This window comes from Thalassophryne amazonica, chromosome 2 (assembly GCF_902500255.1).
Source record: "Thalassophryne amazonica chromosome 2, fThaAma1.1, whole genome shotgun sequence".
Taxonomy (NCBI): domain Eukaryota; kingdom Metazoa; phylum Chordata; class Actinopteri; order Batrachoidiformes; family Batrachoididae; genus Thalassophryne; species Thalassophryne amazonica.
In genome coordinates this window covers 13749869-13821957 of record NC_047104.1, presented here as the reverse complement: position 1 = coordinate 13821957, position 72089 = coordinate 13749869, and the positions used below count along the sequence as shown (strand labels likewise).

Here is a 72089-nt window from a genome sequence, read left to right as displayed (position 1 = left end):
CACTCATCACCTATGACAGCTGTCACCACTCATCTGATCAGCATCAGTATATCAGCAAGACGTCATCTCCACCTCTTTGCCGAGATATCGCTCCACCAAGGAGGTAACGTACTCAGCCAATTGTGTTATCGTCTTGACAATAATACTTTGTTGCTTGTGTGTAAGACAGCTGGAGACTGTATTGGACTTTTTTTGGATAAGTACTCACATTCCTACACTACAGTATTTTTCTGACGAGAGGTGGAGGTGGTGTTTCCACCCTACGTGTTGCTGGGTGCAGACGCACCCACATCTGACTGTTTCTGTTCCTCGCCAGCAGTACCGGATCCGACAAGCGGAGGCAGTGGCCACCTGGGAGTTCGGGACTTGGCGGCTCCAGTATTCCCGGGGTTCGGTGGCGGAGGAAATCGGGTGGTTCTGGTTCGACTTAGACAGACGTCTCCTATCTTCGAGCCTGCCCACACGACACCGTTGGAATTCGGCTTATTCTTTGACATTGTAATCGGTTGTGTTTGTTGTGCGTGTTTCACAACAGTAAAGCATTGTTATTTGACTTCCTCCATTGTCCGTTCATTTGCGCCCCCTGTTGTGGGTCCGTGTTCCTACACTTTCCCAACAGGATATCTCGGCCAACGTCATGGATCCCGAGGGGCGTCAACCGGCTGTTGAACAGCCAATGGAAGAACAGGGCGCACAGGTGTCCGCAGGAGGAATGATCGGTGAGTTGCAGCGGATCCTCACCGCTTTCATGGCTCGGTTGGATTTAATGACCGAGCAGAACGTCCTCCTTAACGGCAGGGTGGAGGCTCTCGCCGCACAGGTGGAAGCGCGCCCTCAGGGCGCTGCTGCGGCTCTCCCTCCTGTCGACCCTGTGCGTAACAGTGACGTTCCACAGGTCGTTCAACCACCCCTCCCACCTTCCCCGGAAGCATACATAAGCCCTCCAGAGCCGTACGGAGGTTGTGTGGAGACGTGCGCGGACTTCCTTATGCAGTGTTCGCTCGTCTTCGCACAACGTCCTGTCATGTACGCGACTGATGCCAGCAAGATAGCTTATGTAATAAACCTGCTTCGCGGTGAGGCACGCGCTTGGGCTACAGCGCTCTGGGAGCAGAATTCACGGCTCCTTCAGACATATGATGGGTTTGTGAGGGAGTTCAGAACAGTGTTCGATCACCCAAATAGAGGAGAGACCGCTTCAGCCGTGCTGCTGTCAATGAGACAGGGGCGCCGGAGCGCAGCTGCCTATGCAGTCGACTTCCGCATCGCGGCTGCGAGGTCTGGCTGGAATAGCACTGCCCTCCGCGCCGCCTTTGTAAACGGACTGTCATTGGTTCTAAAGGAGCACCTGGTGGCTAAGGACGAACCGCGGGATTTAGATGGGCTTACTGATCTCGTCATACGATTAGACAATCGGTTAGAAGAACGCCGTCGGGAACAAGACGAAGGGCGTGGCCGGGCACGCGCCGTCCCTCTTCCTTCCGGTTCCGACCGCGTTCCGCCCTCCCCATGCTCCACGGCCCCTGCGCTCCGTGTGGTTACAGCTCCCCCTGCTGACGAAGCTATGGACACGAGCAGGGCCACATTTAGGGCACCAGATAGACAGAGGAGGCTGGCCCGCGGAGCGTGTTTTGTTTGTGGCTCGATAGAGCATCAGGTAAGAGACTGCCCCGAGCGGTTAAACACCAACGCCCGCCCCTAGAAACTGGGCTAGGGGTGGGCCGAGACATTCACGTGGGACACACCCACATTGCCACACGACTCCCAGTTACAATCCTTTATGAGGATTTAACCCTGAAGGCCCCAGCACTGGTGGACACGGGCTCTGAAGGGAATCTGTTAGACAGCAGATGGGCCAGGGAGATAGGGCTCCCTCTGGTGGCGCTTACCTCGCCTGTGCAGGTGCGGGCACTAGATGGCTCCCTACTCCCTCCAATCACACATAAGACACCACCTGTAACTCTGGTGGTGTCAGGAAATCACCGGGAGGAGGTCGAGTTTTTTGTGACTCCTGCTACCTCCCGTGTGATTTTAGGGTTCCCCTGGATGTTAAAACACAATCCCCGGATCGATTGGCCGTCTGGGGTAGTGGTTCAGTGGAGCGAGACCTGCCATCGGGTATGTTTAGGTTCCTCGGTTCCTCCCGGTTCCCAGGCTAAGGAGGAGGTCAGAGTCCCGCCCAATCTAGGGACGGTGCCGGTGGAGTACCACGACCTTGTAGATGTGTTCAGTAAGGATCTGGCGCTCACCCTTCCCCCCCACCGTCTGTACGATTGTGCCATTGATTTGGTTCCAGGTGGTGAGTTCCCGTCCAGCAGGCTGTACAACCTCTCACGACCTGAGCGCGAATCAATGGAGACCTACATCCGGGACTCTTTAGCCGCCGGGTTGATCCAGAATTCCACCTCCCCGATGGGTGCAGGTTTCTTTTTTGTGGGTAAAAAAGACGGCGGACTTCGTCCATGCATTGATTATAGGGGACTGAACGAAATCACGGTTCGTAATCGATACCCGTTGCCCCTGTTGGATTCAGTGTTCATGCCCCTGCATGGAGCCCGAATATTCACTAAGTTAGATCTTAGAAATGCGTATCACCTGGTTCGGATCCGGAAGGGAGACGAGTGGAAGACGGCATTTAACACCCCCTTAGGTCACTTTGAGTACCTGGTCATGCCGTTCGGCCTCACAAACGCCCCCGCGACGTTCCAAGCTTTGGTTAATGATGTCTTGCGGGATTTCCTGCACCGATTCGTCTTCGTATATCTAGACGATATACTCATCTTTTCTCCGGATCCTGAGACTCATGTCCGGCATGTACGTCAGGTCCTGCAGCGGTTGTTGGAGAACCGGCTGTTTGTGAAGGGCGAGAAGTGTGAGTTCCACCGCACATCTTTGTCCTTCCTGGGGTTTATCATCTCCCCCAACTCCGTCACTCCTGATCCGGCCAAGGTTGCGGCGGTGAGAGACTGGCCCCAACCCACTAGCCGTAGGAAGCTGCAACAGTTCCTCGGCTTTGCTAATTTCTACAGGAGGTTCATTAAGGGCTACAGTCAGGTAGTTAGCCCCCTGACAGCCCTGACCTCACCAAAAGTTCCCTTCACCTGGTCGGATCGTTGCGATGCCGCGTTCAGGGAGTTGAAACGGCGCTTCTCGTCTGCACCCGTTCTGGTGCAGCCCGACCCTAGTCGCCAGTTAGTGGTTGAAGTGGACGCCTCGGACTCAGGGATAGGAGCTGTGCTTTCCCAGAGCGGGAAGACCGATAAGGTCCTTCACCCGTGTGCCTATTTTTCCCGCAGGTTGACCCCGGCTGAACGGAACTATGACGTCGGCAATCGAGAACTCCTTGCGGTGAAAGAGGCTCTTGAAGAGTGGAGACATCTGTTGGAGGGAACATCTGTGCCATTCACGGTTTTCACTGACCACCGGAACCTGGAGTATATCAGGACCACCAAGCGGCTGAACCCCAGGCAAGCCCGCTGGTCACTGTTCTTCAGCCGTTTTGACTTCCGGATCACCTACCGGACCAAAAACCAGAGATCGGATGCCTTGTCCCGGGTACATGAAGATGAAGTCAAAACGGAGTTGTCGGATCCACTGGAACCCATCATCCCGGAGTCCACTATCGTGGCCACCCTCACCTGGGACGTAGAGAGAACCATCCGGGAGGCCCTGGCACGAAGCCCGGACCCCGGAACTGGGCCGAAGAACAGACTCTACGTCCCACCAGAAGCTAGGGCTGCAGTCCTGGACTTCTGTCACGGCTCTAAGCTCTCCTGTCATCCAGGGGTGTGAAGAACCGTGGCAGTTGTCCGGCAGCGCTTCTGGTGGGCGTCCCTAGAGGCCGACGTCCGGGATTATATCCAGGCCTGCACCACCTGCGCCAGAGGCAAGGCTGACCATCGCAGGGCTTCGGGACTGCTCCAGCCGCTGCCCGTGCCCCATCGCCCCTGGTCCCACATCGGCCTGGATTTTGTCACGGGCCTCCCGCCGTCCCAGGGCAACACCACCATCCTCACGATAGTGGACCGATTCTCCAAGGCGGCCCACTTCGTGGCCCTCCCGAAGCTCCCGACGGCCCAGGAGACAGCAGACCTCCTGGTCCACCACGTCGTCCGGCTGCATGGGATCCCAACAGACATCGTCTCCGATCGTGGTCCCCAGTTCTCCTCGCACGTCTGGAGGAGCTTCTGCCGGGAACTGGGGGCCACGGTGAGTCTCTCATCCGGGTATCATCCCCAGACCAACGGGCAAGCAGAACGGGCCAATCAGGAGATGGAGCAGGCCCTGCGTTGCGTGACAGCCGCGCACCCGGTGGCCTGGAGTACCCATCTGGCCTGGATCGAGTATGCCCATAACAGCCAGGTGTCGTCAGCCACCGGCCTCTCCCCTTTCGAGGTATGTCTGGGGTACCAACCTCCTCTGTTTCCGGTGGTTGAGGGAGAGATCGGTGTGCCCTCGGTCCAGGCCCACCTACGGAAGTGCCGTCGGGTGTGGCGTGCCGCCCGTTCTGCCTTGCTGAGGGCCCGGATGAGGACGAAGGCCCATGCAGACCGTCGGCGGACCCCGGCCCCTACGTACCGGCCAGGGCAGGCAGTGTGGTTGTCTACTAAGGACATACCCCTTCAAGTGGACTCCCCTAAGCTGCAGGACCGGTATATCGGTCCGTTTAAAATCATCAAGGTACTCAGTCCAGCCGCAGTGAGGCTTCAGCTTCCGGCCTCACTGCGGATCCATCCCATTTTCCACGTGTCCCGGATCAAGCCCCATCACACCTCACCCCTCTGTACTCCGGGTCCGGCACCACCTCCTGCCCGGATCATCGATGGCGAACCGGCTTGGACTGTGCGCCGACTCTTAGACATCCGTAGAATGGGCCGGGGCTTCCAGTATTTGGTGGACTGGGAGGGGTACGGACCTGAAGAACGCTACTGGGTGAAGAGGAGCTTCATCCTGGACCCGGCCCTCCTGGCCGATTTCTACCGCCGCCACCCGGACAAGCCTGGTCGGGCGCCAGGAGGCGCCCGTTGAGGGGGGGGTCCTGTTGTGTGGGCCGCTGAAGAGGAGGTACTGCTGGCCCACCACCACCAGAGGGCACCCTGCCTGGAGTGCGGACAGCTGGAGACTGTATTGGACTTTTTTGGGATAAGTACTCACATTCCTACACTACAGTATTTTTCTGACGAGAGGTGGAGGTGGTGTTTCCACCCTACGTGTTGCTGGGTGCAGACGCACCCACATCTGACTGTTTCTGTTCCTCGCCAGCAGTACCGGATCCGACAAGCGGAGGCAGTGGCCACCTGGGAGTTCGGGACTTGGCGGCTCCAGTATTCCCGGGGTTCGGTGGCGGAGGAAATCGGGTGGTTCCGGTTCGACTTAGACAGACGTCTCCTATCTTCGAGCCTGCCCACACGACACCGTTGGAATTCGGCTTATTCTTTGACATTGTAATCGGTTGTGTTTGTTGTGCGTGTTTCACAACAGTAAAGCATTGTTATTTGACTTCCTCCATTGTCCGTTCATTTGCGCCCCCTGTTGTGGGTCCGTGTTCCTACACTTTCCCAACACCAGCCCAATGACAGACCCTTGGGGGATACCACTGGTTATTTGCTTCCATATTGAACAAGTACCATTTATGCAAACAGAAAATTTTCAATCCAACAGTTTAAATTATCCACTCTGCCATACTTCTGTAAAGAATCTTCAGTGTCGTTCACAATAGAATACTTCCAATCAATCAAGGATACATTAAAATCACAGTTCACTATCACTTTGCCTTCACAAATCTGACTTGCAATGCCAAATTGCTCCAGTAACTGTTCATTATGTTCACTTGACGTTCCCTTTCTATATAAACTACTCCAGTTAAGTTGTTATGAGCTCCTGTCCTTTTCAACCAGAGCCATAAAGTGTCCTTTAACTTTTAATCAGTTAATGCTGTGCAAGTTTCAGCATTTAAATGAACTTTCAAATAAATAATAACACCGCCCCTTACTTCCTCAATGTCTGCTCCAAGTGGATATAGTATTCTGGAATACTTATAAATTTCAGGCTTTAATCAGGTTTCTGTGCCAAGAAATATGTCTGGCTTTAGGTCTCAGACTCTTATTTTAAAATCCTCCCAGCTTACACAAAATGCATTCAAAGTTTGTAGTCATGTACTTAATAGGGTTCACTTGCACATGCTCCTTGGTAGCAGGTGTGTTTGGTATCGTCTTGTGTGTCCTCTCACATGGGTGGGCTAAACTAACAGATTCATCACACCCATCATGTGTGCCCAGTCCCTAGTTCCTGTTGTGTGTTAACTCTAGCATTATTGCTTTACTACTTTGAGTTTCTTAATGATTGGGTCTATTTCATCATTCTCTCGTATCCTGTTGGGTTCAGGTGACCTCGATCTTTGGTTCAATTGCCTCTGGTTGGCTGTCAAATCTGGATTGATGTACAGTTTCTTTCTCAGACTCTTGGCATTGTTGAGGAATCACTTCAAAGTCCTTCAGCTTAACATGCAGCATACAAGGTTGTCCATCACTCCTAACTGAGCCACTGTCCACATCACACACATCAACCCCTTAGTATAAGGGTTATGTCAAATCAAATCTGTAATCTTGTTACCCTGACTTTTATTCTTGTTTTGCTCCGAGACCCGGCTCTATGAAGCTGAGAAGGATTTGAATCTTTGTCCACTGTGTATCCAGTTTCATGGGTACCATCATCTTTCTGTGAAGTAAAGCACCCATAGTAACAAACCCCTCGTGCATTCAACTTTCTATTTCTGTCCTTCTACACAAACCCCTATTTTGTTTCTTACCCTGGTGCTCCCTCCACATGGCTGGATGAAGTTTAACACTCAGTTAGAAGGGTCATATATGGATTAGCTGTAAACGGTAGCGGTTAATCATATGGGCCAATATGCCAGAGGCTGGCATGAAATACTGTAGGCTAGTAGTCACGGCCAAAACACCAGAGGCTAGCAGGCTGGGTCGAGACATCATTGGCTAGCAGGCAAGGCTGGAATGGCGGCGGCTGGCAGACTGGGCTACAATGTTCAAGGCTAGCAGACTGGGCCTTGACACTCAGGTGTCAGAGGTGGTTATTCCTCCTCTCTGAGCAGTTGGTATTAAATGATCAAAGTTAAATTATCAAAATTATCAACACTGCTTACTTACTTTCTCAGTTCTTTTCAACTCTCTTTCAGAAACAAACCTTTGACAGTTTTAATGGGTTTGCCATTATTCTGGTATATAGAATAAAAATCATGTTGAGTCTTTAAACCTTTTTTCCCTTTATGCCCCCGTCACACGAGAGCATGAATGAGCCCAAATGCCACACGAATGAGGATTCGACTCACATTCGGGCAAATTCGAGGTGTACTCGAAATCCTCGTACAGCATTCTTACAGCAGCTGACACATTCGTGCAGCCAGAGCACATGCACTCCACACTCATGGTGCGCTCGTGGTGGAAAACATATCAAATGGCGGCCGAGGTGCAGTCGTCCCGCAATATGACTGCAGTCGTAATATTGTTATGGCATGAAAATGTTATGTGGGCCGCTGAAGAGGAGGTACTGCTGGCCCACCACCACCAGAGGGCGCCCTGCTTGGAGTGCGGGCTCCAAGCACGAGAGGGCGCCGGACCCTGAAGAAGTGACAGCTGTCATTCATCCCCTGCACCAGCTGTCACTCGTTCATCATCATCATCACCATCTTAAAAGCCGGATCGTGACTCCACCTCCTCGCCGAGAAATCGACTACCGTGAGGTAATCTCTCTGCTGATTAACACGTTGTGTAGGATTCTGAACTTCTGTTGCAGCCGGTATCCTGTGGTGTTCACCCTTATCTGGGAAGTGGCGTGGAGCGTGACGACGACAACCGCGCTACAGATAAGTGGTCACACTAGGAGCTGCACGAGTGTGTGATTCGGAGGTGGAGGTTCTCCTCCTAACTGTGTACAGACTATAGACCGCTGAGTGTAAGGATTTACACTCATTCATCTTTTCTCTGCTTTCTGCCAGCAGTACCAGGGTCGACAGCCGAAGACAGAGGTCACCTGGGGATTCGGGACTTGGCGGCTCCGGTGTTCTTCAGACCGTTGGTGGTGGAGGCCGTGTGGGACGCGGTCTCTCTCTCGTCGGGGTCTTCTATCTTCGAGCCTGCCCACACGTCACCTGGTGTTCATTGACTTTGTAATTTCTGTACGTTTAGTTGTGTATTGTCACAACAGTAAATTGTTACCTTTTGGCTTACTCATTGTCCGTTCATTTGCGCCCCCTGTTGTGGGTCCGTGCTACGACACCTTCCCAACAGAAAATGCAATTCCAAGCATTCGGAGAGGCTCTTCAAAATGTCCGGGCACATCGAATCCTGGCCAAATGTCTCGATCATGCCTGAACGCACCTCCCCGTCGCACTAGAGGCCGAATGCTGCACAAATGGACATTTGACCTACATTCAGGCAGAGCGCACTCAAAATCCTCATACAGCATTCCTCGTGTGCATCCCACAGAGTCGGGCACATTGACACAGCCAGCTCGAATGTAGAGCACATGCACACCACTGTTAAGGTGCGTTTGAGGTGGGGAAAGTTCGAACAGCAGTTTAAGTGCAGTCTGACTGCCGTCTCAGCATTCGAAACACCTGAACGGAGTCGGCTGATGTACTGCAATGGCCAGCTAATAAAGAACCCAGCCGAATGCCCTGGATGTGGCACAGATGAGCGAGCTGAATGTCCTGACTGGCCCCTCAATGCAACACGACTGCAAGCCGAATGTCCTGAGTGGCCCCTCAGTGAAACACGGATGAGGCAGGAACCACCCACCTGGGTGCAGACCACGGTCAGACCACAGTGACCGCAACAGCAGATAGTATTGAAAGACGGGACGCTGGTGCGCCATCCACTGTCCACACTGAAGTAAAACACCTGTAGTAACAAACCCCTCGTGCATTCAACTTTCTACTTTTTAACCAGGTTTCTGTACCAAGAAATATGTCTGGCTTTCAGTCCTGCCACACGAGAGAGAGCGAGAGAGCCGCTGCGCTCAATGTGCGCAAATCAGACGAGGCGGCTTCGGCCCACGTTCTGGGTATTCCCACAGCATTTGTACACAGCTGGCGGAATATTTGTCCCTCCCCGACTGTGTCTCGAATTTTGGCTTTTTTGCCCCTTCGGGCTGATTCACCTTCATTCGTGCTCAGTGTGACGGGGCCCTTAAGGAATTCTCACGTCAGAGGGATATTCTACAGGAGAACCAAACAAACGTATCTTTACAAGATGACTTGTGAATTTTATTCGTGTGCCATAAAGATCTATAACGTGACCACATCAACCTATTCCAAATCAATAAAACAGAAAGGTGTAGAAGAGGAACCATGAGGCAGCTTCCTCTCCACTGTGTTCTCCCTGCGCCTCCTCCTCCTCCTCACGGAGCCTCTGGTGTGCTTATGGTGAAACCTGATGCCGCCACTTCATTCACAGGGCTTTTCTGCTGCCGGACGGCCGGACGGCTGCATTTGTCACCGCTGCTTTTCATGTCACCACTCACCACCTGCTCCCCGCATTCCTCTACATTCTCTGAAAGGCCTCCGTCCCTCCTCCTCCTCCTCCTCCTCCTCCTGGCCTCTCCAGCTCCTGCTCTTCATCCTCGTCTTCTTCCACTCTGCCTTCCCTTCATCCCGTTCCTGCTCATCCTCTCTAACTCCTTGTGTGTCTCCTCCTTTTCCTCTTCTCCTCCATTCTTCCTCTCAGCTTCACTACAGCTACAGGCGATCCATCCCATTCTCCGTCTTTGTGTTCTCCCTTTGCTAATTGCTCCGCTCTCTCTGCTTTTGATTTTTTGACTGAAGAGGAGGGTACAAGTCGTACTAAAATGCTCAACTGAATGCAGCCTCTCTCATTTGGGCCCTGAATGCCCCCCTCTCTCTTTTCTCTATTTGCCTTCAGAAGCTGCCGACTAAAAGACGGAGTTCACCTGCTGCCTGACGCGGCACAAACCAGCTGCCACTGTACCATGCTGTGCACATGCACACACACACACACACACACACTGTCCTGTGGGCTTATTGGCGCTGTGATTTCTACATGGCACAGACAGTAACTCAAAAAGTGTTTGTTTTGTTTGCTGCCACCTGATGTCATAGAGTGTACTATGGACCAAACACCATGTTATTACTTGGAGTTTTTATTTATTTAACCAGGTTAGTCCCATTGAGATTGAGATCTCTTTTGCAAGGGAGACCTGGATCATTATAAATTTTCCAAGCCACCGAACCTGCATGTCTTTAAATGTGGGAGGAAACCAGAGCACCTGGAGAGAACCCACACAAACACGGGGAGAACATGCAAACTCCACACAGAAAGGCCACAGGTGGGAATTGAACCCATGACCTTATTGCTGTGAGGCAACAGTGCTAACCACTAAGCCACTATGCTGAATACATGATTCCAAATTCAACCCCACCCAATTGGTGGGGTCATGGTTACAATTACAGCGGCATGTCAGATGGTGGTACGCACAACGCCAGTGCTTGCACCTGAAAGTGCTCAGCATACACATGCTGTCTTATCAACAGATGTTTTCTCAGCATTCTGTGATGTGAAAATGATGTTTCAATTATTTAAAAAGTGTTTTAGGGTCAAAATGTTAATGTACTATATATTTAAAACATAACACAAAACTCATTTATGCCAATTAATCACAAATATTTTGCTGATCAATACAATCATTTGTCTAGGTTTCTTGGTTGTGGACATGTACAAACAATATATAAACTAATTTAATAAAAAATGAATTTTTGGGACCATGTTTCTGTGACTTCACCTCTAGATATCTATTCATATAATATTCCCATCAAGTTCGAAGGTAATCTGTCCAGTTGTGATTTATCTTGTCCACACACACACGCACGCACACACACACCCCTTGGGGTAGTGTTTGATCTTATGTTGTCCTTTGACCTCCACATTAGAGATATCACAAGGACTGCTTTCCTCCACCTGTAAAATATAGCGAAGATTCGTCCCATCCTGTCTATGGTTGATGCTGAGACCCTGATTCATGCATTTGTCTTTTCTAGATTGGACTACTGCAATGTTCTATTTTCTGGTTTAATGCAGTCCAGCATTAGGGGTCTCCTATTGGTTCAAAATGCTTCTGCCAGAGTTTTGCAGGAAGCAGAAAGTTTGACCACATTACACCCATTTTGGCATCTTTTCATTGGCTTCCTGTCCCAGTGAGATCAGATTTTAAGGTTCTGCTGCCAACCTATAAAATTATTCACGGACTAGCACCTCCCTACTTAGCTGACCCAACTAAACCCTACATACCTGCCTTCTGCATTCTCAGGGCTACTTTGTGTCCCTAGGGTGAATAAAAAGTCTGTGGGTCACAGAGCTTTCTCTTATCGTGCACCTGCTTTGTGGAATGATCTCCCTACAGTCAGATTCTATAGAGACATTCAAGTCCAGACTGAAGATGCATCTATTCTCCCTCTCGTATGGCTAGCATACTGGCATAGTAGGGAACTATGCTTCCTATCCCTTTAACTCATCAATGGAACAGGTCCCAGCCTCATGTCACCTAAATTCTGGGTCTGTTAGTGAAGCTTAGGGCGAGTGGCCAGCAACCACTTTAGTAGTCTCTCTGCTTCCCTGTTGCTTTATTGCTGGTGAACTCATACCTTAGATGTAATTTTTCCAGCCAGCTGATTCTGCTCTTTTTCTCTCTGTCTGAAGTACTGATGACATTGCACAAGGCTAACAGCTGCACACCACAGGGTGCTAGATTTTATTTGTCGAGCTGGACTCCATAACTGCTTTTGAACTGTGCTGGCAGTGCGCAAGCTTCCCATATGTGTGCAACATTCAGTTGCAGCTAGTGGACCTTCTCTTTTCTCTTTTCTTAAACTCTTTTTTGTTGTCCTTTTACTTGATACGCATCTTAATACAACTGCAGTTGGATTATCGTTGTGGGTCGGTGCTTCACATGGGATTTATTTATGCCAGAGGTGGATTATGCATTTGTCAGCTGATCTACGCTGCCAGCATACAGCAAATCTAATACAAGGTCATTCCAGCTGTACCCAAGGATCCTTCCAAGACACCTACTACCAAAGACATCCAGTTGTCATCTTAGGTCACTGGTTAGCGTCCAAGTCTCATAACCATACAGCAAGACAGGCAGGACCAGGACCCTAAAGACTGGAACCTTCGTTCACCTACAAAGACATCAGCATCGCCAAACACCTCTGTCCAATAACCTCATGACTCCAAGGTCTTCCCAAGCAGATTGACGGCATGTGAGTGAAACTCCTATGTTAGAGATCTCAAACTGATTGCAGCCACTGACTCCACCAGGTGATTTCACTGATTAACATCACTTTGAGCAGATGGAATTAGTTCATCAGTGAAATCACCTGGTGGAGTGGGTGGTTGCAAAGAAAACCTGCACCCTCTTGGACCTTTCTGGAATCAGTTTGAGACCCCTGTCCTGTGTCAGTTGGTCTGGGACACACAGACAATTAAAACAGCCTCAGGTCACATGATTGTGAAGGTTTATAACCTTCCACAGACTCTCATATGACCACGGACCCAACCAAGATGTGGGCTTTGCTCTCACAAACCGAAATGTAATGAAAAACTGAAATGAAGTATTGGAACGCATTTAATTGCAGACTGACATGGACAGCCACTCACATACTCTGAGTAATTATGTTGTAATGCATTTTCTTTTCTCAATATTTTGAGGGGGAGGTACCTTAGCACCCTCTAGTGACCAGCTGCTGACAGCGCGCCTGTCCTGACTATGAGCAAAAGCTCTGCAGCCTGTGGATTTCCTTTTAACCCTCAGAACATAACATCAGCTTGCATCCTGAAACTGCAAAGGACAATATGGTGTATCAGGTTTGACGAGCTCCATAAGATAAGCAGGTGCACACTAGAGGTTGGCGGATCGATCCTAATATTGATAATATCGATACCAACGCTGGTACTGATACTGAATGATCCTTGTGTAAAAAGATCGATACTCAAGCTTTTTTCTCTCCGACACGCACTGACTGCTGCACACACAGATTCATCAAAGTCTACTCTCTGTAAGAGCAGCGCTGCGCTGTGTCACACAACACGGAGCAGCGCACCCTTGTATTGTGGTTTGTCAGCCCTCTACCTCAGGAGATTTTGTTTTAAGTTGTGTTGAGTGATATTTTTAAAAGAAAAATGTTGATTGTGATAATAAAGTATTTTTGTTGTCACGTACAATGTTTGGCAAAATTCTATCCTAGGTCTTTTGGATCTATGAAGCTTAAATATGAAAAAAGTATCGGTATTGATATCGGCAATACTGGGCCCTGTATTTACTTGGTATCGGATCAATATCAAAATTCCACCTCTAGTGCACACCCCTTGTGAATAAAATCAATATGGTGAAACTGTCACACAGTGAGCCCACTGCAGCTTCTGATTTCCCCATGACAAGGCAGAACTTTGCAGCAGTACCATTGGTACACAACATAAGGGGCTCTCAGATGTACAGCCTTCCTTCACACTTCACATCAGAAGTTCCTGCGTTCAGAGACAGCGTGGCTCTGGTACTGACCAAGCGCTCCATGCTAACAGAAAGGCAGTTTCATAACGTGCGAGGCCTAACACACAGTCACCATCAACTGCCAATGCATCTGTACTGGCCCCTATAGGTTACTGATGGGTGAATGTTTTTACAGTAAGTGTGGCGCCAATCTCACCATCAACCAGCTCTTTAGACATCAACCTGAGTTGTATTGATGGTGGTGGTGGTGGGGGGAGTCCTGGACTTGTTCATGGAGGAAATCCTTGGAAACCAACAGAAGGAACTCTCTCACAGGTGTTTGTTAGCAGCTCTGTGGGATCAAAGTTATCCAAGCAATCGATAGACCAGGTGCTCCAATCCAAGCATGCGCTCCACACACCTGGTCAGCTAAGCACCAGCTGAGAAAGTGGAATCCTTACCAAACTCCAGAGTGCGCCAAAGTGGTCAAGTTAAAATGACTGTCGTCGTGCATCGTTCAGGGGCTCATGGTGCAGCATAACTGACAAATATCATGGAGCTGCACGCTTCATTGTACTGTTGACCTGATGTCAAAGATGTGCACAACCCATTTATCATTTCTATCCTGATGCTGGTGGGACTCAAACTACAAACCTGTTGTTATAATGGCAATAAGATCTTCATGTAGATGCTAAAAACAAACAAAACCCTCATGGAGACAGCATCCTGATGTAAACCAGTATGGGGCAGAACAGGAGCTGGTCTCCAGGAAATGGTCTGGGCTCAGGGTTGTGCTTTTATCAGTGAGAGCAGTTCCCCCTACAGGCTAAAACGTACACTGCTCCGGGCTTCAAAATTTTTAACAAGCAACCCACACCTGTGATTCTTTTCGACTTGGCACAAGTTTTGCAGCAGTTGCCCAACCTCATTCAACTCCATTAGTATAGGTGGGCTTTGAACCCTGGACCATCTTGCCATCAGGCAATATGAAGTTTGTGTTTTTGCATGTTTTATTGTTTCATGATACTATAATGTCAGAGAAAAAAAAAGATCTTTATGTGAGCTTTAAAAAAATTCAGATCAGAAAATGCACAATAAGCACTTCCCTGGAACATAATTAAATCATCACCTTCACACTCGGGGATAATGATTAGCATTATAGGGAAAAAAAACCCTTTTTGTTACTTTGAACTTGAAAAACAAAATTGTGGGTTTGAATTGTTATTTCTTTGTGGAGTAGAAGGGAAACACGGGGTTAACTTCATGGAGTCACTGGAAACATTCAAAACGTATGCAACATGAGGGAGTCCAGTTATCATTTGCAAGGAATGGGTCTTTTTACAAGGAATGTTTTCACAGTTTTTGTTCTATGGCAAGATGCATTATCATCTTGAAAAATGATTTCATCATCCCCAAACATCCTTTCAATTGATGGGATAAGAAAAGTGTCCAAAATATCAACGTAAACTTGTGCATTTATTGATGATGTAATGACAGCCATCTCCCCAGTGCCTTTACCTGACATGCAGCCCCATATATCAATGACTGTGGAAATGTACATGTTCTCTTCAGGCAGTCATCTTTATAAATCTCATTGGAACGGCACCAAACAAAAGTTCCAGCATCATCACCTTGCCCAATAGATTCGAGATTCATCACTGAATATGACTTTCATCCAGTCATCCACAGTCCACAATTGCTTTTCCTTAGCCCATTGTAATCTTGTTTTTTTCTGTTTAGGTGTTAATGATAGCTTTCGTTTAGCTTATCTGTATGTAAATCCCATTTCCTTTAGGCGGTTTCTTACAGTTCACAGACGTTGACTCCAGTTTCCTCCCATTCGTTCATTTGTTTTGCTGTGCATTTTCGATTTTTGAGACATATTGCTTTAAGTTTTCTGTCTTGACGCTTTGATGTCTTCCTTGGTCTACCAGTATGTTTACCTTTAACAACCTTCCCATGTTGTTTGTATTTGGTCCAGAGTTTAGACACAGCTGACTGTGAACAACCAACATCTTTTGCAACATTGCGTGATGATTTACCCTCTTTTAAGAGTTTGATAATCCTCTCCTTTGTTTCAATTGACATCTCTCGTGTTGGAGCCATGATTCATGTCAGTCCACTTGGTGCAACAGCTCTCCAAGGTGTGTTAACTCCTTTTTAGATGCAGACTAACAAGCAGATCTGATTTGATGCAGGTGTTACTTTTGGGGATGAAAATTTACAGGGCGATTCCCCAATTTATTCCTCAGAATTGAGTGAGTCCATATTTTTTTCCCTCTGCTTGGTCTAAAAAAGTAACCGCTACTGACTGCCACAATTTTTTTTCTTGATTTCTTATAGTGTTTCTTAAAGCCAGAAAGTTGCCATTTGAAATGACTTTAGTTTTGTGTCATGTCTGTGATCTGCTTTTTTTTCTACAAAATTAAACAACTGAATGAACATCCTCCGAGGCCGGTGATTCCATAATTTTTGCCAGGGGTTGTACAACTGAAAAAGTGAAATTTAAACAAATAAATGCCAAACACATTTTGAGGGACCATACATCCACAGGTGGCACGATGGATTAGTGGTTAGCACTGTTGCCTCACAGTAAGAAGGCCATGGGCTCGCTTCCCACCTGGTCCTTTCTGAGTGAAGTTTGCATGTTCTCCCAGTGTTTTTGTGGGTTCCGTCTGGGTGCTTCGGCTTCCTCTCACATCCAGATTAAACAAATTCGTCCAAGTGTCCTATCCAGGGTGGCTCCTGCCTCTCGCCCAGTGCCCACTGGGATAAACTCCAGCTACCCCGTGACCCTAGCAAGTGCAAAAAACAACTGAATACTGGTCCATTTGATCTTTTCTCAGCTCCTATCTGGAAGATGTTACAGGTCCAGACTTAAGAAGTTTCTGTTCTCGAGCTGTCACTGAACTGAACAGGTAATTTTATAAATTCATGGACAGACAAGTGAGGGAATGATTCAACTATGTGCACACTTAATGAAATTACCTATTTCTAGGAGCTGAGTGCTTAATTCCATGGGTTAATTTCACCTTGTGTCACCTGTATTTTAATGAAAGCAATACTTACTCGAACCCGAGTCACCAAGTCCAACTTCAGAACTTGTGCAAAACCGCAGCAAGGTTTAATTTACAGGACCAAGCCTCAGCACACTCCATTAAGTCCTTGTGGCATTTCAGACAGTGCCTCCTGGTGGTCACAGATAGAACTGAAATACACCCAACACTAAACCTATCCAGTCCTAGTGAGGAAATGTGTACCAAGTTTCACACACACACACACACACACACACACACACACACACACACACACACACACACACACACACACACACACACACACACACACACACACACACACACACACACACACACACACACACACACACACACACACACACACACACACACACACACACTTGCTTCCTAGACCTGGTGTGCCTTCCGTGATGGATAAACACAGGTAACAGACATCCTTCAATGTTACATTGTGTTTATTATTTTCCACTTCAGATTAATTCAATGAATTCTCACAATCAAGAAATCATGATTTATGTCATGTTTGATTGGTCAGCAGTCCTGCCAATCACATAATCTTTGTCCAGTGTCTCCACACTGGACACCTACAGCATTAAGATAACCACTGAATAATGTCCAATGATCAGGTTTTACACGTAAAAACAATCAGGCCGGCGCTCTTCCACCTCAGTACCATCAGACATATTCACTTCACACGTTCCACATGGAATCTGATGTCTCTTCCTGGTCTGCTAACATGTCGACTCGACTCGTAGCACACTGAGCGGAGTAAGTTTGTTGGCTCCTCCTCTTCTGGTTTAACAGGTTTACACTGTGAACTCTTCTGCCAGCACGCTGTGACTGTGGAGTCCAGATTACAGCTGGATCTCCAGTCACTGCTCCACACTGCACTCTGCGGGGACCCCCTCGCCGCCGCCGCCGCCTGGCTGAGGGATGGGCAGCAGGGTCACCATGTAGCAGCTCCACCTTCTTCTCCACTCAAGAACCATTCAGAAGGAATTCCCACCAGACGTTTTGACGTAATCCTTGAAGTCAGAAGGGACGTTCATCAAAGCGCAGACCTGCAACAACAGACCTCATGACAAACATTCAGAACGCACAGCATCTCCACTGTTATCCAAGTGAAAAGACACACAGCAGTTGCTGGAATTAACTTTGTTTCATACAAATACACAAGAATGATGGGTTTTTTTTAAGTTGTAAAACCAGATGTAGCTATTTCCTGTGAAACCAGAAAAAAAACCTGAAGCTGCTTTTACTGAGAATCTGTAAACTTTTTTTATTATTGTTTGAAGAAAAATGGGTTTAAATATTTGGCCAGCCAGATGTCCAACAGCTGAGCTGTATTTTTTGCATGGAATGATTGTGAGATATGAAAAGATGACAGTTTATTACAACTCCAGAGAATAAGTTGGGATGGTTTGGAAAATGCTAGTAAAAATATCTGCACAGTGATTATTACATTTACTTTGATTTTGATCTCATTGCAGACAGCATGAACCCAAGATATTTCATAATTTGTGTGGTCAACTTCAGTTTATTTGTTAATATACAGTCGTGTTCAGAATAATAGTAGTGCTATGTGACTAAAAAGATTAATCCAGGTTTTGACTATATTTCTTATTGTTACATGGGAAACAAGGTACCAGTAGATTCAGTAGAGTCTCACAAATCCAACAAGACCAAGCATTCATGATATGCACACTCTTAAGGCTATGAAATTGGGCTATTAGTAAAAAAAAAAAAAAAGTAGAAAAGGGGGTGTTCACAATAATAGTAGTGTGGCATTCAGTCAGGGAGTTCGTCAATTTTTTGGAACAAACAGGTGTGAATCAGGTGTCCCCTATTTAAGGATGAAGCCAGCACCTGTTGAACATGCTTTTCTCTTTGAAAGCCTGAGGAAAATGGGACGTTCAAGACATTGTTCAGAAGAACAGCGTAGTTTGATTAAAAAGTTGATTGGAGAGGGGAAAGTTATATGCAGGTGCAAAAAATTATAGGCTGTTCATCTACAATGATCTCCAATGCTTTAAAATGGACAAAAAAAAAAAACAGAGACACGTGGAAGAAAACGGAAAACAACCATCAAAATGGATAGAAGAATAACCAAAATGGCAAAGGCTCACCCATTCATCAGCTCCAGGATGATCAAAGACAGTCTGGAGTTACCTGTAAGTGCTGTGACAGTTAGAAGACGCCTGTGTGAAGCTAATTTATTTGCAAGAATCCCCCGCAAAGTCCCTCTGTTAAATAAAAGATGTGCAAAAGAGGTTACAATTTGCCAAAGAACAGATCAACTGGCCTAAAGAGAAATGGAGGAATATTTTGTGGACTGATGAGAGTAAAATTGTTCTTTTTGGGTCCAAGGGCTGTAGACAGTTTGTGAGATGACCCCCAAACTCTGAATTCAAGCCACAGTTCACAGTGAAGACAGTGAAGCATGGCGGTGCAAGCATCATGATATGGGCATGTTTCTCCTACAATGGTGTTGGGCATATATATTGCATACCAGATATCATGGATCAGTTTGGATATGTGAAAATACTTGAAGAGGTCATGTTGCCTTATGCTGAAGAGGACATGCCCTTGAAATGGGTGTTTCAACAAGACAATGACCCCAAGCACACTAGTAAACAAGCAAAATCTCGGTTCCAAACCAACAAAATTAATGCCTCGCAGATGTGAAGAAATCATGAAAAACTGTGGTTATACAACTAAATGCTAGTTTAGTGATTCACAGGATTGTTAAAAAAGCAGTTTGAACATAACAGTTTTGAGTTTGTTGCATCAACAGCAGATGCTACTATTATTGTGAACACCCCCTTTTCTACTTTTTTTTTTTTTTACTAATAGCCAAATTTCATAGCCTTAAGAGTGTGCATATCATGAATGCTTGGTCTTGTTGGATTTGTGAGAATCTACTGGTACCTTGTTTCCCATGTAACAATAAGAAATATACTCAAAACCTGGATTAATCTTTTAGTCACATAGCACTACTATTATTCTGAACACTACTGTACATCAATTTCTGAAATTCCAGCCTGCAACACATTCCAAAAAAGTTGGGATGGGGCAATTTAGGGCTAACAAAGGCAGCATTTATGAAAAACTGAGTCTTAATATTACTGTATGGCTTTGCCTTGCAATATGAAGCACCTTGGGGCAACTGTTTGTTGTGATTTGGCGCTATATAAATGAAATTGATTTGATTTGATTTAATATTCCTCAAAGAAAGATTTGAAAATTTTTCCCTGTACAGTCCATAATATCATTCAGAATTTCAAGAAATTTGGAGGAATTTCAATAAGTAAAGAGGAAGGGTGAAAGCCTAAGCTGAACTGATCAGTCAGATAGCATTGCATCAAGAGCTGTCATTCATCAATAGCTGATATAACCATGATGGCCAGAGATTACTTTGGCAAACCTTTGTCAGGCATTACAATATGGAGTTGCACTCACAAATGCCACAAAACTTTAGTGTGAAAAAGATGCCTTGTTAACCTCCAGAAGCTGCATCAGCTTGTCTGGGCTCAGAAGCATCTGGGTTTGCACATCACACAGAAATGTGGATTGTGGCCACATGATTAGGTACTGCAGATCTTTTTGTTTGAAGAAATAGGCACCATGTGCTCCAGTCCAAAATCCAGGGTCTCTCATGGTATGGGGTTGTGTCAGTGCCCTTGGCAAAGGCAATTTATACTTCTGTGATGGCAACATCAATGCAGAAAAGCACAGTGAAATTATGCTGTCTTCAAGACCACATCTTTTCCAGGGACATAATGTATTTTTCAACAGGACAATGCAAAACCACATTCTGCACACAGTACAAAGGCATGGCTGCAGATAAAGAGGATACAGGTAATGGACTAGCCTGCCTGCAGCCTTGACCTGTTCCCAATAGAGAAGGTGTGAAGAATTTTGAAACAAAAAACGCAGCAGTGATGACCCCGTAGTGATGCACACCTTAAGACATGCTTGTAGGAAGTATTATTCTGATTTTAATTTTCATTCAATCAGGTCATATTACCAAAATATGGAGACAGAACGGCTTCATTCTGAAAACAATATTAGTGTGTTAAAGGGTTCTATGCCCAATCTTTAGCCTTATTTTTCCACTTTATCTCTGTTATCTCAGCATTAACAATTTCTACCTCCATAATTGTTTTAAGGAAGCTGTACAAAATTTATTTAAATAAGCTGAAATAGCTGCCATCTCTGAAACACTATTTCAAAAGTACCATTCTGAAAATGGTTGGTACTGTAGCAGAAAAAGACCAATCAAAAATTAACACACCAATGTTGTTGATTGATTTAGACAACAAATTCACAAATTGGTCTATCAACACTGAACTACAAGTGGATCTCAAAACAACAGCGCTCTGAGAGCGCAATATCCCCCGCTGGCAAATACTGCTTTGGTACAAGTGTTTGCTACATTCTGAAAACTTTTCAAGGTATGTGATAGTTAATTTCAGAATGCAAAGGCCAACTCATGAAACTGACAGAGTCTAGATTTGTTAATCAAGGGCCATAACTCCGTTAAAATGGGCCCAACTTAAACTATATGAGAATATGTGTTTTACCAACCTATAACAAGGACTTGTACCAAGTTTCACAAAATTCCTCCTAAAAATGTGAGGGGAGTTGATTTCAGAACGCTTATACCTGTTTTGGAATGGACGGACGGAAATTGCCACGACATAATCCCCCTTTGGGCCTTCAACCAGAAGGGGATAAAATTAGAATATCATGATACAGTTCTTTTTTTGTCAGTTATATCAGAAAGTGAAAATTTTATAAATTCTAGACATTACATATAAACTATAAAATGTTTCAAAAACTTATTTTAACTAATATGTAGATCTCAGTTTAATTCCCAGTCACACTACATGCATTGTGCCAGTCCACCCACCTGTACATGGGTAAAAGCTCAGGAAGCCACCTGCATCCAACTGGCATCCCATACACAAAGAGTCGCAGAATTTGGGAAGGACGTAATAAAATCATTGGTGTTTATTTATTTATTTATCTGGCTGTTGGCAAGATTACGTCAAAGCTACTGCACAGATTTTGATGAAATTTTCACCACAAATAGACATCAGACCAAGGAAGACTCCAGTAAATTTTGGAGATGATCCGGATCAAGTTTTGAAGTATTACATCAAAACTACTGCACAGACTTTGACGAAATTTTCAACACAGATACGTATTAGGCCATGGATGACTCCAGTAAATTTTGGAGGTGATCCAGATAAGGATCTGGATTCTGGATCAACATTTCCCTTCATACAGGCTTTGAAGGATTACTTCAAAACGACTTCACAGACTCTCACCAAATTTGCACCACGGATAGATATTAGGAAGGATATTAGTATGGAAGACTCCACTGAATTTTGCAGGTGATCCAGTGTCGCAGGCCGAACGGTTCTCCCTAAAAATCGGTCCACCCTGCTTTCACTGCGCATGCGTCATCAGCCGCGGTTAACACATTATTGCCTCATTTCTGCTTAAAACTGCACTCCAGTCTTCATCTATCTCAGAAACAGACATTTGAAGCTTTTGTACAACAATCAAATCAGCATTATTTCATCATAAAAGACAGAGGAAGCGATCAGAACGCAACAGCTACACGAGTTGCTAGCTCTTGTGTTCACTGCGCGTCAGTCATTTCAAAGTGTCACAGATTATCACCTTGTTTCTGCTTAAAACTGACTTTAGAATGATTTTAGAGGTTTTACTTTGTCATCTGATGGTTAATAATCACATTAATCCATTTTATCGCTTTGGGTGTACAGAGTCAGTGTACAGTCCCAAATTACGCATGGGCAGTGAAGGTAGGGCGGACCAATTTTTAGGGTGAACTGTTCGGTCTGCGACACCAGATCAGGATTGGCGGACATCAGAAATCTCTGATTGCTCTTGTTTCACATGAAGTTACCTGTCTGAACTTGGCGCGGAGCTTCTCCATGTCCTCCTGTAATTTCACCGACTGGGGATCGTCATGCTGTGAGTTTTCAGTCAAAGCCAGGAGACTCTCCAGCACTTTCACACGCTTTCTGACAACAAGCACATGCACACATGATGATGAGATTAAAAAAAAAAAAAGTCACCAAAAATAAAATTGCACAACACAAAGTTGCAGTCAGTGTGCTGTCATGGTTCCAACTGACTACAGTGGTATGCAAAAGGTTTGGGCACCCCTGATAATTTTCCTTTATAAATCATTGGTTGTCTGGATCAGAAATTTCAGTTAAATATATAGCAGACGAACACACTGATATTTGAGAAGTGAAATGAAATTTCTAGTATTTAGAGAATGTGTGCAATAATTATTTAAACAAAATTAGGCAGGTGCATAAATTTGGGCACCCCTGTCATTTTAGTGATTTGAATACATTTAGCACTAATTATTGGAACACAAAGTTGGTTTGGTAAGCTCATTGACCCTTGACCTCTTTACACAGGTGAATCCAATCATGAGAAAGGGTATTTAAGGTGGCCATTTGCAAATGCTTCTCCTCTTTGCATCTCTTCTAATGAGTGGCAACATGGGAGCCTCTAAACAACTCTCAAATGTCCTGAAAACAAAGATTGTTCAACATCATGGTTTAGGGGAAGGATACAAAAAGCTATCTCAGAGATTTCAGCTGTCAGTTTCCACTGTAAGGAACATAGTGAGGAAATGGAAGCCCACAGGCACAGTACTAGTTAAGGCCCGAAGTGACAGGCCAAGAAAAATCTCATATAAGCTGAAGCAAAGGATGGTGAGAACAATCATAGTCAACCCACAGACTTGCTCCAATGACCTACAACATGATTTGCCTGTTATGCTATAATTTTGGACCGTTACGCTTATTTTCAATACAGCGTCTGTAATCAACCGTTTCTGCAGCGCGACTCCAGTTTGAAGCGTGAATCGAAGCAATGCTTCGATTTAATGGCTCGTGGCTCTTTGATTCGCTGCTGTTCAGAAAACCCCCCCTGAAAGCCATTAAAATATCATGAGTCACTTTTGTGTGGATTAAAGTCACTAACTGGGACTCTTGTCTTGTTGCAGTTGAGAAACGAGAATCGTCCTCCGTTCCGTTGTCACAGCTTCAAACGCTGTGCGGCTCTCTCCTGAGACAGAGTCTGCTCGGAATTAATAACTTCAAAACGAATTGCCGCTTTGAATAAAATGACACCTCTTAGAAACATTGCAATACAGACAATAAACTATAATAGACTAAAACGTTTTTTCCTCCCAAAATGAGACATCCTGCATTCTTTATGAACCTGATGTGGAGCGCAGCAAGCTGTAGAGCTCAGCTCAGATATGGAAAGACATTCATGCCAATAATATTGTCTGAAAGGAAATGCTTTTGACAAAAACTAACAGATTTTATTTCTGTTTATGTCCAGAGATCAAGGATCCACCATGTAGAGTTTATTATGTCCAGAGTTTAAGGATCCAGTAACCAATTTCATATTTATTTACTTTAAGACTCAATAAAATGTTGTTCAATTTCAATTTAATCAGCTTATAAAGCGCCAAATTACAACAAAAGCCATCTCAAGGTGCCTCACACAGAACAGTTCAACATAAAAAAAATTAAAATAAATAAATAAAAATAAAAAATTCAAATACTTAATTAAAAACAGAAGTAAAAGAATAAAACACAACAAAATAAAAACTACTCATAAGTAATAGAATAAAAATAGGTTTTAAGTCTTGACTTAAAAATGTCCACGGACTCCGACTGCCTCACTGAGGGCCATGTACTGACAAACCCAGAATGAGATTGCCCACTCAACAAACTTCCCCAGCCTTCTAGACATGATGAAGGGACTTGGGCTGTCGTACCTTGCTTTTCCCCTTTGGGTACCCCTAGAATGGCCAATTTTTAGCTTGAATTTTCAAAAGCTTCCCCCCTTGACATTACCACTACGCTAAAATTTTATCCTAGCTAGAACCCTGCAATCTGTGGTGTGATTTTAAGAGGGCTGTCCATGCTCAGAAACCAACAAACCTGACTGAACTGGATATGTTTTGCAAAGAAGAATGGTCCAAAATACCTTCAACCAGAATCCAGACTCTCATTGGAAGCTATAGGAAGCATTTAGAGGCTGTTATTTCTGCAAAAGGAGGATCTACTAAATATTGATCTATTTTTTTCTGTTGGGGTGCCCAAATTTATGCACCTGCCTAATTTTGTTTAAAATTAGCACACTTTATCCTAATCCTATAAACTTCATTTCACTTCTCAAATATCACTGTGTTCGTCTGCTATATGATATATTTAACTGAAATTGCTCATCCAAACAGCCAATGATTTATAAAGGGAAATCATGGAAAGTATCAGGGGTGCCCAAACTTTTACATACAACTGTATTCATATATAAACATAAATGGTAAATGGACTGCATTTATATAGCGCTTTTCCATCTGCATCAGACACTCAAAGCGCTCTACAATAATGCCTCACATTCACCCCAATGTCAGGGTGCTGCCATACAAGGCGCCCACTACACACCGGGAGCAACTAGAGTATTAAGAACCTTGCCCAAGGGCCCTTAGTGGCTTTCTGGTCAGTTCAGGATTTGAACCAAGGATCTCTGGTCTCAAGGCCAAAACCTTAACCACTAGACCATCACCTGCCCCTAAATCACAACAGAGAGGTTGCATGACCTACTTTTAAAGGGCGTTCATTCTTTATGATGGAAGTTACTACTTGTTAAGGGTTTTTTTTTTTTTAAAGAAGTCCCTCAGTGTTTGTCTGCTCTGGGTGCGTTTCTCAGACTGAGCTGGAGGACGCCACCACCAAAAAAAAAACAAAAAAAACAAATCAAAACAAATTATGCCAAATTACACACTAAAATTACACTGTTAGCAACATGCTAAAGAGGCAGGACAATGACATCATCCTTTCAGTTTTCCACAGTAAGACACTTCTGGCATTTTCAGATTTATGTGGTTAAATAAATTTTTCACTCATAAAAGAAAATAAACATTCATCAACAGAACTGACTGTTTTACACAAAATTAGTGTAATGTGATGTTCAATGACATCACGTTCGACGATGTCATGATGTCGTACTGCAGTGTCGTTTTAAGTTGCTGAAATGGTTCGGTTTTTGCTGCCCAAATATCCATGAGTGGAACTGGACAGAAGTGAAGTGTGTGTCAGCAAAAGAACTACCTGAAGAACAGCAGTAGGCAAAGACAAAACAGTGACCCGGTATCACTACTGGCAATTAATCCTCAGAGAACACAGCCACTGGACAGCAACCAAATCATTGATGCTTTTGATCTTAACCACAACAACAGGGGTATTGTACTGTTGTGAAGACATCAACGGTAGGTGAAAGATTTTTTTCATGGCTACATGGAGGTCTGTGAATATTGGTATTGAACAGTAGCCTAGGTTGGTGTGATTTTGGTCATTCTGTAGGTCATTCGTGACTGTCGCAGATTAGAATGTGGCGATGTGTGCGTGCCCCCGTGAATATGGCAGAAGTGTAGCAGAGAGCCATGACCACACACAAGCCCTTATTTCATCACACCCTGATAAAAATGACAAGCTCCCCCATAGCACCTGCAGAAAAAAAGTCTCTGGAGCCACCATTGTTCTGGAAACACATTCCTACACCAGCAAGAAAATGGAAGCTTCCAAAGCCTTGGAAGCTCACAAATGTTTCACAAATGGGCGGGTGGTTGACGAAGACAGAGTCTTGTTTTTGCAAGGGTAAGTTCATGCACTGATAAAATCATTTGTGTATTGGAAACGTTAACAACACACTAAACGTGTTCATCAGGAGTTAATACAAAGCAGTTAACTAACAATGATCATCTCCACTTGTGAATTATAACAGCACGGGGTACGTCATGGCGCCGTGCAGCTCTGCTATGAATAGAGATGTCATGTGAAATGAATGACATGTTTAAAAACAATGTTCCTCAAATAAAGACGGGAAGTGCAGTTTATCCACTAAAAACTCTTTTAGACGGCGGGCCCCACATCAAAATTATTTCCCCTTTTGGGAAACTGCTGAAACTTTCCTGCATCCTCACCCAAGGCATATCTGAGTCTGAGATCCTGACTCGACTTGAATGATTCCTTTCTCAGAAATTCACCAGCAAAAAAAAAAGAAGAAGAAGAAGAAAAAGGCCGATTTTAAGAGCTTTTCCCAACTGCTTTTTTATGCCAAAATTGAACCAGAAGGCCATAAATTAGCTTCAGCAGTGTTTTTTTTTGATAAACCAGGTAACTAGATCCAACACTTGTTTCATTTCAAAATACCCTCACCCCTACAGCGTTATGGAAAATGAAAACTGATGTGCAAACAATCTGTGTGTAAACAGATCCACAAATGTGTAAAAAAATGTGTGTGTGTGTGTGTGTAACCAGATCCACAAATGTGTAAAAAAATGTGTGTGTGTAACCAGATCCACAAATGTGTAAAAAAAAAAGTGTGTAACCAGATGCACAAGTGTAAAAAAAAAAAAAAAAAAAAAAGTGTGTAACCAGATGCACAAATGTGTAAAAAAAATGTGTGTGTAACCAGATCCACAAATGTGTAAAAAATGTGTGTGTGTAACCAGATCCACAAATGTGCAGAAAATGTGTTGTGTGTAACCAGATCCACAAATGTGTAAAAAAAATCTGTGTAACCTTATCCATAAATGTGTAAAAAAAAAATGTGTGTGTAACCAGATCCACAAATGTGTAAAAAAAAAAAAATCTGCAAATGTGTACATTGATCTGTGTGCATAGAGAGATCAACAAAGATCTATGCAAAATAAAGGAAGAAAAAACAATTATGTGCCCAAATGTGCACAAGTGCAGGTTGCTCAGAGGGATAAGGAGTTGGGTGACCCCTGTAAACCTCAGTGTTGCTCTCTGTGTCCTTGGACATGACTAGTCCACCCAGCTAAAAATGGATGCCGTCCTTGGCTGGTGAAGCAACCTACGATAATCTGGTGTCCCGCTTCTTACTATGGAATCCAGGGATAAATAGCAGCACTGGTCAGCCTCTGAGCCTACACAAAATCACAGTATCTCCAGGATGTAAGATACATGTATGAGGAAAAAAACCTACAGTAAGGTGATAATAGTAAATAAAAACACATACCTCGATTTGGGGTCAGTATTGTGTTGGAGGAAACATTTCCATGAGATGGCAAATCCATAATAAAAGGAAATCTGTGGATTATATATATTAATTATATATATTAAAAAAACTGTAAACTATCAAATACATAAAGAACATACACAGTGTGTTCTGTCACTTTAATAAAAAACTCTGGGTTGGGACAAACAACTATAAATCATTTAGTGACTTGTTATGATTAGTCAGACCCCTGGCAAAAATTATGGAATCACCGGCCTCAGAGGATGTTCATTCAGTTGTTTAATTTTGTAGAAAAAAAGCAGATCACAGACATGACACAAAACTAAACTCATTTCAAATGGCAACTTTCTGGCTTTAAGAAACACTATAAGAAATCAGGGAAAAAAAATTGTGGCAGTCAGTAACGGTTACTTTTTTAGACCAAGCAGAGGGAAAAAAATATGGACGCACTCAATTCTGAGGAATAAATTATGGAATCATGAAAAACAAAAGAACGCTCCAACACATCACTAGTATTTTGTTGCACCACCTCTGGCATTTATAACAGCTTGCAGTCTCTGAGGCATGGACTTAATGAGTGACAAACAGTACTCTTCATCAATCTGGCTCTTCATGGCACAATTTTTTTTCCTGATTTCTTATAGTGTTTCTTAAAGCCAGAAAGTTGCCATTTGAAATGACTTTAGTTTTGTGTCATGTCTGTGATCTGCTTTTTTTCTACAAAATTAAACAACTGAATGAACATCCTCCGAGGCCGGTGATTCCATAATTTTTGCCAGGGGTTGTAGTTGACAACTAATCAAATTCATAACATCAAATCTAAGCTGTAAAACTTCCCTGACTGTTAACCTGCTAAGTCGGGCTCTGTTGTGCGTCTTTGATGTTCAGCTTCTTTAGTGACATTACACGTCACTAAACACTATTATAACACTATAACACATAAATGTTCGCTTGTTGCCAGATATGGTGCATGCAAAAGTCTGGGTTGGGGGAGGACGACTGACAATTTATTTTCCATCATCTTGCCAACAAGTGCACATGCAGTACTGGGGAGGCCCGCAAGGTGACCTGTATTTAAGACACTATGTTCAAAATGAGAATTACACTTGACGCCTGTAGTGGGAGCCCAACAGCAAATGTTCCAAGGTGCTTCTTTAAAAACAGCAAACTACGTAAACTTCTGACTGATGGATTATTCTTCAGCTCCAGGCTCACTTCTGGAAACTGAAATTGAGCCTCAGACTTCTTGATTCTAACAGGCTCTAATAGACTGTTTGCTGGAAACAGAGGGCACCCACTGTGGGACTGTGTTCACGATCTCTGCAGTTACTGGACATTTGACCTCACCTCAGCCGACAGCTTTGCCCCGTGCGACGCTCCATGTCTGCGGCCTTCCTGCAGCCCCCGCTGGACTCCTTTCTCAAATCCCTCTTGATAACCCTCTCCACGGAACCTGAAAACAGCACAGGTTTCCTTCACTCAGTGGCACAAGTCAAGTCTGGGAGCAGCTGCTCATGCTGCACTTCACCGCATCCACAAAACAACGGAACTGTGTTGGGTCTGGACGGCTTCCACACTGCCAGAGCACCGGCCCATCCCCACCTCTCAAATGTAACAATCTACGTGCCGAAGCCACGTAATGTGTGGGCGCCCTCAGTGGCACGACTGATGCAAACTACATCCAGAACTTTTGTTGTAAAGAAGCCAGCTGCTGCTTCAATGAGACATTTGTGTAATAATGCCATGTGTGAGACAGAAGCTATGAGGCATGTGCCAACAATGTGATGTAACATGTTCCAAACATTGCTGTGTTCTTGGTTGGAGTGCAAACCAAAGTATCTGGACCTTAAGTTCTGTTGCTGTTAGTCAAAATCACGAGAAGGGGGTGCTTTAACAACACACCAAATCTGGTCTACAAAACTGAATGACACTTACATCCGAGGAACACATTTTGTCACAGATAATGTTTTTATAAAACGTATTAACTGACAGAAGTAATGATAGTTCTGGACAAGCATCAGATTTTATTTAATTTATGTACTTACTGCAAATGTTGTAAAAATAGTGGGAAATTTGTTTGTTTTAGCAAAAAACGGATTTTAGCTAACGTCTCCTCAGGGCTGTCAAGTTAAACTCAGTCACAAGGAACACTGACAGTATGCAGTTCACAGTAAAAGTATTTGCTAGGATGCTGTCATGAAACCTTTTACTGTGAAAAGGTGAGCAACATGATGAAGTATCTGATGTTGTTTAACTTTGCTACTAGTAACATCAGCGAGCCACAAACGTTACAATGTTAATAAAAATAAAGGTTTCGAAAATTAATTCCCAAAATTTTCATAATAAAAGGATGCGCATCATCGTGCTATGCATAAGCCGAAATCTTAAACAGATCTGACAAATAGATATGTGAGCCACATACTTGCACTCACACAGACGCTTCTTGCTTTATAGATAGATGCTTATTATAACATAGAGTGTCTTGATTAGAGAGAGTGGTGACATGACAAGTCAAAAAAATCAGTCACATGACTCATGGTGCCATCTTGGGCTCCAAATAAAGTTTGCTGTTAATCTGTCTGCATGTAAATCCAGCTATTTAATTTAATTTTTTTAATGATGGGTTACTGTGCATTTGGATGCAAAAATAGACAAAGCAAGGGCTTGAAGATGTACAGATTCCCTTCAGATCCGAACAGAAGAAAATTTTGGGAAAATAAAGTCAGCCGTGTGGGATGGAAGTCGACATCATCGTCAAAGTTTTAAGAGGTAAATTTTGTCTTCAGTCCCATGTACAGTAAAACTCACCTAAACCATCATCGTATAAACCAGATATTCGCTGTCACCGAGCAAAAAAAGTTTTTGTATTGTTTTCCATGTAATAAACACTGTATATAACAAATTTTGGACAACGGATTTTTCACTCACACTGGATAAAAAGTCCCATCTGATCGCAATGTATTTCCATTAAAACCCCATGCAGTCTGGACATGCAGAGGTACAAATTAAAGGTCAGCGCTCTGACTTTTGCCGATCTGAGGAAAGTGGGGCCGGAGTGTGATTAGATAAGACTTTATTGCTCTCACAGTGGAGAAATTCACGTTATGTCAGCTCTTAAGAAAAACACACAAGATTGGTGCGAGCAGAGGAAAATGTGCATCAAACAGCATGTGCAAGGATAAGCAATAATAATAATAATAATAATAACAATACAATAAAATAAGAAAATGAGGTAGAAATAGATTATATCTATATATATATATATATATATATATATATATATATATATATATACACATACACACATAAAGGTCCGACCTTTTATTTTTTTTTCAAACCGTGTTCCGATTGGGACCTGAAGACTGAAGTGCACCTGTTATATCAGACACAAAAGGCTGTGATCTGAAACTTTTCTGCTTTTACTCTTTCGTCCCCCATCATATTCTAACAGTTTTTACAGTGCCAGCAATGATTACAAATGGATCAGAAAAGTCTGCACATTTACAGCACAAAGTCGGTAAAAGAGGAAAATGTACAGCTTACCTTTGATTTGGAGGTGATGACTGTAGAAAGAAAGCTTGTTGGGGGTCAAATTAGTGAAGAATAAACCATAATCCAGAGACAGACAACTTTAAACTGTCACACGTTACTGCATGACACGGAATTGCAGAGCTGCAGCTGCATAAATCAGGCTTTAAATTAATTAAATAAGTCATCATAAATTGTAAATTTCTGTGACTTTGATAGCTTAATTATTTTTATATTTATTTTGATAGCACCTGTACCTGGATGTGTTGCTGTATGTGGTTAAATAATTAAAAAATGTTGAAAACATTAAAGGTTCATTCAGCAGTTCAGCACAGTTGGAACCAAAATGACACCATGTTCTGAGTTGACGCCACTCATTCTAATAGATAGACATCTGGTGACGTCACAGATTTCCCACAATTCCGCAGTCTGCCATGTTGTGAGTCAACTTTCTTTATCACTGATCTATTATATAGAGATCAGTGACATGCCACAATAATGTTGACATCAAAGCCGGATAAAAATAGCAACAAGGAAAAACCAGTATATCATAACACATTGAATCCAATTTGCAAAGCGAGGCATTTACAGAAAATTGCTGAAATTGCCAATAAGGACCCATACACAATCTAAAAAGAAGAACGGTGCTCGGACAAGGAAGTGCTCCCAGCCTTTACCTTCCCAGATCTTGTCAACTATTTGGTATATGGTGTGCGTACACTTTAGAAGAAATGAAACGACAATTGTATTTTCGTGTATGCGCAGACAAAGATGATTTGGGCTGCTGCCGGCGGAACAATAACACCGGGATTTACGGCGCGCCCACAGTTGTTGCGCTGATCCGCAGTAGCAGCAGCACTGGTATTTTTATTATTACTGAGCCAACATCACCTGCGAGCTTTGAATAAATCACCAACATCTGAGTGCTAAAAGTCATGCTGAAACGATGTGGTGTTCTGCAGCCTGCGCAAAAGCATTTCCGCGTTACACATCACCATTTAGTACAGAAAGGATCAAACCATCTTCCTCAGTCCTGTGCGCACTGGTCGCACTGGTCCTGGCGCTGTCGAGAAGGCTTGCAAGAAAATAAATGTGACAATGATAAAACGTCAATGATAAAACGCCAGAACTGAACCTGGTGTGCATTCACGGGAAGCCTACTTTTTAGACCTCTGTGTACCGCCTGTCCATGTAGGTTACCAGTCGACGCGCGATGGTCGCCAAAAAAAAAAAAAACAGCCTTTGGGCTATGACCTCAGATCAGACAACACCACCCGCTGAATTTAAGCAGCATATTAAATAAATGCCGATGATTTTATTACATTCTTGGCGGACGTAAGAGAGAACGTATGAGAGACAGAGCAGAAAAAAAAAATTCACAGTTAAACATCAAGTATTACTTCTTGCTCTGATGACCAGTGACAATATGTGCCTTGATTGTCAGTATATTGTCGCTTGGGACAATATGCATCTCTTTTGTTAATAAACTGAATCAGTGCCACACAACATGACAGCTAGAGCAAAGGGTCATGGGAAATGTGCCAAAGCGGAAACCCAACTATCAAGGCACAAACCATTTCACTCAGTGTTAACCAGTGGGCAGTGGATATTTTGATGGATACGTCAAACACGCACCTAGCGCTATTTAACCGGATCTCCTCGCTGATTGGCTAGTTCAAATGACGCCATGGCAGAGTTTACTTCAACATGGATATTGATTTTCATTACTGAAAACTGGCATATTTTACCATTCACTATTTTCAGGGGTGGACTGATCGAAGGTTTTGCAGACATGACAGTGACAGAGAAAAAAACAGGATAAACACACATGCCGACGTGGACTTCTGTATTTTCGTTTTTATTCTGTCTTGAATTTGCAGGTTTTATTTATCATCCCTGCCCAACACAGAAAAGTACCAAGACTGCAAAAATTATTTCCACCGTGCATGAAATTATTTTCACCGGGTGGCGAAAAGCGCCAGTGCAAATAATTTTTGCCACACGGTGGAAATAATTTTGGACATGGCTATGCCACGTTTTTGAGGTGCTTTTAGGGTCTGAGAATCCCTTGAGCTATATCCACCGAGTGGTGGAAAGCACCGGAGGAAATAATTTTGGGCGCAGCGGTGGAAATAATTCTCGCCACATGGTGGAAACAATTTTGGGCATGGCTATGCCACGTTTCTGAGCTGCTTTTAGCGTCCAAGAATCCCTCTGCCAGTAGGTGATTTTCTGTTCTGATTCAAATGACTTTATGGCACCCAAAACGGCATTTAAAGAGGAAAATTTGCACCAACACTCAATGCCATGTTGAAATACATTCTGTGATCACGTTATCTGAACTAGTCAATCAGCGAGGAGATCCGGTCAAATAGCGCTAGGTCCGTGTTTGCCGCATCTGGCAAAATATCCACTTCGTAACCAGTGTGTTGTTTTTAATTGCTACTTATTGTACTAGATAGCTATTTTTTTTTTCTTATTTTTATTGTTGTATTTGTATGATGTGTGCTTTAATGCTTATATGCAGTTTTACATGCTAACAAATGAATTATTACATCTGTTGGAAAAGCATTGCTCAGTCAGTTGCCCAGTTCTGGATCACTTTTTTGAAAGTCCCGCTATACGGAGCCATAATGCAACTGAATGTCCTTTATTGGGTATTATTGTATTGGGCATGTGGATGTTATCTAGCTGAAAAAGTCAGGATGGGGTAGCCATTCTACTTAAAGTGTAAAGAGAGATAAATGTGTTCAGCAATTAAACAGCAAGACATAACACACTGACATTTTCTACCCAAGTAAGTAAGTATTTTCCCACTCTAGAACCAAAAACACTGAATGGCTAACTCGCCTTTGCTATATCTTAGAGATCGTTACTTTCAAACTTGCAGGAATGAGTGAGTCAGAAAAGGCGCGCACACCACAGACACCAGATGTTTTGATTCATCTGCTGATCACAAGGATGGCTGGAACTGGTTGAGCTTGTGGTCGTTTGTAGACAAAACATCAGTCTTTCCATTGGTACGAAGTATTAGCTTATTCGCACTGATTACGAGAAACGGCGGTGCAAATACTACAGCAGTGATCCGGAACCGGCAATGATCCGGAACTGGGCAAGTGACTGTACTTATTAAATGAGAATTTGCTTAGTTTCGAAAAACACTGTTATACGTTTTTACGAGCAAAAAATGAAGTGTGGAGGTGAAATTTCTCCCAAATTAAAAAGTAAAAGCCCCCACATTCATGCCCATTCGTGATGTTGAGATGACCCTCAAAGTCCACGTGGCTCACAAGTACTGACACAAGGCTGCTGCTTCAGTGATCCACAACCAGCAAATTTTTCGCGTCGGAGATAAATGCGTGCAGCAATTAAACAGCAAGACATAACACAGACATTTTCTACCCAAGTAAGTATTTTCCCACTCTAGAACCAATGACACTAAATCGCTAACTCACCTTTGCTACTTAATAGAGATCGTCACTTTCACACTTGCATGAATGAGTGAGTGAAAAAAGCGCGCACACCACTGAGACCGGGTTGTTTTGAGTCCTCTGCTGATCACAAGGATGGCTGGATCCAGTCGAGCTTGTGGTCGTTTGTAGACAAAACATCAGTCTTTCCAATGGTACCAAGTATTAGCTTATTTGTGCTGATTATGAGAAATGGCGGTGCAAATACTACAGCAGTGATCCAGAACTGGGCAAGTGACTGTATATTTTTTTTTTTCGTTTTTGATAAAAAGCAGTGTATATACAGTGCTGCCTGATGTTTTATTTTATCTTCATTTATTAAGGAATGCCACCAAATTTGAGTAAACACTTCTTTTTTGCTCGTAAAAATGTTATACAGTGCCTTTCGAAACTAAGTAAATTCTCATTTAATAAGTATAATTTATAACATTTTGTGTTCAAAACACATTCTCGGGCACAGTGTGCATCATTCTGCATTAGAAGGGCTCCAGCAGGATGTCAGGAATGCCCCCAAAGTGACACAGACTACGTTTACATGCCGTTAATATTCGGGTTAAGGTCAATATTCCGGTTTCTGAATCATTAGGAATAACCCGTTTACATGCTTAAGCAGACAGAGTTACTCCTGTATACATGGTCATTGGTATCATTTGGAATATCCCCATCTAAACAGCGACGCATGTCTTCCACCGGTGCTTGATTTGGTCTGGCGTTCGTGCAAATCCTGCTTCGTGTAAAACCCCTCACTACACACTTTATACACTTTTCTCAAACAGGCATTAACATTTTCTCACTTTTCTCTCCTGTGTAAACACTCTCTTTTTTCTTCTGGGCGAGAAGATTATAAATAGACACACGCCGAACATAATGCACGTGCTCTCCCTTCGCTCACTGCCTCCGGGGGTACGGATGCGGGACTCGCAAAGAATCCAAATCATGGCCACGGAGCTCTGCAGCTGCGGTTTACCGAGACCCTGCGGCACTGTGAATTTTTTCCGCAAGAAATCTATCCTGCATTGCATTATGAGTCCGTATAGCGGGACTTTTAAAAAAGGTGATCCGGAACTGGGCAACTGTCTGTATTATAGCTATCTACCACTATATCTCGGTGTTAAGTACATTTTTTTTCTTTCCATCACTATATTAACGTAACTCTGTAATAACGTCGCTTTATTAAAATGTATTTGACTAAAGGTTTTGCTTAATCAGTGTTTTTGCTCCTTAGCGCAGCCGTTAGCATGCCCCGGCTAACTCACCTCTCATCTGCCATGACGATACTGTCAAATATATCGTCCTTTCCACGGTCACCAGACATGCTGAAGGACGATTAAAAACTCGCACGCTCTCTTGTGTTTACCGGCAACTGATACGAAAGCTTGTTTTTTGTCTGAATGTTATGAGATAAACTGGACAGCAGCACAATTACGCTGCTCACTGACCAACTTCCTGTTTTCCCCCGACGTTCTTTCTTCGCTCGAACTCAGAATGGTGCTGCCACCTAGCAGTGTGGAGGTGAAGTGTGTATTTAATTCCACCCTTTGATGAACGTCACTTTTGTAAGCACTAGCTGAACATTTGTCAGCACTTGTTGAATCTTTTTCAGCACCAGATGGACATTTGTCAACATGAGTTTAAGATATGTCAGCACTAGTAAGACCTTTGTCAGCAGGTCACACTGTTTACTCGTCACTTACCACCACCATCACTACTAGTATGAATGAACATAGACATTATACACATAGTAGAGGCACTCTAATACGTAGACTAGACACTTCATGGACTGCCCCTGCCTATAGGTACAGGCGGGCCTATGTCACTTCCGCCGCCATTTTGGACCACCGCTGAAAACAAACTGTTCATAACTCCAACAATTGAAAATGTTGTTCTTGGGATGACAAATTTAGAGGGGAAGCGTGTGTATGGGGACAGTTGACAAGACTTGGATGTGGTTGACTTGGAAGCCTACATCAGCCTGCTTATTTTGGCAGGAGTATACAAATCTAAAGGTGAAGCAACAGCAAGCCTTTGGAATGCTGAGACTGGAAGGGCAATATTTCCAGACACCATGTCTTTGAAGACATTCCAAGTTATATCCCGTGTAATTCACTTTGATGACAAACAAATGAGGCAGGGCCGACGAGAGCGTGAGAAACTTGTGGAAATAAGGGATGTCTGGGACAAGTGAGTGCAGCGTTTACCCGTGATTTACAATCCAGGACCCAACGTGACAGGTGATGAGTGCTTGGTTGCATTTCGGGGCCGCTGTCCATTTTGACAATATATGCCGAGCAAACCTGCCAAATATGGGCAGCATGTGATGCACAGTCCAGCTTTGCCTGGAATATGCAGGTTTATACAGGCAAATCTCCTGGTGAAGCACCGGAAACAAATCAGGGCACAGGGGTTGTTCTTGATATGGCTGAAGGACTGCATGGGCATCATATTACATGTGATAATTTTTTTCACATCTTACGCCCTGGGTGAGGAACTGCTCAAAAGGAAGGTTACAATGTTGGGGACAGTGAGAAAGAATAAACCAGAGCTTCCCTCTGAACTTCTTGCTGTCAAGAACAGGAAAGTAACATCTTCAATGTTTGCCTTCACTGACAAAGCACTGTGGTCTCCTGTTGCCCCAAGAAAGGGAAAAATGTCCTTCTGCTCAGCACCATGAACAAAGATACTGCCCTGAGCAGCAGAGAAGACAAAAAAAAAAACAAAACAAAACACAAATGGGGCTGAACTACAATGAGACAAAGGGAGGGGTGGACAACCTGGACAAGGTCACAGCTGCATACAGTTGTCGATGCATGACTGCTCCTTGGCCCCTTGTCATCTTCTTCCACATCATTAATGTGAGTGCATACAATGCGTTTGTGATATGGTGTGAAATAAACAAGGACTGGAACAGGAGAAGACTGAGTCGAAGGACGATTTTCCTGGAGCAGCTTGAAAATGCACTGGTGAAACCTCAGCTTGAGAGAAGACCGTGACTTCCAAGAGCATCAACAGCTGCTGCAGCTACTGTGAAGGACATACAGTCAGAGACAAACACCCCAACTCCTCCAGTGACACAAAACGCAGGCAAGAAACGTGTCAGGTGTCAGGTTTGTCCTACCCAAAATGATTTGAAGACCAGCATGACCTGTTCGCTGTGCAAGAAATATGTCTGCAAGGAGCATGTGCACACTGTCTGCACATCCTGTGTAAAGTAGAGCAGACTAGAAGCTTGACTGTGGAACTGTTCCATGTTCTGACTATCTGACTCGTTATGATTTTCTGTTTTACAAATGGATGAATTTTCTAATATGTAAACTGGCTCACACACACCAAAAAAGAAAAACAACAACAACAAACAAACTCTGTAACTCTGCCTTTGCCGGTCCCAAGCCCGGACAACAAAAGAGGAGGGGGGAGGGAGGCTTTATAGTTAACCACAAATATGTTACAAAAAAGGAAATAAAATAACAAAATTTGTTTATGAGAGGAAGGTGGGGGTACCAACATCAATCAATACGGTTAATTCTGTGAGAGTCATGAATGTGCACCCCAAATTAGAAAAGATTCGGATGAAAGATTTTCAAGATACTCTAACTCTAAAACTGAAAGTTTGACCTGATGGTGGCGCTGCAGGAAAGGTCATACCATCACCAAAACCAATACTGTTCATTCTCTTCATTACCATCATTAATGCTGTCAGTAAATTTTAGATTTGGATGAAAACATTTCAAGATAAATTATTTCTAAATGAAAAGTGTGACCTGATGGTGGCGCTAGAGAACAGATCATGCTTTCATTATCAAGGGGTATTTACATATTCAACAAATAAACAAAGTGCTTGGCACAAAAACTTGGTCAACAATTGACAACAATCAACAAGTTGACTCTTGTCTGCAATTTAAAGAGACTCTGCTTGTGTGAATAAACTGTTCCTTCCTCCATCCCTGTATCTGGCTGTCCTGCATTTGGGGTTGCCTTTTGGTCCGTCATCACTACCAGCTGTAATACTTTAGCAAACTTCTTTAAAAAAAAAAAGTTAAGAAATCTCATGTACATACACTCAACAAAAACATAAATGCAACACTTTTGGTTTTGCTCTCATTTTGTATGAGATGAACTCAAAGATCTAAAACTTTTTCCACATACACAATATCACCATTTCCCTCAAATGTTGTTCACAAACCAGTCTAAATCTGTGATAGTGAGCACTTCTCCTTTGCTGAGATAATCCATCCCACCTCACAGGTGTGCCATATCAAGATGCTGATTAGACACCACGATTAGTGCACAGGTGTGCCTTAGACTGCCCACAATAAAAGGCCACTCTGAAAGGTGCAGTTTTATCACACAGCACAGTGCCACAGATGTCGCAAGATTTGAGGGAGCGTGCAATTGGCATACTGACAGCAGGAATGCCAACCAGAGCTGTTGCTCGTGTATTGAATGTTCATTTCTCTACCATAAGCCATCTCAAAAGGCTTTTCAGAGAATTTGGCAGTACATCCAACCAGCCTCACAACCGCAGACCACGTGTAACCACACCAGCCCAGGACCTCCACATCCAGCATGTTCACCTCCAAGATCGTCTGAGACCAGCCACTCGGACAGCTGCTGAAACAATCGGTTTGCATAACCAAAGAATTTCTGCACAAACTGTCAGAAACCATCTCAGGGAAGCTCATCGCATGCTCGTCGTCCTCATTGGGGTATCGACCTGACTCTAGTTCGTCGTCATAACCGACTTGAGTGGGCAAATGCTCACATTCACTGGCGTTTGGCACGTTGGAGAGGTGTTCTCTTCACGGATGAATCCCGGTTCACACTGTCCAGGGCAGATGGCAGCCAGCGTGTGTGGCGTCGTGTGGGTGAGCGGTTTTCTGATGTCAATGTTGTGGATCGAGTGGCCCATGGTGGCGGTGGGGTTATGGTATGGGCAGGCGTCTGTTATGGATGAAGAACACAGGTGCATTTTATTGATGGCATTTTGAATGCACAGAGATACTGTGACGAGATCCTGAGGCCCATTGTTGTGCCATACATCCAAGAACATCACCTCATGTTGCAGCAGGATAATGCACGGCCCCATGTTGCAAGGATCTGTACACAATTCTTGGAAGCTGAAAATGTCCCAGTTCTTGCATGGCCGGCATACTCACCGGACATGTCACCCATTGAGCATGTTTGGGATGCTCTGGACCGACGTATACGACAGCGTGTACCAGTTCCTGCCAATATCCAGCAACTTCGCGCAGCCATTGAAGAGGAGTGGACCAACATTCCACAGGCCCCAATTGACAACCTGATCAACTCTATGCAAAGGTGATACTGACTGGTATCCCCGCCCCAATAAAACAAAACTGCACCTTTCAGAGTGGCCTTTTATTGTGGACAGTCTAAGGCACACCTGTGCACTAATCATGGTGTCTAATCCACATCTTGGTATGGCACACCTGTGAGGTGGGATGGATTATCTCAGCAAAGGAGAAGTGCTCACTATCACAGATTTAGACTGGTTTGTGAACAATATTTGAGGGAAATGGTGATATTGTGTATATGGAAAAAGTTTTAGATCTTTGAGTTCATCTCATGCAAAATGGGAGCAAAACCAAAAGTGTTGCGTTTATATTTTTGTTGAGTATATATATATATATATATATATATATATATATATATATATATATATATATATATATATATATATATATATAGAAGCTCATACAGGAGGAGGTTTGGGTAGAGGTGGAAGAGGCTCGCTTCAGCAGAGTGGTGGGCATGAGCAAGCAGGGGGCTTGGACCAAGTGGGAGCATGTCACAAGCCAGAAAATCACATGGACTGAGCTGTGGAAGGTGGAGCCATATCATTTCAAGTTCCTTGTCCAATCGGTATATGATGTCCTCCCAAGCCCTGCTAACCTGTTCACCTGGGGCCTGACAGACTCACCTGTGTGCCAGCTCTGCCAGAAGAAGGGATCCTTAGAACACATCCTCAGCTGTTGCTCAAAGGCCCTGGAAGATGGGAGGTATTGCTGGCGCCATGACCAGGTCCTGCGGGCAATAGCAGACACCATCTGTACCGGCATCAACATCAGCAAGGGACAACAACCAACCAAGAGCGCAATTGCTTTTGTCCAAGCAGGAGAGAAACCTCAGCCCTCCAAGAAGACTCAAGGGGGCCTGCTTACAACAGCAAGAGACTGGCAGCTCTTGGTCGATCTGGGGAGACAGTTGCAATTCCCTGACAACATCGCAGCCACGACACTCTGTCCAGACATGGTGTTGATGTCAACATCCAGCCGGCAGGTGGTGCTCCTTGAGCTAACAGTTCCCTGGGAGGACAGAATGGAGGAAGCCCAGGAGAGGAAGAGAGCAAAATATGCAGAGCTTGTGGCTGAGTGCCGGAGGAATGGTTGGAATGCCCGCTGCGAGCCAACTGAGGTGGGCTGCAGGGGCTTTGCAGGCAGATCCCTACACCGCGTCCTTGGACTCCTTGGGATTTGTGGACTGCATAGGCGAAGAGCCACCAAGAACATCTTGGAAGCAGCTGAGAAGGCTTCACGGTGGCTCTGGTTGAGGAGGGGGGAAGCGTGGCGTAGTGTGCTACCTGGACACAAGTATATATATATATATATATATATATATATATATATATATATATATATTAGAGATGTACCAAATCCAAGATTCGGTTTCGGATTCGGCCTAACATTGGCCTTGTTGACGGGGTTCGGTTTCGGCCGAACCCTAGAGCGCCAACCGAACCGAATCCGACCGCGCGTAAGCACAACATGATTACGTCGTTAATGTTTAAGGCCGGGTTCACGCGGCAGGATAATTAGGCCGATATCCGGTCTTCCCCTTCTGACAATCTTAAGGACGCCCCTACAATCGTGATGACGCTAAAGATAATCTTATCAGATATTCCTGCCATGTGTGGTGTGTTCAGAGCGCTCTGATCTGCTCGGAAGGGCGTCAGGAGCGCTCTGATCGCAAATCGGGGATATTCAACATGTTGGATTTTTTTGGCTCGATATCACACCGTGTGTGTTGTGTCCTCCGACCAAAACAAGTACACAGCCTGCTGAATGTGACGTTTAGCCAGTCAGAAAGTGAGGTACTGGATGTACGGAGTGGAAAATAAAATCAAAACAGCTGTTCTGACTTACCAGAAAGTCCGGTGGTCGCGCTGTCTCCACTCCTTTAAAGAACACCTTTTCTTTTTCTTTTTGTATTGTTTTTTTCCCCTCTGTTTTAAATAGTCCACAAAGTATCTCTGTTTGTTTACTCTGAAGTCACGTTTAATCTCGAGAGATTTTGCAAGATTTCCTGTCTGAACTGTGAATGTCCGTGCGTGAAATCTGTTCGTGGTGGTGTCCTTACCGTATGGCTGAACACCACACATTGTACGACCAAACCTGTTAGAGCCATGATTTTTTATCTTCACGTGTGTGGTCTCTCAGGTTTTGGAAACCTAAAGATAATTTTACAATCCTGTCGTGTGAACCAGGCTTAAGAGAAGATAACCTTTTTGCTCTCTTTCTTTGTTCTTTGGAATGAACTAAGCCTGTACACTGAATGGCTTTAAGCTTAACATTTCAGTGGTGTTCTGTAAGTGTGACTATATTCAAATAAAAAAAATAATGGTAGAAGTTATCGCCTATGATTTATCTTACTGTTAAGGAAAGGAAATACACTGTGCAATGGTTTTTATTGCATTATAATGTACTAGCTGATGATCAGGGTAGGATTCGGTATTCGGTTTCGGATTCGGCCAAATCTTAAGCAGTGGATTCGGTATTCGGCAGAACCTTAAAAATCAGGATTCGGTACATCTCTAATATATATATATATATATATATATATATATATATATATATATATATATATATATATATATATATATATATATATATATATATGGCATTTTACAATAAAATAAAACATCATAAAACAAGACAAAACTGATTTCTCAGCGTAGGTAGTAGTTTTATGCTACCAAATTTGTATTTTCTTTTTGAGTGCCTTATTTAACAATTTAATTTTATCCTGTGCACAAAATAATTCTGAAAAAGAGATTTATGCTTCAGGTCTGATCTGTGGAAACAGTCAGTGGAAACAGTCATCCTTCTTCATTATTCCATCGACTTTGTGCAATACAGCAATACCACTGGTATCAAAACAGGCCCAGAGCATGATGCTACCACCATGCTGGACAGATGACACAGTGTTCTTAGGTTTTAAAACCTCACCTTTAATCCTACAAACCAGTGGCCGTCCTAGAGTGATTTACTCCCCAAGCGAAACCCCCTGCGTGCCCCCCCCCCCGCACACACTAACGTGGCCACCACCTCCGCCCCACCACCCATGAAAACACTAACTTCGTCCAGAACACCCACAATCCCACAAATTAACTCACAACAGCTATTTTCGAGAACAAATTTCCAGTTTTAATGACTACTGCAATAACAAACACAAAGAAATTGACACAGTCTAATGTGTCATCATACATGGACTTATCTGCAATGATCATCTCAAAAGTTTGCAGGAGGGCATCATAATTGTTTGCCACAGTGCTCACTATCCGTGATGTGAAATTCCATGGAGTAGGAGCATTTCTGGGCAACCTTGAGCAGCCTGCAGACTCAAGAAAAGACATCCTCTTTGTGGATTTTGAGAAAAATGTGGCAAACCCAGAGAGTGATGCAAAAAATATTCTGCAATCAGATAAGCATTTAGCCCCCTGAGACAGAACCAGATTCAGTCTGTGTGCATAGCAATGCACAAACATTGCACTGGGGGCTATTGCTTTAACTTTGGCCTGCAAACCATTGAGAGCTGAAGCCATAACAGCAGCCATGGCTTCTTCGTAAGGAAGACTATCAAATGGCTTACAAGTGTAAACTGAAAAAAGAACCAACTGTACAACTGTATGTATATGTACAGTTGTTTGAAGTAATGATGTGGGAATCAGCAGGTGTTCGGAAACGGCTCCTTGAGACCTTCACAAGTTGTGTAAATCTACCGTTCTCCTTCTTAGATCATCACTGAGTTCCTTGGACCTTCCCATTCTTTTGAGTGTTGGTCAGACCAATAAGTGGTGTCAAACACATCCTTTTTATGCATTCAAAGAGAAACTACCAGTTGTAATCAATCATTATTACTAACAAGGAGTTAATAGGCCCTGGCCTTGTCACGTTAAAAGACACTGGAGAACCTTCATACCCCCGTCACACATAGCCAGAATCACACAGAGTGGCGTTGGACTTATGCAGGGGTGGCCAAGTTCGGTCCTCGAGAGCCACATTCCTGCTGCGTTGAGTGCATACGAGGGAACCTCGAGGTAGATCTGGCACCACAAACCCTGCCAGTATGACCTTGCCATGTATAATAATGTCCACCCCCGGAGCACAAAGGAACTGTTGAAATGTATGTGGCACACTTCATCACAATAATAATTATGAATTATTATCATATACAGTGAATGTGAACAGCATCTATCAAACCAAAAGCTCTATGCGCTAATGCGCACACGCTACTGCAAATCTGAACAGACTGTTATATCCACAATAGACCTGACAGTACAGATATTCCTTCCCATGGACGATGTAAATAATGTGAACTACTGTCTCCATCATAACTGCATATAACACAGGCAGCTGTGCCTCTCCGTGGTGCGCAGTAACGCATCATTGCATGCATCAGGCTCAGAGCTGGATGGATCTCATGTTATAATAAATGTTCACTGAATTGGGCACATGTCAAGACCACACAGAACCCTGCAATTAGTAGGACAAGCATGGATTAATGCTGTCAGTGAGTGAGTGCGTTCATCTCCCCGTCACGCCATGCTGCCTCTGACTCATCACCTTTGCACCAAACATCTTGGACTGCTGCCAGTTTTTGGACTTCACATCTTACTTTCTTTTTAACTAAATCTCTTATTTCCTATCTGTGTGGTAACTGTCTGGATTTTGGATTTGGTTCAAGACAAAACATAACACTGGGACATTCTTGCTCTTCAGCAACTGTGCTAACCACTAAGCCACTGTGCTGCCCTCAGTCATACCAGAATCACCAAAATATGTCCATATTTATTAGAAACCATAAAGTTGTGGTTTGTGAAATGATAAACTGCTAAGTGCAGAACGACACAGTTCCCCTACTGTTCTTGGGTTCTTTAGCCAATTTCCACCAAACTTATGTGGATGAAGGTCAATTATGAAACTGCCCTGAAAGGGTTTGTTTCAGCAAAGATCAAGGCCATTGGGTTAGAAGTCATAATTTTGATTTTCACCTCAATTTGCAAAAAAACTTGGCACTTGGTTAGCTAGTTCCATAATTGCCCAGGTGAAGTCAAATTTACCAAAGATCAGCATTTGGGATTAAGGTCTGTCTTGTCTGTTGCCCAACTCCTCCCAGGTTCTTTTGCCATTTTCTGATAATTTGGTATGTGGATTAAGTTCCACAATAAAACTGTGCTAAACTAAACTGTGCTAAAAGGATTCATTTTAACAAAGATCATGATCATTGGTTTCAAGAGCAACAGATTTAAATCAGACTGGGATCAAACTTGCCACAAATTTGTACAGTCGGGGGGATCCAGAATATCCTTGGCAAGATGAGCCGTAGGTCGAAAACATTGCTGACCTTGACTTTGTGTACGATGTTGTGGTCTTTGTGGAATCAATGTACTCTCTGATTGCAGCACTTGAAAAGTTGAATGATGAATCGGAGTGGTTGGGTTTGTGACTGTCCTGGATGAAGACTAAGATTCAGGCTTTTAATGGCTTCCAAGGTGCAGCCATCAGAAGTGGATCTGCGTGTAGTGAAAGTGTTGAACTTGGAGAGACATTCACTTATCTTGGCAGTGACATTCATGTCTTTGGGTCCTCAGCCTTTGAGATTGAGAGGTGCCTGGGAAGAGTTTATGGAGTCATGAGGTTGTTACACAAAGGCACTTGCCAATGCTGATATCTTTGCAGAAGAATGAAGGTCCAAGTCTTAAGACGTTTGGTGCCATATCTCTTAATGTATGGTTGCGAGATTTGGACACTATCAATCTGCCGTAAAGACCTGCACTCTCCAGCTGCTCTTGTAATTATTTTAAAATAATAATTATGCAAGTAGCTTAAGAGCACAGTTCTTCACATCAGATTGATAGTTTTTTAACTTGCACCCAAGGGCTTTCTTTTTTGAAGTTGAGCTTGTCTGCTTTTCAGATTTAGACACTAACCAATGACATAAGGTGAAGACTAGATATCTTTGGTCCTAGGTCTCTCCGGAGGATCCTTGGGTATAGTCCAGCCTCTGAGGAGTGAGAGAAACAGTTACTGCATCAGAATCATGGAAAGTCAGACCCCATTTAACCTGATGCCCGTCCTGATGCAACTCCACATTACATGGAGAATGGACAGGGGTGGCCTTGAACCGGGAACCTTTGGCACTGGCCTGAGGAGCTCACAAAACTTTGGTCACTGCTCTTTTTGTTTTCTGCTTGTCTGAAGTGTTTTGAAGTAAACTGGCACATTTACTCGTGTCTGAGTGAAATGTTTGCAGAACTAAATCATTACTGGGGTAAATGTTACCAAAGCCAGCTGAGCTAACATGTTTTCACAGCTGGTATGGAGAAGAGATGTCACAACGTGACCTTCTACTCGCTAATCTCATGACCACGTTTCAACTGATTAAAACGCTCCACAGTCATCCTTCACACATGCTGTCAACCCAGAAGCCTATAACGTCTTCAGAGTTATCTGGGTGACTTGGTGGCTTTCCTCACTCATCTCCTTCTTGTAAGGTCCCTTAGTATTTGAGAACTGTCTGCTCCACACAGATTTACCACAGAGTATCATACTGTTTGTATTTCTTCATAGCTGGTGTAAACAACGTCCAAGACGTAATCAGTGTCTTGGAAATGTTCATGTATCCATCCCCTGACTTGTCTGAAGAAGAATAGAAAATTGATGGTTTACATGTGTTATAATAAAGGGTGCACTTACTTATTCACACCAACCTTTTGGCTTTTAGCTTTTTATTACAGCTGCCAAGGATGGAAGAAAAATCATCTGCATTTAATTATTTGTCTGTCTGTTAGCAGGATCATGCCAAAACTACTTCACAGATTCTCATCAAATTTGCACCACAGATGGATATTAGGGCATGGAAGTCTGGTGTCGCCCACTGAACGGTTCTCCCTCGATATCACTTCGTTTCTGCTTAAAACTGACTTTAAAATGATTTAAGAGGTTTTACTTTGTCATTTAATGGTTAATAATCACATTATTCCCTTTGTGTGCAGAAAGTCAGACTCAGATGTTCAACTGTCGCGCTCCCTGTCCTTTATGATGAAATAATGCTGAATTTATGTGGAAATGATTGTTGTACAAAAGCTTCAGATATCTGTCGCTGATATAGATGATGCCTGGAGGGCAGTTTTAAGCAGAAATGAGGCAATTATGGGTGAATTGCTGCTGATGCTCTGAAATGACATATGTGCAGTGAAGGGGGGGAAACTTTTCGGTTGGCGACACCTGATCCGGTTGAAGATTTCACTTTATGAAGGATTATGTCAAAACTACTTCACGGATTCCCACCAATTTTTCACCACAGATAGACATTAGGGCATGGAAGACTCCACTGAATTTCCAAGGTGATCCAGATTGGTGGACATCAGAAATATTTGATTGCTCTTGTTTCTTTTAAATCATGATATAGAGATTACTTTTCATTGTGAGTTTAAAGGGCATAATTTTAGAAATATTAATATAAGAAGCCTGGATTTTTTTTTTTTTAGGACATCTTAAAAATAAATAAATAAATAAATAAAACATGTAAAAGTTCAAGGGCGCACAAACCTTTTCCACAATGTGTGTTGTCATTTTGGCTGCTCCCATTTGTTCGGGGTCACCACAGCGGATACAGCCAGACACCGCATTTGTATTTGGCACAGGTTTTACGCCGGATGTCCTTCCTGATGCAACTCCAGGTTTTACCTGGAGAAACACACAGAGCCGCTGGTGTTCTGAAGAGGTCACAGAGCAGACCGGCTCCTACAAACCTTTTCCACAGTATTGTGTGTGTGTGTGTGTGTGTGTGTGTATATATATATATATATATATATATATATATATATATATATATATATATATATATATATATATATATATATATATATATATATATATATATATATATATATACGAGGTCTATTAGAAAAGTATCCAACCTTATTATTTTTTTCAGAAACCATATGGATTTGAATCACGTGTGATTACATCAGACATGCTTGAACCCTCGTGGGCATGCAAGAGTTTTTTCACGCCTGTCGGTTACGTCATTCGCCTGTGGGCAGTCTTTGAGTGAGGAGTCGCCCACCCTCTCATCGTTTTTTCATTGTTTAGGAATGGCTCAGAGACTGCTGCTTTGTTTGATCAAAATTTTTTTCAAAACTGTAAGGCACAACTGAGTGGACACCATTCGATAAATTCAGCTGGTTTTCGGTAAAAATTTTAACGGCTGTTGAGAGATTTTGGTCTGGTAGTGTCGCTGTAAGGACGGCCCACGGCGCCTGACGGCAATTTGCGCTTCGATGCGGCAGCGTCTCGCCATTTCAAGTTGAAAACTTCCACATTTCAGGCTCTGTTGACCCAGTAAGTCGTCAGAGAACAGAGAACTTTCAGAAGAAGTCGGCATGAGGAGTTTATTCGGACATTCCATTGTTAACGGACATTTTGTAATGAAAGAACGTGCAGGTAGAGTCGCAAGTCGGGCCGGACCCGACCGCGGGGGGTCGCGACAGGAAAAACACCTCCGTTGGAAACCTTAACGGGCAAGTTGGAACATGCCCAAGCTGCTAAACAATTTCTCAGTTACTCACTTGTTGAAAGCCATCAAAAGCCACCTGAATTTTACAAATGGTTTTCAACACGGAGGTGTTTTTCCTGTCGCGGCGCACACAGATTCGCCGAGTCGTCACGGAAAGAACTCTGCGAATTTGCGCGCACGTCTTTCATTACAAAATGTCCTTAAACAGTGGAATGTGTTGTGTGTTGGGGGGTTTGGCTGGATGTTTTTGTGTTGTTTTCTTTTCTTTGCTCTCCAGGTGGTATGCAAACTGTTTTTTTGTCTGTGAAGAAGGTGCTGGCAGAAGAATCCTTCACCCTCATCAACATTATTGGCTGCACTTGTGGAGGATGTTCATGTGCAGGCCTAATGACTCGCAGCACCTGTGGATGATGCTCATGTGCAGACTTAAAGACTTTCAGCTGGGGCAGATAATGAGATGGCGTTCTGCATTTAAGCCATGAGTGATTCAAGCAGAATTGCCGGGAACTCGACCTTGTGACATTCATTTGTGAGACGCTGAGGACCGCGCCTGGGTTTGACACATCGTGCCTGTGAAGGAGGACGGGTGAGGGACACATGCTGTCAGCACACATCAGAGGTGATTGATTGTCTGAATAAGTGTTAATAGTAATTTGGTATTTTGTTACTCAGTAGATTTGAACATTGATGAGAATTGTGCAGCTCGCTTCTCACGGCCGTGGCATGCAGACTGATGATCCTCCACCTGTTGTGAGAAGCTGCTCATTTACATAAAGCTTAAATTCAGACCTGAATGTGTTGCTGATAGTGTGTGCCTTTGAAGGATATTAGTTGTAGCTGTTGACTTACCTCACCTCTTCTATCCTTCACAGAGTCAGTTTGTCGTGTCCACCTGGGGGGTGTTTGGCGGTGAAGTTGAGTCCAGAAGCGCCGGGCTTCGATCCCTTTGGGCGCTGGAGAGCGCGCCGTCCTTCACTCCGCCAGACAAACGCACTTTTATGTTGTACACTAAGTATTGCACAAAAGGGGAAATAAAACTATTTTGTTTTTGGAACCGCTTTCTGGTTATTTAGCGCTGGGTTCAGTCAGACGCAGGTCCGCTCCTCAACCCGTGTCGACACATAACAGAATGTCCGCATAAAGTCCTCATGCCGGCCTCTTCTGAATCTTCTCTGTTCTCTCAGGACATCCTGGGTGAATTAAGCCTTAAATTAGGATGTTTTCAGGTCGAAACAGGCCGACGATGGCGCCTGGAAGCGCTGCACGACGTCCTGCTCTGTGGGAAGTCCTTACAGCGACAGAAACACCCCATAATCTCTCATCAGCCGTTAAACTTTTCACCAAAAACCAGCTTAATTTCTTGAATAGTGTCCACTCTGATATTCCTCACAGGTCCAGAAAAAATTTTGATAAAGCAACGTGCGCCGTCTCGAGCAGCATGTGAAACAAAGGAATTCAGCCGAGAGGGCGGGACCACATCTCAGGCCTGCCCACAGTGAAATGACGTCACTGACACACGTGAAAAAAACGCACGCATGCGCACGAGGGTTCAACCATGATTGGTGTAATCGCACGTCATTCAAATCCATATAGTTAAAAAAAAAAATAAAAGGGTCGGTTTATTACCTAATAGACCTCGTATATATATATATATATATATATATATATATATATATATATATATATATATATATATCAGTAATCAGAAGTTACTTCTCCAAGTCACTGTGCGTGTTTTTGCAGCTGGGACTTGATAAACCATTGTCTCTGAAAGCACGGTGATGCTCAGAGCTATGGTTTTACAAAGACATTTTTATGCTTTTTTTCTGTGCTGCTCTGTGTGTCTCCTCGCTAAAAACAAGTGATCCGCTACATGTTATCAACAAATACTAACTTCTTTTTTCCACCCAAATGTGCCTAAAGTCTCTTTCTGAGCACGACATGACGTAAAAAACACTGATAAATTTTTCTCACCTGTCAAGCTGGTCGTGTTTTCTGCATAAATAAACGTTATCGATTCTTCTGTTCAAACAGCAAACCAGGGGAGAATCCATGCCGGAAGGTGCCATGGGTGGGAAGGAGCCGCGGCTCCCGACAACAGCCCTAGATTTATTGTTAAACCGAACACTCCATTTTAATACAATAATTAAGTTAATGAAAAAAGTTATAGTCACTCATTTCCATTAACTAAACTAACCCAAAAATGAATTGTTTGGGGCATTTAAGTGTTGGTGATGTATTTCCAGTGCATTCCATTCACTCATTTTAATTGAGTTTATGTAACGGAGGCCAGCAGGTGTCACTGTGCATATGTAGTTAGTAAACCTCACTCCCAACAGCTCAAAAGAATTCCCTGGTCACAAGGCCAGAGCCCTTGGTTTTAGCCTTCTGGTTAGAGAGTCCGACTTCTATGCCGGAGATTGTGAGTTTGCTTCCCGAGGGGAGTGAACGGGCGGAGTCAGAACAACACAATGCAGAGTCAACAAGTAAACCAAAGAATGCATCAAAAAATTGAATCCAAAATGTAATGCAAATTTCTTTAGGCAGAAATTTGTCACTTTTTATTAAAAAAAACTAGATTTACATAAGTTTAATTAACTATAAATTGTTCAGTTACTAAAACTCAATTAAATTTTTGAAAATGATTTTATTTAAGTTGGCAGACTTAAATGGTTTAAGGCAATCGGGTTCCTCAAATGGTTTAAGTTCAACCAACTCATTAAGTTTTACGGTGTTAAAGGTTCACTTTAGAAGACATTTTTCCATACTAATACAACTGACAATAATAATAATTTCAACAACTGTTTAGAAAAAAATAAATGTTACATTACAATTTAAGTTTTACTGTTACAGTGCTGTCAACAGTTAAATATGAGGTCAAGAAAGATGTCTGTTTTTATAAGACAAGTATTTATGTTCATTAAAGTCAAGAAAGGGTGACTATAAAGTGAGTCATTTTAGGCAAAATGGGTTATCATTTTCATGTTGAAGTTGCAGGGGGTGTTGTTGACAGCTGTTGAAAGTAACTAGTAATATAACATAGTTACTTTTAAAATTGAGTAATCAGTAAAGTTACCAAGGTACTTTTCAAGCAGTAATCAGTAACTGTGGTAACACTGGTCATGACGCAGATGAAGGGTTGGATTTTGACACACTATCGCACAACCAAAGTGTACATAACATTTAGTCAAACTGAGAAAGATTAGAGAACATCACGGCAGCACAATTTAATCATCAACACATCTGGAATACCCTGTAAACATTACTGCAGAGTTTAAAGACCCATACATACATACATACATACATACATACATACATACATATATATATATATATATATATATATATATATATATATATATATATATATATATATATATATATATATATATATATATATATATACATATATATATACAGTGCACCCAGAAAATATTCACAGCACCTCACTTTTTCCACGTTATGTTATAGACTTATCCCAAAATGGATGAAATTCCCTTTTCCGAAAAATTCGACACACAATGTCCTATAATGACAATGTGAAAAAAGGTGGGGGTTTTTGTTTTGTTTTGTTTTTTTGCAAACCAGAGCACAAACCAATCATGAAGTCAAAGGAATCATCTGTGGACCTCAGAGACAGGATTGTCGAGGCACAAATCTGGGGAAGGGTACAGATATATATTTCTGCTGCTCTGAAGGTCCCAGTGAGCACACTGGCCTCCATCATCCGTAAATGGAAGAAGTTGCCAAGCTTGTGGCATCATATTTAAGAAGACTTGAGGCTGTAACTGGTGCCTAAGGTGCATCAACAAGTATTGAGCAAAGGGTGCAAATACTTACACTCAACAAAAATATAAACGCAACACTTTTGGTTTTGCTCCCATTTTGTATGAGATGAACTCAAAGATCTAAAACTTTTTCCACATACACAATATCACCATTTCCCTCAAATATTGTTCACAAACCAGTCTAAATCTGTGATAGTGAGCACTTCTCCTTTGCTGAGATAATCCATCCCACCTCACAGGTGTGCCATATCAAGATGCTGATTAGACACCATGATTAGTGCACAGGTGTGCCTTAGACTGCCCACAATAAAAGGCCACTCTGAAAGGTGCAGTTTTATCACACAGCACAATGCCACAGATGTCGCAAGATTTGAGGGAGCGTGCAATTGGCATGCTGACAGCAGGAATGTCAACCAGAGCTGTTGCTCGTGTATTGAATGTTCATTTCTCTACCATAAGCCATCTCCAAAGGCGTTTCAGAGAATTTGGCAGTACATCCAACCAACCTCACAACCGCAGACCACGTGTAACCACACCAGCCCAGGACCTCCACATCCAGCATGTTCACCTCCAAGATCGTCTGAGGCCAGCCACTCGGACAGCTGCTGAAACAATCGGTTTGCATAACCAAAGAATTTATGCACAAACTGTCAGAAACCGTCTCAGGGAAGCTCATCTGCATGCTTGTCGTCCTCATCGGGGTCTCAACCTGACTCCAGTTCGTCGTCGTAACCGACTTGAGTGGGCAAATGCTCACATTCGCTGGCATTTGGCACGTTGGAGAGGTGTTCTCTTCACGGATGAATCCCGGTTCACACTGTCCAGGGCAGATGGCAGACAGCGTGTGTGGCGTCGTGTGGGTGAGCGGTTTTCTGATGTCAATATTGTGGATCGAGTGGCCCATGGTGGCGGTGGGGTTATGGTATGGGCAGGTGTCTATTATGGACGAAGAACACAGGTGCATTTTATTGATGGCATTTTGAATGCACAGAGATACCGTGACGAGATCCTGAGGCCCATTGTTGTGCCATACATCCAAGAACATCACCTCATGTTGCAGCAGGATAATGCACGGCCCCATGTTGCAAGGATCTGTACACAATTCTTGGAAGCTGAAAATGTCCCAGTTCTTGTATGGCCGGCATACTCACCGGACATGTCACCCATTGAGCATGTTTGGGATGCTCTGGACCGGCGTATACGACAGCGTGTACCAGTTCCTGCCAATATCCAGCAACTTCGCACAGCCATTGAAGAGGAGTGGACCAACATTCCACAGGCCACAATTGACAACCTGATCAACTCTATGCGAAGGAGATGTGTTGCACTGCATGAGGCAAATGGTGGTCACACCAGATACTGACTGGTATCCCCCCCCCAATAAAACAAAACTGCACCTTTCAGAGTGGCCTTTTATTGTGGACAGTCTAAGGCACACCTGTGCACTAATCATGGTGTCTAATCAGCATCTTGATATGGCACACCTGTGTGGTGGGATGGATTATCTCAGCAAAGGAGAAGTGCTCACTATCACAGATTTAGACTGGTTTGTGAACAATATTTGAGGGAAATGGTGATATTGTGTATGTGGAAAAAGTTTTAGATCTTTGAGTTCATCTCATACAAAATGGGAGCAAAACCAAAAGTGTTGCGTTTATATTTTTGTTGAGTGTATCTGTGGTGCAAATTTGCTGAGAATCTGTGAAGTAGTTTTGACGTAATCCTGCAAAGCCTATATAAAGTGAATATTAATCCAGATCCAGTGTCGCAGACTGAACGGTCCCCCCTAAAAATTGGTCTGCCCTGCCTTCACTGTGCATGCGTCATCAGCCGCGGTTCACCAATTATCACCTTGTTTCTGCTTAAAACTGCACTCCAGTCATTTATCTCAGCGACAGATATCTGAAGCTTTTGTACAACAATCATTTCCACATAAATTCAGCATTATTTCATCATTAAAGATGGAGGAAGTGATTCTGCTTAAAACGGCCTGACTTTAGAATGATTTAAGAGGTTTTACTTTGTCATCTGGTGGTTAATAATCACATTAATCCATTTGATCGCTTTGGGTGAAGACAGTCCGTCTCAGATGAGCTGCTGTGGTCGCAAATGACAAATGTGCAGTGAAGTCAGGCGGACCAATTTTTAGGGGTGGACCGTTCAGTCTGCGATACTGGATAATCTCCAAAATTCAGTGGATTCTTCCATGCCCAAATATATCTATCTGTGGTGCAATTTGGCGAGAATCCCTGAAGTAGTTATGACATAATCCTTCAAAACCTATAAAGTGAATCTTAATCCAGAATCTGAATTCGGATCTGGATCACCTCCAAAATTTAATGGAGTCTTCCATGGTCTGATATGTATCTGTGTCGAAAATGTCATCAACATCTGTGCAGTAGTTTTGACGTAATCCTGCTAACAGTCAGACAGACAGACAAATAACTAAACCCCGATGATTTTATTACGTCCTTGGCAGACGTAATAATCCTGTGCCGTCTGTGGATGATTTGAGGCTGATCTGTCTCCTGTGGATTATCACTGTGTCTGTGAACCACGTTGTTCCTTTGGAGCCACGTGTGGACACAAACACCTCATTAAATCCTTAATTTAAGTTTTACAGCCCTTTACATTTCACTCTCCTCACTCATGGTTTCCCCCAAACTGAACAGTGGCGACCTCTGTCTGTGTGACAGAGGTCAGAGGTTATCCACAGCAAACAGCCGGCTTCAAAGCAAAGAGCTCTTCCCATGTCATCAGCAAAGTGTGCATATGTTCTACGTTGTTATGCTAAACATAAATACAATGTACAATGACGCATCATACAACAACCCTGCCCCCTCTTCGCGGCTCAGGTGAAGGGCACGGCTGTGATGTGATAGGCTGAGCAAACACAAACCGGGTTACTTCTAGTCAAGTGGTAGAAGTCAGGAATGTCTTCACAGGTTACTGAATACTGCCACCAAAAGCACTTATTCATTGCAGTGACATACAGACACGTAATAAACATTCAGTGGTTCATGCAGCATTAAACATGTGCACCCCCCCCCCCCCCACACACACACACCCACACAAACACACACACACAGCTGTGCACCTCAGCAGCTGTGTTTGTATGTCAGAGTGTGGTGCCAGTGGTGATTGTTTACACATCAAGTGTCCTTCAGGAATTACGAGGATTTTATAGTTATTCTTCTCCATGCTTGTATTAATCACTTCAGTGTGAGTCACAGCCGGCACACGTCCTTATGTGTCCTAGCAGACGGACACGTCTTAGGCACACTGTTGGAATCAGTGCATGGGAGCAGTGACTTTAGGCTTTAAATAAAGTATGGCACTCACAGACTGCTCCTGTTCCATCTTTTAAAACGCAGTATGGTTGTCCACCCTGTGACCCTTGATTGAAGTAAACGGGTGCAGAAATTGAATGTATGAATGTATAGTTGTGCTCAAACTATCAAACATGCTATTTTCTTATTGTCACAGACCAGGCATGATGCAGTGAGCGGACTGTTTCACAGTTAAATGGGTTTTATTTATAAAGTTCAGAGGACTTAAACAGGGCGGCACAGTGCAGCAACACACAACCAGCTGATGTTGCTGACCCAACCTGATTAGTAAAATCATATTTAGTTGTTTTTGGTCACCACGGTGGCTTAGTGGTTAGCACTGTTGCCTCACAGCAAGTAGGTCTTGGGGTAGATTCCCACCCAGGGTCTTTCTGTGTTGAATGAGTTTGCATTTTCTCTCCATGTTTGTGTGGTTCTCTTCTGTCTGTGTGCTCTGGCTCCCTCCCACAACCAAAGATGTGCAGGTTAGATGAATTGCAAACATCCTGTCTGGGGTGTACCCCGCCTCACACCCTATGACTGCTGCAATAGGCTCCAGCCACCCCGTCACCCTTAATTGGAGTGAGCAGGTATAGAAATTGGATGGATGGATAGAGAGGACATAAAAAATGAGTACTCAAGGGAGTTTAAAGTGGATATGACACTTAAAAATTAGGTAAAACTGATATAAATATCAAAAATATACATACAGTATAGTAAGTTGAAAGTGGTTTTAATCATTATCACTGAGAAATAAAGTTTGTACAGCTTCTCAAAAGTGTGTTTCTTGGAAAGCGCGCTGGCAGCGTTCCATCAGCGGTCACGTGATGCCGTGATGTCACAACATGTAGACTCCCGTCTTTGTCTGTGCGATTGACAACAAGAACCGATAGGCCTCAGCATGGACAGTGACAAGATCAAGAACTTTTATGACTCCTCTTCAAGTGTGGATTGTTTCTGTGAGGAAATCGAGACTGGCTCGGATCCTGAGGATGTCGCAACAGTGATTAGACCCTACGGATTGGAGCCGTATCTTTCAGACGAACATTCAAACAATCTGGCAGCGAAAATAATGCTGACAGTGTTTATGGCGGAGCCGAAGCAGAGGCAAGAGATGTGCCAATTCCGATGGATTTTGAAAGGCTGCATAATGCGGAATGGTAAGGGAGGCTTTGATTTTTGTTGCTGCTGTTTCTAACACTATAATTATAGCATTTTCGATTCTAGCGTCTGTTTACTGACTTTGGTCTTCATGGTCATCATGCCCTGGGACGGCGGGAGGCCCGTGACAAAATCCAGGCCGATGTGGGACCAGGGGCGATGAGGCACCGGGAGCGGTTGCAGAAGTCCTTGAGTCTTAGAATGGTCCGCCTTGCCCCGGCGCAGGTGGTACAGGCCTGGATATATTCCCGGACGTCGGCCTCCATGGATGCCCACCAGAAGTGCTGCCGGACCACTGCCACGGTTCTTCGCACCCCTGGATGACAGCAGAGCTTGGAACCGTGACAGAAGTCCAGGACAGCCGGTCTGGCCTCTGGTGGGACGTAGAGATGGTTCTTTGGGCCGTTTCCCGGGTCCGGGCTCCGTGCCAGGGCCTCCCGGATGGTCTTCTCTACGTCCCAGGTGAGGGTGGCCACGATAGTGGACTCGGGAATAATGGGCTCCGGTGGATCCGGCAGCTCGGTCTTGACCTCCTCTTCGTGAACCCGGAACAGGATGTCAGATCGTTGGTTCTTGGTCCCGGGGCAATAGGTGATCCGGAAGTCAAAACGCCCAAAGAATAGTGACCAGCGGGCTTGCCTGGGGTTCAGCCGTTTGGCGGTCCTGATGTACTCCAGGTTCCGATGGTCCGTGAAAACTGTAAATGGTGCCACAGCTCCCTCCAACAGATGTCTCCACTCCTCAAGAGCCTCTTTCACCGCAAGGAGTTCCCGATTGCCCACGTCATAGTTCCATTCAGCCGGGGTCAACCTGCGTGAAAAACAGGCACATGGGTGGAGAACCTTGTCGGACTCTCCGCTCTGGGACAACACAGCTCCTATCCCTGAGTCAGAGGTGTCCACTTCAACCACAAACTGGGGGCTAGGATCGGGCTGCACCATGAGTGGTGCAGTCGAAAACCGGCATTTCAACTCCCTAAACGCGGCTTCGCACCGATCCGACCAGGTGAAGGGGACTTTTGGGGAGGTCAGGGCTGTCAGGGGGCTAACTACCTGACTGCAGCCCTTAATGAACCTCCTGTAAAAATTTGCAAAGCTGAGGAACTGTTGCAGCTTCCTACGGCTTGTAGGTTGGGGCCAATCTCTCACCGCCGCAACCTTGGCCGGATCAGGGGCGACGGAGTTGGAGGATATGATAAACCCCAGGAAAGACAAAGAAGTGCGGTGGAACTCACACTTCTCGCCCTTCACAAACAGCCGGTTATCCAACAACCGCTGCAGGACCTGACGTACATGCTGAACATGAGTCTCACGATCCGGGGAGAAGATGAGTATATCGTCTAGATATATGAAGACGATTTGGTGCAGGAAGTCCCGCAAGACGTCATTTACCAATGCCTGGAACGTCGCAGGGGCGTTAGTGAGGCCGAATGGCATGACCAGGTACTCGAAGTGACCCAACGGGGTGTTAAATGCCGTCTTCCATTCGTCTCCCTTCCGGATCCGAACCAGGTGATAAGCATTTCTCAGATCCAGTTTGGTGAAGATTTTGGCTCCATGCAGGGGCATGAACACTGAATCTAACAGGGGCAATGGGTATCGATTGCGAACCGTTATGTTGTTCAGCCCCCTATAGTCAATGCATGGACGGAGTCCGCCATCTTTCTTGCCCACAAAAAAGAAACCAGCACCCATCGGGGAGGTGGAGTTTTGGATCAGCGCGGCAGCTAATGAGTCCCGGATGTAGGTCTCCATTGATTCACGCTCAGGACGTGAGAGGTTGTACAGTCGACTGGACGGGTACTCAACGCCCGGGATCAAATCTATGGCGCAATCATATGGACGGTGCGGGGGAAGAGTGAGTGCCAGATCTTTGCTGAAGACGTCAGCAAGATCGTGGTACTCCTCAGGCACCGCCATAAGATTGGCGGGGGACTTTAACCTCCTCATTAGCAGCCAAACTGGGGGGGACTGAGGATCCTAAGCACTCCCGGTGGCAGGTTTCGCTCCACTGAGCCACAACCCCAGATGGCCAATCAATCCGGGGATTGTGTTTAATCATCCATGGGAAGCCCAAAATCACGCGGGAGGTAGAAGGAGTCACATAAAACTCAATCTCCTCCCGATGATTCCCAGACACTACCAGAGTTACTGGCAGTGTCTTGTGTGTGATTAAAGGGAGAAGGGTGCCATCTAGTGCCCGCACCTTCAATGGTGAAGGGAGTGCCACTAGAGGGAGCCCTACTTCCCTTGCCCATCTGCTGTCCAGCAGATTCCCTTCTGACCCCGTGTCCACCAGTGCTGGGGCCTGAAGGGTTAGATCCCCACTCACGATCTTAACTGGGAGACGTGCAGATATGCGTGTATGTCCCATGTGAATGTTATGACCCACCCTTAGCCCAGTCTCTAAAGGCGAGTGTGGTCGTTTTGGCCGTTTGGGGCAGTTTTTCTGTATATGCTCTTTTGAGCTGCAGAGAAAACACTCCCCGCGGGCCAGCCTCCTCATTCTGTCATCTGATCTCCTTTTGGCCCTGCTCGTCTCCCTAACAACGCCAGCAGGGGGAGCTGTTGCCCCACGGAGCGCTGAGGCTGTGGAGCGTGGGAAGGGCGGAACCTTTTCGGACCCAGAAGGGAGAGGGACGGTGCGTGCCCGGCCACGTCCTTCGTCTCGCTCCCGACGGCGTTGTTCTAACCGATTGTCTAATCGTATGACCAGATCAATAAGCCCGTCCAAATCCCGCGGCTCGTCCTTGGCCACCAGATGCTCCTTGAGGACCAGAGACAGTCCATTTACAAAGGCGGCGCGGAGCATACTCGGCTGCGCTCTGACGCCCCTGTCTCATAGACAGCAGCACCGTTGAAGCGGTCTCGCCTCTATGTGGGTGATCGAACACCAGTCTGAACTCCCTCACAAACTCAGTATACACCATTAGGAACCATGCATTCTGCTCCCAAAGCGCCATAGCCCAGGCGCGTGCCTCACCTCGAAGCAAATTAATTACATAAGCCACCCGACTGGAGTCTAACGCGTACATCACGGGACACTGTGCAAAGACGAGCGAACACTGCATTAAGAAGTCTGCGCACGTCTCCACACAACCTCCGTATGGTTCCGGGGGACTTATGTATGCTTCAGGGGACGGTGGGGGGGGGGGGGGGGGGTTCGTTGAATGACCAGTGGAATGTCTATATTCGGCACCAGGACAGCAGGAGGAGGAGCTGCAGCCACGCCCTGTGCGCACACTTCCACCTCTGCGGTGAGAGCCTCCATCCTGCGATTGAGTATATTGCTCTGCTCGGTCACTAAGTCCATCCGAGCAGTGAAGGCGGTTAAGATGCACTGCAACTCACCTAACGTGCCTCCTGCTGGTGCCTGTGCACCCTGCTCTTCCATTGGATGTTCAACAGACGGTTGACGCCCCTCGGAATCCATGACGTTGGCCGAGATATCCTGTTGGGAAATTGTAGGGACACGGACCCACAACAGGGGGCGCAAAGGAACCGGACAATGGATGAGCCAATAAATAACAATTTACTGTTGTAAATGTGCACAATGGATTACAGACAGAACCAGAATTCGGATTACAGATAATTACACGAAGATGACATGTGGGCAGGCTCGAGGATAGCAGAGCACTGTCGAGAGAAGAGCCGGACCCCACACGATTTCCACTACCACCGGATCTGGAAACACACTGGAGACGCCAAGTCCTGAGTCCCCAGGTGGCCACTGTCTTCCGCTGCCGGATCTGGTGCTGCTGGCAGGAAGCAGAAAAACAGATGTAATGAGTGTGTGAAAACACACCCAGTAATCAGTCAGCAAGTGTTTCTTTCCAGGTGGGAAACAACACCTCCACCTTTAACACAGAACACAGTTGTGCAGAGCCTGAGAGCTACTTATCCATTTTAGCGTGCGGGATGAAGAACGTCACTCCTACACGAACCACAAAACTCAGCACCAGCTGAAAGCAGTCAACAGGATCTCCTGCAAACACTCAGAAAAGATCACGTGCGTACGGCACAGTCAAACGGCTGAGAGTTTACCTTAGAGGTAGACGATATCTCGGCAGTGAGGTGGAGATGTCTGGCTTTTATGGGATAGATGATGATGATGAGTGGTGATGAGTGACAGCTGTCACTCCGGTGGCTCCTGCGTGGTGGCAGCGCCCTCTCGTGCCCGAAACCTGCACTTCGGGCAGGGCGCCCTCTGGTGGTGGGCCAGCAGTACCTCCTCTTCTGGCGGCCCACACAACAAGGAATATACATAGATAGCTTTATCTCACTTTTATTTCCATATGGACTAGGAATAGGAGGAAGATGACCCTACTAACCACATCAGGGGTGGAAGCAGCTGACTTACCTGTGTTTGACTTTTTATGCTTTAAATTCCAGAGAGATGTATTATTTTTTTAGTTTCATCTGTGTCGCAATTTGCTTTTAACATGATGGACAAAGTTGGATGGTGAAAAATGTCTTTTGTTGTTTGCCTTTTTACAACATGGTTTTGAATAAAGAGTTCACGTCAGATTGTCTACTGATTCACTTCATTACCAACGCATGGTAGAACAATAGACAGAGTTGGACAGCTACTTGAAAGAATAAACTTGTAGCAAACTTGCAAACTTGTAGTGTTCCTATTTGTCAGCCACAGTTGTGGCTATAACCAGTAAAGGTGGTGAAGGTAGAAAAGTTTAAATACATGGGCCAATGATCCAAAGTAATGGAGAGTGTTGGTAGAGAGGTGAAGAAGAGAGTGCAGGCAGGGTGGAGTGGGTGGAGGAAGGTGGCAGGAGTGATTTGTGACAGAAGAATATCAACAAGAGTGAAGGGAAAAGTTCACAAGACAGCAGTGAGACCGGTTATGCTGTACAGACAACAGAGCAGGAGGCAGAGCTGAAGAAAGATGTTGCAACTTTCTTTGGGAGTGACGAGGATGGACAGGATTAGGAATGAACATATCAGAGGGACAGCACAAGTAGGATGTCAGACAGGTGAGACTGACATGGTTTGGAGATGTGCAGAAGAAGGACCCAGGGTATATAGGGAGAAGGATGCTGATGATGCAGCCACCAGACAGGAGAAGAGGGAGGCCAAAGAGGAGGTTAATGGATGTCCTGAGGTAGGTCATGCAGGTGATTGATAAGACAGAGGAAGTCACAGAGGACAAGGTGAGCTAGAAATGATTGACAAGAACAAGAAAATGAAGAAGTGCAGTATTTTCCATATTGTCCCAACTCTTTCTGATTTGGGGTGTCATTCTGAAATGTGGAGGAGTTGAATTTCTGCACACACGATGCTACATTTTACACTAACTGACTGAAAGCTGTGCACACACTTACTGAATTTCCATTACTGATTTGCTCAAAAGCTTAGTGATATTTTCAGAAGGTTGACAAAGCAGAACAGCTAAAAGATACTGTTTCCATTAGCCGGCAGAATGTGACCGTTGGGTTTTGTGTTATCATAATTGTCAATCTAGTGAAGCTCTTACGAGAAAAGCAGATAGATTAGATATGGTGATGGCACGGCAAGTCCCGCCTAATACTTAGGGAATAACCCTGTTGACTCTGATGATTTGTGGACGTTAATGCTGGATTTTACGGTCGCAAATTATAGCCCTGGGAAGTTTTTGTGAATTTTTCACATTTTGCGAAAACAGTGTTTTCTACCAACTTTGGAAGTCAGTAACTATAGACTTCTGCTAATGTCACAGCATTGAAACTGTGCATCCTAGGCTAACTTTTTGTGTAGATGTAGAAAATTGAGTCAATTAAAATATGGCAATTTTCAACACCTCAGATGACAATGGGGGTAATTGCTAATCAAATTCATATTTTTACTATGTATTCTTACACATCTCAAGAGGGTATGTTGCAAATATGGTGTTGTTTTTGAGATTCCTTCTGGTAGTACTGTATTGCACATCAGAGTAAGTAACACACTTGTTATGCATGGTGAAATTACTAGAGTTAGTAATGTTTCAACAACTTATTTACCTTATATTTTTGCAGTCTGTGCAGTATCAAAGCTATGAGATTCACAACACAACAATATATCTTGGTATGATATTTTATTTCACAACACAGGTTAATTAATCACAGATATTTCACAACATTCATCAGAAATGTAAGTTATTTTGGGTGGCTCTTGTCACTTTGGGATTAGCTTACTTCATGAATATTGAGCAACACCCTGGTTGTGTCAGTAGAAATTGGGAAAACCATTATAACCATGAACTCATAATGTACAAAAATAAACAAAAGATTGGACAGTATCTATTTTGGGTGCAGGTTGTCATGCTGAGATTAGGTCACTGAGAATTTAACAATACTTCATAATTCTAGAAACCATGTAATTCTCGAATCCCCATGATGTCATATGCTAGGAGACAAGCTCAGACACGTAGCCTACTGCCAGCAACAGAAACGTATGGAATATCAAACTCACCTTTACTTGCAGAACCAGTGTGCAGTGATAAATAATCCACTCAAATATAATGAATCAAAAATATTTTACAAATTGTATTAGCAAGTAAGATATTCAAAATTATTTTTAATAATTTTATTTTATTTTAAGTTTTTTCCAAAGGAAGTCAAAAAAAAGTTGACCACTTGTTTTACAAACTTTACAATCAATACAAGTGAATAATGATTTTATTTTAATGCTATGTAATTAGTAAATCCAGTAACAATTTTGCATCAGTATAGAATATAATGTAAGATATTTTTAAGGTAACAAAATAGTGTATTTTGAGTGGTTGTCGCTCAGTCTCACTTACAAATTACCTGTTTTGTTTCTTTTTTCCATGAGTTTGAAAAAATTATAGCTGCAGATGTAACAAAACAAAGCAAATCTTCTTTCTGACTAGTAAGTAAGTCCCTTCAGCTGCTCCCTTGTTTGCACTCGGGGCCACCACCCCTACCAAAGTTGCTTTCTGACTACTGTGTGAATATATCAGGGAGTACAGCTGAACAGTATTTATTACCACAGGAAATTGTACATACAAGTACCTTTATATTTAAAAAAAATTACAAGAAGGAATCTCAAAAACAACATATTTGCAACATACCATCTTGAGATGTGTACGAATACATGGTAAAAATATGAATTTGATTAGCAATTACCTCCATTGTCATCTGGGGTGTTGAAAATTGCCATATTGTAAGGCTTTTTCAAAATTAGAATAATTCTAGCAACCATAAATTTGGCTTAAATCAACTTTATATATGATATAACCTTTTTCTCCCTTTATATAGCACCCCTTGGGCACACATTTTTGGATTACGCTCTCAGACTGCAGGCTTACTTGTAGTTCCTAGGGTTTGTAAGAGTAGAATGGGAGGCAGAGCCTTCAGCTTTCAGGCTCCTCTCCTGTGGAACCAGCTCCCAATTCAGATCAGGGAGACAGACACCCTCTCTACTTTTAAGATTAGGCTTAAAACTTTCTTTTTTGCTAAAGCTTATAGTTAGGGCTGGATCAGGTGACCCTGAACCATCCCTTAGTTATGCTGCTATAGACGTAGACTGCTGGGGGGTTCCCATGATGCACTGTTTCTTTCTCTTTTTGCTCTGTATGCACCACTCTGCATTTAATCATTAGTGATTGATCTCTGCTCCCCTCCACAGCATGTCTTTTTCCTGGTTCTCTCCCTCAGCCCCAACCAGTCCCAGCAGAAGACTGCCCCTCCCTGAGCCTGGTTCTGCTGGAGGTTTCTTCCTGTTAAAAGGGAGTTTTTCCTTCCCACTGTTGCCAAGTGCTTGCTCACAGGGGGTCGTTTTGACCGTTGGGGTTTTTCCGTAATTATTGTATGGCCTTGCCTTACAATATAAAGCGCCTTGGGGCAACTGTATGTTGTGATTTGGCGCTATATAAATAAAATTGATTTGATTTGTTTACCTTTCACTGCTGTGCTGATGATACTCAGTTGTACATGCTGATAACTGCTGGTAATCTCATCCACATAAAATCCTTAGAAGATTGCCTTGCATCAGTGAAAAGCTGGATGTGTAGCAATTTCCTACTTTTAAACTCTGATAAGACTGAAATGATGGTTCTTGGTCCAGTGAGACCTCGGCTAATGCTTAGTCTAGGCTCATGTGTCATACATCACACTGACAAAGTGGGGAACCTTGGGGTAATTTTTGATCCTACGTTGTCCTTTGACCTCCACATTAGAGATATTACGAGGACTGTTTTTTTTCCACCTGTGAAATATAGCGAAGATTCGTTCCATCCTGTCTATGGCTGATGCTGAGACCCTGATTCATGCATTTGTCTCTTCTAGATTCGACTACTGCAGTGTTCTATTTTTACCGCAGTCCAGTATTAGGGGTCTCCAATTGGTTCAAAATGCTGCTGCCAGACTTTTGACAGGAAGCAGAAACTTTGGCCACATTACACCCATTTTGGCATCTCTTCACTGGCTTCCTGTCCCACTGAGATCAGATTTTAAGATTCTGCTACTAGCCTATAAAATTGTTCACAGACTGGCACTTCCCTACTGAGCTGACCTTATTAAACCCTACGTACCGGCCCGGGCTTTGCATTCTCAGGGTGCAGGACTACTTTGTGTCCCTTGGGTGAATAAAAAGTGTGCGGGTCACAGAGATTTCTCTTATTGTGCCCCTGTTCTGTGGAATGATCTCCCTGCATCAATAAAACAGTCAGATTCTTTAGAGACTTTCAAGACCAGACTTGACACACTTATTTTCCCTTTCATTTTTATTCTTTTAAATTAATTTTATTCGGAAATAGAGCGGGGCGCGGCCTCAGCTTTATCTAAATTCTGGGTTTTTTAGTGAAGCTTAGGGCTAGTGGCCGCGATCACCTTAGTAGTTCTTTTCCTCTTCTTGTTGCTTAATGCTGACAAATTATACTGTATCTGTTGTCTTTCTGATGCCTGATTCTGTTTTTTCACTCTGTTTGAAGTGCGGCTCCATCCAGAGATGGGAGTGGTGTCTTCTTTTGCAACCCTCCTGTCCTGTACACAGGCAACATTTCCTGTATATTTGTTTTGTGAATTGTTTTGTAACTTGTGTAGCATGGGCCAGCAGAGGGTCACCCCTTTGAGTCTGGTCTTCTTGAGGTTTCTTCCTCAGAGGGAGTTTTTTCTTACCACTGTCACCTGTATGCTTGCTCTGGGGTTGGTAATGTTAGACCTTACTTGGGTGGAGCACCTTGAGGCAACTTTGCTGTGATTTGGCGCTATAAAATTGAAATAAATTGAATTGAAATTGAACCTAATAGCAATGCTCAATCACATCAAAGTCATGGTAAAACAAATTAGATTGCCATAGCACATTTATTTCCTTCATTTTGGCACAATCAGAAATGTGACGGACAAGTCAAATCATGGGTTTGCTACCATTTTGAGGCCTTTATAGATGTCAGATCATACCAGATACAGCACAACTGACTCAATTTTCCAGCTCTACACAAAATGTTAGCCTAGGATGCATAGTTTCAGTGCTGTGACATTAGCAGAAGTCTAGTTATTGACTCTGTGTAGGCTCTCAGTTGTCCAGGTGGTTTCCATAGTAGAGAAGCTTGAATCTTCGACTGGACTGGGTTGCTTGACGCGAGGACGTTTCGCTTCATTCTTTCTTCTCTACAAGAGTCAAGACAGAAGTCAGACTACCAGAGCAAGAATTTTAGCGGTGGAAGCTTCTGCGATTTGAAGCGAAACGTCCATAAGTCAAGCAATCCAGTCCAGTCGAAGATTCAAGCTTCTCTACTCTAGTTATTGACATCAAAATTTGGTGGAAAACACTTTGCAAAAATTAACAAAAATGTCCGGGGGCTATAACTTCAAAAGTTTTAAGCATAGAGACCTAATATTTGGCATTTCACCATAATGTTGCAATAGGAACAACATATTAAATTTGCAGACCAGGGCTGAGAGGTGACCTGGGAGCCTCTGGTGACTTGAGATGGAATGACCCAAATGTTTGCCTCAGATTTGAACTGAACGCATCGTTTGAACCGTGGACTAATAATGACACCAGAGTTATATTGGTGACTAAACAATTGTATTTTATGCCAGAAATGACGTCCAGATTGTTAAAAGCGGCATTTCTCCTTTAAAATCGGATTGTCTTATATATACGTATTTTTCCAGTGATTATTTTTTTAAACGAGTAGGCAGCTGTTGATTAAATAACCTCTTAATTTTGCTGTCTGAGTGACAGACCAGTTACAGAACTTTAGATAAATAAATCTAAAGTTATCTTCCTAAAACTCAAACTGAAAGCAAATATCTATAACTTGATATAAATTAATTCAAAATATAAAATCCAGCTTCCTGATGAAGTGGTGTTGAGGAGGATTTTCTTAAAAAGAAGACCTGAAAGTTCAGCTACAATTTGCCAGAAAGTACATCTGAAATGAAAGCCTAGATTTGATGTTTTGGTGAAAGAAACTTTTGTATTTCTTCATAATTGATGTAAATAAAAGCTGAAAGGCAGAAAAAGAACAATGCTTAAAAATGTGGGCAGCACCTGCCAACCAGCAAGAATTCTGGCTCACACAGACCTGTTAATTTTTCTTTAAGAAGCCCTCTGCACTCTTTACCTGTATTAACTGCACCTGTTTGAACTTGTTACCTGTATAAAAGACACCTGTTCACACACTCAGTCAATCACACTCCAACCTGTCCACCACAGCCAAGACCAACACCAGGGGCAGGAGACCAGAGACAAAACTACAGACTTGCACAAGGTTGGGATGGACTACAGGACAACAGGCAAGCAGCTTGGTGGAAGACAACAACTGTTATGATTATTTATTAGAAAGTGAAAGAAACACAAAATGACTGTCAATCTCCCTCAGTCTGGGATTCCATGCAAGATCTCACTTTGTGGGGTAAGGATGATTCTGAGAAAGCTCAGAACTACACAGGAGGACCTGGTCAATGACCTGGAGAGAGCTGGGACCACATTCACAAAGATTACATTAGTAACACATGATGCTGTCATGGTTTAAAATCCTGCAGGGCAGCAAGGTCCCCCTGCTCAAGCCAGCACATGTCCAGGCCCGTTTGAAGTTCACCAGTGATGATCTGGATGATCCAGAGGAGGCATGGGAGAAGGTCATGGGATCAGATGAGACCAGAATAGAGGTTTTTGGAATCAACTCCACTTACCATGTTTAGAGGATGAGAACAACCCCAAGAAAACCATCGCAACCGTGAAGCATGAGGGTGGAAACATTATACTCTGTGGGTGCTCTTCTGCAAAGGGGACAGGACGACTGCACCGTATTGAAGGGAGGATGGATGGGGTCATGTATTGCGAGATTTTGGCAAACAACCTCCTTCCCTCAGTAAGAGCATTGAAGATGGGTCACGGCTGTGTCTTCCAGCATGACAATGACCCCAAACACACAGCCAGGGCAACTAAGGAGGGGCTCTGTAAGAAGCATTTCAAGGTCCTGGAGTGGTCTGGCCAGTCTCCAGACCTGAACTCAATAGAAAATCTTTGGAGGGAGCTGAAACTCCAAATCTGAAAGATCTAGAGAAGATCTGTATGGAGGAGTGGACCAAAATCCCTGCAGTGTGTGCAAACCTGGTGAAAAACTACAGGAAACGTTTGACCTCTGTAATTGCAAACAAAGGCTACTGTACCAAATATTAACATTGATTTTCACAGGTGTTCAAATACTTATATGGAGCCGTAACATACAAATAAATTAGTAAAAAAATCATACATTGTGATTTCCTGACTTTTTTTTTTTTAGATTATGTCTCTCACAGTGGACATGCACCTAAGATGAAAATTTCAGACCCCTCCATGATTTCTAAGTGGGAGAACTTGCAAAATCACAGCGTGTTCAAATACTTATTTTCCTCATTGTATATATTATTGTTGAACACTGAGATATCTTCAGGTTTTCCTTTCTTTTCATTTTTTACTCAAACATTTTTTTCTTCAGATCCTTTTTTGTTTTGGCTGGGGGCTGGCTGGTCAGCATCCTTCCAATCCATCCCTGAGTATCTACTGTTTTGTCATCTTGCCACAACTCAAACAACCAAAGGTCAAATCATCCTCAGTGTGGAGATTAACCCACAGAAACAAGCTTACAGTCAGACAGAAGTCCTGTAACTTCACTGGGACACTCTGTATGCGATCTCCAAATATCTATTTAAAAACTGAATAAGAATCCAGACAATGAAATAAAGTGCCTGTCTTTGCTCACTAGATGGCAGCACATAATTAATGTTGACATCTAGAGCAATTGGAACTTGCCTGCGTCAAGAGTTCTGTCTCAAAAAATAAATAAGAAGTCAGTTCCGTTCCTACCACTAACCACACAGAGATGTAACTGCTAAATTATGTGTTATTTATACATCTAAGCATAGTTTTATCATAGGAAAGAGCAGATCTTTAATGATGAAAACCATTAAATCCCCAAATCTTTTAAACATGAAGGAGCAACTCCTCCTGGATGTCATGGATACTCATATTGAATCCAGCATCACCACGCTCACACTGTCTTCTTTCCTTTGATAAATCCACACAGCCCACTTTATTCAGATCCAGACTTCCAGGAGCCTTTGGGCCATGACAGGACTGAATTTGAAGAGCACCTCCTCGTGGACACTGAGAGACACCTGGTTGGGGGCCTATGTTCTGGGGACTACACACTTTATATTTTAATAGCCAAGTGGCATCTGTGAGTGTACATGCGTGTGTATGGCTTTGATCACGTCGAAAATGGGGAGAGCTGACATTTGCCGTTTGGTATGCTTATGTATTTTGGGTCAAGGATGAAAGCTGTAAAAACAGAAAGACTAATATTTTTTGAGAAATTAGCAGTTTGGTTAACCAATAAACAATGAATGTTGTGCTGCAATGCGCCATGGCAGTTTGTGGTTTTGTGTTTCTAAGTGCTGTTATTGGGGTTCATGTTAGTTTAACAGTGTGTTTATGTTGGTTTTTTGCATTTTTTGTAGTTCAATTGGTTAAATCAGTTTAGTGAAGTGTCATGTTGCTGTTACCATAAGTAAGTTATATCTCATGTTAACTCTCAAGTGTACTGCGTTTGATGTCTTCCACCACTATCTCTGTTTGAGCCTGTCTAAAATTAGAAGCACCTGCTTGCGGCAGAATGCGGAAAAGAAAAAAAGCTCCGTGTTTGTGTGTGCGTGCAATTTCGACCATGGACAGACTGGGAAGAGCTGACATTTGCCATTTGGTATGCTTATGTATTTTGGACCAAGGATGAACGTTGCGAAATGGAAAGTTGATAAGATGAATATTTTTAGAGAAACTATGGTATCAGCTAACACCACTGAACATTCAACATTGATGATTACATTCTAGACTCACATGCCAATCCAGCAGGGGGTGGTAAATCATCTGTATATCAAAAGCATGAGCGTGTGTGTGATTGACAATCACCTTAGTATTTCTTTTGTTTTTCTTGATGCTTAATGCTGACAAATTATACTGTATTTGTTGTCTCTCTGATGCCTGATTCTGTTTTTTTTTTTCTAGGTTTGAGGTGCAGCTCCATCCAGAGATGGGTGTGGTGTCTACTTCTGCAACCCTCCCATCCTATGCACTGGCAAAATTTCTTGTATATTCATTTTGTAAATTGCTTTGTCAAGTATATTGCTAGCATGGCTCAGGCAGAGGGTTTCTCCTTTGAGTCTGGTCTGCTTGAGGTTTCTACCTCAAGTCATCAGAGGGAGTTTTTCCTTACCACTGTCGCCTGTGTGCTGCTCTAGGGGTTGATAAGGTTAGACCTTACTTGTGTGATGTGTCTTGAGGCAACTTTGTTATGATTTGGCGCTATGCTGTATAAATGGAAACAAACTGAAAAAAATTAATTGAAATTGTTCAACATAAGCACGTAATATAATTGTAAATGCGTTAAAATACATGGATGACAAGAAAGTGAAAACACTTTTTTGCATTGTAGTCCACTTAAAAATCAAATGACAAAACACAAGTAAAAATAAATTAAAATAAAATAATAATAATAATAATAAGAAGAAGAAGAAGAAGAAGAAAGAAGAAGAAGAATTAAAGCACTAAACCTAAACTCCAATAATAAAAGAATAAATGCCAGTAATAAAAAATAGACTACAGCAGTGCACAAAAATCCCAAATTAAAGAAGTCATAACAGAAAAAGGTGTGATTTATAGTCCGGTGTGACTTATACCCCAGAAAACACTGTATGTGCTGTTTCTTCACTCACAGCCACAGAAGCCTATAATTCAGCATAGTAGCTTAGTGGTTAGTACTGTTGCCTCACAGCAAGAAGATCATGGGTTCGATTCCCACCTGTGGTCTTTCTGTGTAGAGTTTGCATGTTCTCCCCGTGCTTGCGTGGGTTTCCTCCGGGTGCTCCGGTTACCTCCCACATTTAAAGGCAGGTTAGGTGAAGAAACTTTATGATTGTCCAGGTCTCCCTTGTAAAAGAGGTCTCGATCTCAGTGGGACTAACCTGGTTAAATTAAAAAAAAAATCCTTCATAGTTATCATGCGGGTCTTGATGTTTTTTTTTTTTTTTAAAGAGGACATTAACACTCCATGGCCCACACCCAGCTTGTTGCTTCCCAGCTACAAACCTGAGGCTTAGTGGCCACCAAGCAGCTGGCACTGGATCCTCTTGAGAATGACCTTTCGACATACACCACCCAGAAAGCAGACTAAAGGTGCCTTGACACTTGCACGAATTTGATCTGTGTTCTTGCGTTCACTGTGTCATGCTGGAGAGTAAACTTGTCGCAAACCATTGTAAACTGTGCGCGGCTTTGTGCAAGTGTGCAAAGAAAATTTTGAAAAGTTCAAAATCTCCATCACGCATCAATTATGTGAACTTCACGTGAACATTGCTCAAACAATTAAGAAACACTGCTTGTGAGTGTGAGTGATCATCTGATCGATTATAATGAGATGTTCAATCTATCATAAACATAATTTTACAGCAGCTCACAAGAAGGAATAAACATGCAAGTGTTTTACCAAACCATTACAATATAAATATTACAAATAATTACCTTTTAGACTATTCCAAATGCGTTCTCCACCTCATAAAGTGCAAGAGAGAGAGAGAGAAAGCTGCTGCTGAAATGGTCCTCTGTGATTCCAGAAGCGATTAGAGGTGTTTTCAACAGCCAACTCTGAGAGAAAATGATTAATCCACTACGAAATAATTATTTTATATAACACAGTGCCCCGTGCACAAAGTGTGGCATCCAGCTCGGAATACAGCGGGTGGCATTGTCACGATGAATTGCACGTGATTGTGGAGCCAAAATGCGTGCAAGTGTCAAAGTATCTGAACCCCGTCGTTGTTGCACCCAGGCAATCACTTTTTCT

The 72089-nt window shown here is 43.5% G+C and overlaps 1 protein-coding gene across 1 annotated transcript; it reads right to left on the bottom strand.

Moving 5' to 3' along the window:
* Positions 1-16964: 16964 nt before the first annotated feature.
* lto1 (LTO1 maturation factor of ABCE1) lies at positions 16965-36116 on the bottom strand. The gene is made up of 5 exons (XM_034183802.1): positions 35923-36116; positions 29016-29121; positions 27669-27739; positions 22495-22612; positions 16965-17617 (listed from the first exon to the last, which is right to left on the bottom strand). Exons 1-5 carry the CDS (start codon positions 35979-35981, stop codon positions 17546-17548), a joined length of 426 nt encoding a protein of 141 aa, XP_034039693.1. The 5' UTR covers positions 35982-36116; the 3' UTR covers positions 16965-17545.
* Positions 36117-72089: the final 35973 nt, after the last annotated feature.

Coding starts and splice junctions, on each gene's coding strand:
- lto1 (XM_034183802.1), bottom strand. CDS start 35,981: ATGTCTGGTGACCGTGGAAAGGACGATATATTTGACAGTATCGTCATG. Junction 29,122..35,922: donor ATCGTCATGGCAGATGAGAG/GTGAGTTAGCCG, acceptor TGCTGTTTTCAG/GTTCCGTGGAGAGGGTTATC. Junction 22,613..27,668: donor AATACTGACCCCAAATCGAG/GTATGTGTTTTT, acceptor GCTTGTTGTCAG/AAAGCGTGTGAAAGTGCTGG.